General features: G+C 39.7%; 4 protein-coding genes across 5 annotated transcripts; 1 reads left to right on the top strand and 3 right to left on the bottom strand.

Moving 5' to 3' along the window:
* Positions 1–14,176: 14,176 nt before the first annotated feature.
* Positions 14,177–15,822, bottom strand: LOC121974496 (premnaspirodiene oxygenase-like). The gene is made up of 2 exons (XM_042525589.1): positions 14,911–15,822; positions 14,177–14,842 (listed from the first exon to the last, which is right to left on the bottom strand). Exons 1-2 carry the CDS (start codon positions 15,805–15,807, stop codon positions 14,222–14,224), a joined length of 1,518 nt encoding a protein of 505 aa, XP_042381523.1. The 5' UTR covers positions 15,808–15,822; the 3' UTR covers positions 14,177–14,221.
* Positions 15,823–49,770: 33,948 nt separating this feature from the next.
* LOC121977328 (heavy metal-associated isoprenylated plant protein 47-like) lies at positions 49,771–50,468 on the top strand. Its single transcript, XM_042529911.1, has 3 exons — positions 49,771–49,855; positions 49,959–50,034; positions 50,114–50,468. Exons 1-3 carry the CDS (start codon positions 49,850–49,852, stop codon positions 50,257–50,259), a joined length of 228 nt encoding a protein of 75 aa, XP_042385845.1. The 5' UTR covers positions 49,771–49,849; the 3' UTR covers positions 50,260–50,468.
* A 2,097-nt stretch (positions 50,469–52,565) lies between these two features.
* On the bottom strand, positions 52,566–54,054 carry LOC121974493 (probable E3 ubiquitin-protein ligase XERICO). The gene is made up of 2 exons (XM_042525586.1): positions 53,642–54,054; positions 52,566–53,281 (listed from the first exon to the last, which is right to left on the bottom strand). Exon 2 carries the CDS (start codon positions 53,208–53,210, stop codon positions 52,743–52,745), a length of 468 nt encoding a protein of 155 aa, XP_042381520.1. The 5' UTR covers positions 53,211–53,281; positions 53,642–54,054; the 3' UTR covers positions 52,566–52,742.
* A 538-nt stretch (positions 54,055–54,592) lies between these two features.
* LOC121974494 (heavy metal-associated isoprenylated plant protein 47-like) lies at positions 54,593–55,323 on the bottom strand. Of its 2 annotated transcripts, none has more exons than XM_042525587.1 (3): positions 55,196–55,323; positions 55,021–55,096; positions 54,593–54,938 (listed from the first exon to the last, which is right to left on the bottom strand). In XM_042525587.1, exons 1-3 carry the CDS (start codon positions 55,199–55,201, stop codon positions 54,793–54,795), a joined length of 228 nt encoding a protein of 75 aa, XP_042381521.1. In that variant the 5' UTR covers positions 55,202–55,323; the 3' UTR covers positions 54,593–54,792. The 2 variants fall into 2 exon arrangements, with proteins under 2 accessions (XP_042381521.1, XP_042381522.1); XM_042525588.1 differs by having other exon boundaries at positions 55,021–55,093; positions 55,196–55,280.
* Between the last annotated feature and the right edge of the window lie 16,766 nt (positions 55,324–72,089).

The raw sequence follows: 72,089 nt of genomic DNA, 5'->3' as shown, positions 1-72,089 counted from the left end.
ACAAAGGAAGTTGCGAGCCTCTTCTATAGACCCCGTCTACTTCCAACGGTAACAACCTCGTCCTCCTGTGGAACCACGGTATTCTCCTACTGGTGACCGTGTGTCTCAAACATCTCACAGAAGACAACCAAAATACACACTACTGAACTTCACATATAGACGTTTCCATCGAAACATCTCTAGAACTATGCAAAGATAGTGTACGTGACACACCTCAGATCAGGAATAAAACACCACGTCGTCAATAACGATAACGAATTTTGATCCAATATCCTAGAGATACCCAAATCATCTAGTCCATGATAACATCTAAGGCTCCGCAAGCCCTAATGGTAAAATCAACACACATAATGTCCGTATCACAGACATTCCCAATCCATAAGATCCTCGACAATAAACAGATGTGATCACCAACGATATAAATCACCTAAGCATAGATCCTCCCGTGTGAGAGCAACGCTCCATCACAGAAAATACCACATATGGGGGAGCAACGCTCTACCACAAGAAATCCTCAATATGTAGGAGTAACACTCCACTACAAATAATCTATAACATGTATCTGCAATAGATATGGGAGCAATGCTCCGCTACAAGCAATCCGAAATATGTATATGTGGGAGCTCCGCTCCACCACAAACGATCCATAAGTGTCCAAGGCACCTAACTATCCAACTAAAGGCTGCACGAGATCACTCGACCACATATCACTGTGGGCAGCCAAAGGTATAAACAACCTAGTAAACAAATCAAATCCATAGTCAACTCTATCATCATCCTAGTGGGTTGGTCACCCACTAATAGGAGAATTAGTTGACAGGGTTATACAACCAATAACATAATGTAGACACTCAGCATTCTACATTCAACATAGGTAGAATCATCCTGATGCTACCCACCAAACACCTGGTACACATGCACACACAACATATGTATAATCGACATAATCCTCCAATTTGTACACACCAAACACACTCATAGCACAGGTATAAATCAGTGTGATACCTCCAAGAATACCTATCAAACCCGTGTGCATATATCAACATAGGTATAATCAACAATACACCTCAACAACACTTACATGACATATGTACACCTATGCCAAGAGTATAATCAACGTAATACTTCCAACAAATCATAATCGACACGAGTATACTCTTAGAACAATCATATAATAAACAAGATACCTCAAATATTACACCGAACACATCTGTACATATCACAACTCAGATTGAATCGATAAGATACATCCAATAAAACACTCAAACATATGTGCACATTCCACAACATAGTTTTTAATTGACAAATACCTCCAATAAACAATCAGACATGTATGTCTAACCACTCGAGTATAATCTACTAGAAACCCACAATAATCATATGTATAAATGTGTACAACCCAAAAGATAAAGTCAGATTTCAAGAACATCAAGACACTCTCATTTTTATCCTCAAAAATATCAGCCCACATAATATCAGATGAATCAGTCTCTACTCCCATGAGGGCAAATTAGCATTCAAAACATCAAATCATTATTTATCCACATAGTCCAATATCAGAGGAAGCAAATATTAATTTTATCATCCTGTTAACTAACCACAACTAACCAGATTTATTAAAATCTCATAGGCACTCTAAACCATAAACTCTCTAGCACCCAATTTATAATCTGATCACGAATTATAATCATCAAACCTGTGAATATCATACATGACACTCACTATGTTACCATCAACGACAACCCAAATAATAGATCATCAAAATAGTTATCCACTAATAGATCATCAAAACAAATATCCAGTAATAGATCATCAGACAACCACATAACATTTACTCTCACAAACCATTAGAAATCAACATATCACAATATCTGATCTCCCAATATCCCTCAACCTCAAATCATTCTCAACAATGATCAAACATGATAACTCTCCAATGACCAATTTTCATCGTATCGGATACCCTAATATCCAAAAGATATGAGTATAAAAACTCTACTGGCTAAGTCAACAGGAATATATAGGTATCATCCATTACCCAGCTAACAATAGCAGAGGCTGATAATTGCCTACATCTCCTAATAGTAGTAACCTAAAACTACTGATGGTATGATATGAAAAATCACCAGAGACTATAATCCTTGATCTCTATTAGGGTCGACCAAGATCAGTGGCTAACCCATCACATGTAATATGGCCACAACAACCAGACAGGTAATAAAGATAAAGTGCTAATAGACGTCCTAACTATCATAAAATAAACATCATACCTATTTGCCATCTGGAGATGTTCCATCGCTGTCCAGTCCCCAACTTTTGACCTCAAAATTCCGAACGAGAAAATCGACGGAAATCCATATAAATCCGTAACGGAAGTCCGAAACATAACCATAACGGAAATCCGTACAAACCGAAATAGACATCAAAAAATTCAGAACACCAAAAGCAGGTATCCATAACCTGCTCTGATACCAATAAATTGGTATCAGATAAATCTCGAAAATCCAAAATACAAAAATCCAACATGTATCGCCAAACTTTGGCGCTCTGATACCATATCAATTGGTATCAGGTTATACCAACTATGCAAAATACGAAAACAAAGATCGTAAAATTCCAGAACACACAGCAAGTATCGTAACCTCGCTCTGATACCACTAAATTGTCACGCCCCAGAGGAGTCCCCGTCCGAAGAAATTTCGGCAACACCTCCCCTGTACGGCGGACAATCTGAAACTTTCTACATATCTCCATACCTCAGCCACATGCGGCTGGAATAATAACAATAAATATAACACAACCACACAAACACCCACACAATTATATATAATCAAACAAAGCAGTAATACTCTGACTCGAAAACCACCCTACTCAACTACACTCGTAAAACTCAAATCCGACGAAACTCACCTCTTATGCCGACCCGGCAGGCATGTAGTGGAATAAGACCAAATAAAATCCATCGACATCACAATAATAAATACAACGTCCAAGTATCAAACAAATCAAGTCTAAACATAGACAAACGAGAAGAAAACTCAAAAGTCAATCAATCCTCGAGGTCCTGCGGATCTAGCACTACGTGCGGTGGGGACTAGCGATCGGAACTCCCTCCTGACAGCATCAACCCGAAAATAACAACAATGGAGGCGGGTGAGTCCAACACTCAGAGGTACAGTTTATATGCAAAGTAAAAAATAACACCTAGCACTAATCATGCGCATATCTGATAAAGATAAAGGTAAATGCAAACCAAGAAGACAAGAGAGAATCTGACTCACCAGGACCCGGTATAAGGATAAACAATCAAAGGTATAGAAGACCGTATGCATGTCAAACATAGGTATCCAAACAATATGCAGCATATAAGTGCAGCAAACACAATCACAAACAATAAATGCATCATGCATATGATGCCAATGTCATGGTCACCCCGGACTCGACCAACTCACAACAAAAGTGGGACCAAGTGGGTAGGGTGTGACAACCGTGCACTCAACAACACTACTCCTGATGAGTGATCGAGTGGACGGATGCTGTCGGAGCATACGTACTCTACCCCAAATCATAAATGGGGAGCGCAATGCTCTCATCTCCGGTACACTATGACGGGACGTGCTACCACGCCACACTACCCATGAGCGGATCAACGGAGCACCGGAAGAGTCAAACTGACGTGCTACCACGCTGTGTCAGGCTACCCATGAGCGTCACAACGGAGCACCGAACAGTGATGAAAACTGACAAAGTGCTCAACAATAATGGAGCAATCTATCGCACAGCATGCGGTCATGCAAATGGTGCATGTCACTAAGCATGGTAATATACTAAACCAACCTCTGGACATATAACAATGGGCACCATAGTGAATAGATCAAAACAAAATATACTGATCAATAAGGTATCCAACCTAGGTCCTGAACATGTGAAACATGGTTATATCACTACCCATGAGCATGATAGATAGGGTACAAGATCAATACGAGATGCAAACAAACAATCAATCAAACAAGTAACATGTATTGGGCAGTGATTAACCGAAACAAATAGGAAACACAATTAATGCAACATATTATTTTCATTACTAAGCATATCAAAGACAATAAGTCAAAAGTACCCGCCTCCAATAGAAAAAATCCAAATCTGACTCCGAGATACCCGTTTCGCGTCAAAGTCCTATGTCCAATAGATATAAAATTATTTAGCTAAATTTCTATAAATAGCTAAATAAATTTCTTTAACCCTAACTTAGGGCAAAACCCTCAAAACGAAATCAAGTGAACCACCAGTAAAGCCACAACTTAGCCTGATCCAATTAACCCAACCTCACCAAATGCAGTATTTAACTTAACACAAACCTTACCCAAATTTTCCGATGCCTCAACACTGCTCAAATCCTGAAGAACTTACTGCCGAGATTCGGAGAAGCTGCTGTGAGAAATCAGTGACAAATACCACTGTTATCAGCCAACAAATCCAACATAAGATCCCAAATCAACAATCATACATATTACCTCTTCCCTCCTACTGCCTGTGATGACCTAGGATCCGTCAAAGTTGCTGCTAGCACTTGACGGCTGGCCGACCGGTGCTAGGGCACAAGGACAGTGGCGAAAGGGCACTGCTGTGCTGATTTCGTGCGAGAGGAAGACTCGGCTGTACCAGGAGATGTCGGACGCTAGGGAACAGAGCTAAGGTAGAAGCAAGAAACCTGCTCTGCTCGGCAATCGGAGATAGGGCTCGGTACAGAAGGGGCGACCGTCGGCACTTCTCCGGGCGGCATCGACTGTGGTGGCGGCGCGAGGTGGCTAGGGCAGAAGCATCGGTGTGGCGCTAGGGTCGGTGATCCGCGTCAGCTGGCGGCAGTGGAGATGGCCGTCGCGAGGAAGGAGAAAGAGGAAAGGTTCGGCGTAGAGGAAAGCTAAGGCATCAGTGTCGGCTGTGATCGGACGCGAGGGGGAGAAAAGAAGAAGAGAAGAGGAACTGTCACGAGGTGGTTAGGGCAGAGGGATCGGGAGGAGAAGGGAAACTCGGCGCGTGAGGTTCGGCGTCGGGTGTGCGGGGAAAGAAGCGGAGGAATTAAAGAAAAAGTGAAAACAAAATAAAAAGAAAAAGGAATTTTAAGAAATAATCATTTCCTCGCTTAAATGGGGTAGCCCAAACAGGCTTTCCCGGAACCCCATTTTATCCCCGTAAACTCATCCATACGAGCTCCGAAAAATTCCCGAAAAATTTCTAAAAATTTCGAAAAATTCCTATATTAATATTCGCCTATTTTCCGATATTTTACAATCACATTGGTCAAATGTCTACATTTATGATAAATGTAGTTGTTCAATTAATTTATATTGTAGATAACATGGTGTGTGGTGTCACACACAGAGGATCATGTTATTAGTACCTTATAAATTATAAACAGTAACTCACGACCATAATGGAAAGGAACAAATCATTGGAAGGTCGTAGTGTAATTAGGTATTAGTTTATCTTAACTATATAATTACACTAGTACACTTAGAGTGTATTGAGTAGGACCATTAGAGGTCGTTTCTTTTATACTGACTTTATAAAGAAACAAAGACCTCAGTTATTATGGAAGTGTGTGCTCTTAATCCTAATATAATAACAAGCACATATATTTGATATTTATTTCTTTAATTTATCAATGGGTGAGATTTAGTTCGATGAATCAATAAGCCCGATAAGTTGGGAAATGATATCACTTATAGTGTGTATTGTTGATTATAGAAGGAAACTGTGTCCTAGTGATCTAGGTTGAGAATGTCCTCAAGAGGAGCTCATAAGGATTGTCATGTTAAACCCTGCAGGTGGACTTAGTCCGACATGACGATAAGGTTGAGTGGTACTACTCTTGGACTAAGATATTAATTAAATGAGTTGTCAATAACTCGCTTAATTAGTGGACATTTGACATCTTAAACACAAGGAGACTAACACACTCATAATAAGAAGGAGCCCAAAATGTAATTTGGGATTGGTGCGGTAGTTCAATAATAGTTCTTTAGTGGAATGAATTATTATTGATGGAATTAAGTTGTGTGTTCGGGGCGAACACGGGAAGCTTAATTTCATCGGGAGACCAAAACCAATTCCTCCTCCCGGTCCCTATCGTAGCCTCTTGTATATAGAGATTTATACCCATCACATACCCACCTTCTTACCCAACCAATAGGGGCCGGCCAAGCTAAAGGGCCGGCCAAGCCTAAAGGTTGGCCTTAAGGTGGCCGGCCACATCATATTAAAAAGGAATTTTTATTAAAATTATTTCTTATGTGGATATCATAGTTTTAAAAGAGAGTTTAAAAATTAAATCTTTTCTTTTAAAGCTTTCTACAAAAGATTAAGAAAAGATTTGAAATCTTTCCTTATTTGTAGATTGAAAGGAGATTTTATTTTTAAAGAAAAACTTTCCTTTTTAACCATGATAATAATTTAAAAGAGAAGTTTAAAAATTAAATATTCTCTTTTATTAGTTTCTACAAAAGATTAAGAAAAGATTTGATATCTTTCCTTATTTGTAGATTGAAAAGAGATTTTAATTTTTAGAGATAACTTTCCTTTTGGAAATTATCCACATGTTTAAAAGAAGAATTTTAATTTATAAAATTTCCTTTTTATTAACCAATCATGAAGGGATAAAAATTATTGGAGAAATTTTTATAAATTTCTAGAAACAAATTAGGAAGTTTTAATTCTTGTGTGAATTAAATTTTCCTTGTTTTGGGGAATTAGAAGTGGCCGGCCATTATTATTAAAAGAAGAAAATTATTTTTTAATTAAAATAATTTTTCTTTTTTATGACAAAAGAATTAAGGAATTTTTTATTAAAATTTCCTTATTTGTCAAGACCAAGGATTATAAAAGAGGGGGTAGAGGTGCCTTCACGGATGATCAACTCTATTATTCTTCTCCTCTTTTTTTTTCCTCCTTGGTGGCCGGCCCTAGCTTCTTCCTCTTCTCTTCTTCTTATGGCCGGCGGCAACCTCTCTTGGAGCTATTGATGGTGGCCGGTTCTAGCTAGGAGAAGAAGGAGAGAAAGGTGGTTTTGTTTCTTGCATCCCTTGGAGCTTGGTGGTGGTGGCCGGACCTCTACTTCTCTTGGAGAATTGTGGTGGCCGAAACTTGCAAGGAAGAAGAAGGTGCTTGGTGGTTCTCATCTCGGAAGATCGTTGCCCACACAACGTCCGAGGTTAGAAGAGGAATACGGTAGAAGATCAAGAGGTCTTTTTAGAAGGTATAACTAGTAATTTTTCCTTTCCGCATCATACTAGTTATTTATGGAAATAATACCAAATACAAGAGGCTTACGATTCTAGTATTTCGAATATGTTTTTCGAAGTTGTATTCTTTTATTTTTCTTTTCCTTGTGATTTGATTGTTCTTTTTGGTTGACCTAAAGTTATTTTAGGAAATTAAATATTAGCTTTCCATAAAAGGTTTTGTCTAGTCGGTAGTGGTTGTTCCCATATCCAAGAAGGCCATGTGCCTCGCCACGTCAGTACTGGGAACCAATTATGGAAATTAATATTTAATGGAATTAATAACTTAGGTGATTTGGATCAAACGTGTTAAGTTCCGCAGGTGATCCAAGTCTAAACCTTAAAGAACAAATAGATTAAGTTTTGGATCAAACGTGTTAAGCAGTCAAAGCGGGGATTCCGCTGTCCCATCGAGGCCCCTCCGGGTATTCGATTCCATCGGCCGGCCGGCAGTACGGTCGGACCGGCCGTCTACGGTCGTCCGTCCGGTCGGACCACACTCTCCCCGGATAGGCGGCTGCTCCGGTGACTTTCACTTGGCGTTGACTTTGCAAGAGGGGGGGGCTCGCTCTTACTACCGGATCAGCCAGGATCAAGAATTATAAAAGAGGGGGTAGAGGAGGCTTCAAGGCTAACGACTCTATTCTATTTTTCTCCCTCTTTTCCTTGGTGGTGTGGCCGGCCCTATTTCTCTCCACTCCTCTTGTTGGTCGAAACTTATCTCTTGGTGGAGCTTTTGTTAGTGGCCGGATCAAGGAAGGAGAAGAAGGAGAGAAAGCAAGCCTCGTTTCTAGCATCCCTTGGAGCATGGTGGTGGTGGCCGAACCTCTTCATCCTAGAAGATGTTTTGATGGCCGAAACTTGCAAGGAAGAAGAAGGTGATTGGTAGTTTCTCATCTCGGAAGAACGTTGCCCACACAACGTCCGAGGTTAGAAGAGGAATACGGTAGAAGATCAAGAGGTCTTTCTAGAAGGTATAACTAGTAATTTTTCCTTTCCGCATCATGCTAGTTATTTATGGAAATAATACCAAATACAAGAGGCTTACGATTCTAGTATTTCGAATATGTTTTTCGATGATGTGTTCTTTTGTTTTATTTTTCCTTGTGATTTGATTGTTCTTTTCGGTTAACCTAAAGTTATTTTAGGAAATTAAATATTAGCTTTCCATAAAAGGTTTTGTCTAGTCGGTGGTGGTTGCTCCCATATCCAAGAAGGCCATGTGCCTCGCCACGTCAGTACTGGGAACTAATTATGGAAATTAATATTTAATGGAATTAATAACTTAAGGTGATTTGGGTCGAACGTGTTAAGTTCCGCAAGAGATCCAAGTCAAAACCTAAAAGAACAAATAGATTAAGTTTTGGATCAAACGTGTTAAGTTCCGCAGGCGATCCAAAATTTAATTTAAAAGAACACATGGTAGCTAAGAAAAGGTTCAGACCTTTGTACAAAATTTTTGTACAGTGGAACCTCTAGGTTTTCCGAGTAGCAACCAACAATTGATATCAGAGCTAGGGTTTTGCCTCTGTGTATTTGGTATTAGTTTAATTATGCACATGTCATACATAATTTAGGCAGGATAATAGTAGGATGTGCTAACTTTGTGGATGCAGGATCCAACTATTATGGCTTATAGTTATTATGTGTGTGATTGGACCCTTGGACATGTCAAGGGCATTTTATTGTGTGTGCATGATTGTATTATAAAATACAGCAGGAGCTGTATTTAGTTTTATTAGGATTTTATTTTTGATCTAGATACATGTACATTCCTTTTATGGAATATAGGATCAAAATTGTAAAATTCTATTTATGTCGCGGATCGAATCTTGCAAAGCGTGGAACCTTCTGAGGACCAGAGGCGCAGCGGAACAAGGAGCAAGATGGATGCGACAGCTAGACCCGGTGGCGGTGGCCAAATATGGCAGCAGCTTGGGATGACAACACATGGAGGACAATTATAGATAAAAGCCATAATAGTTGAAAATTAGATTTTCTATTTATTGCTTTTATATTGTGCTGTGTGTGCATGTTAGTATACATGTTTAGTAGGCTAGCATAGTTAAAATTCCTCATTTATAAATAACTAAGTGGGAGAGGGTTTTTTTTTAAGTAAATCCCATGGTCTCCATTACTGGTTTGTAAGTGATGCAAACAAGCTTGCGCGTTGGCTCTGAGTGCCTTCCTCCATAACGGGTGAGCTTGTTTGTGGATCACTAGAACAAACTTCCATTTTTGGATGACTATAGGAAGTTAATTAAGAGCGTGTGATCTTCCCCAACGGAAGGGGCATAATCTTATTAATGGACTTAGTGTCAAGTAATGGTATACACTTAGACACATCTAATAGTATCCTCCCCATCGGAGTCACTGCTATTATTTGTGTGACCAAATGATACCAACTATTAATTTTATTTGTCAAAAAGTTAGGTTGACAAGATAATAAAATTAATGGGTTAAAACCCTCCTTTTACAAATGTTGAATTTGTATACGTTCACACTAACGTGGCATACAAAATTCACGGTGTTTGAGATGTTGGTGAATTTAAATAATATTGTTGGAGGAATCAATATTTTTTTTTAAATTCAAAAGTTTTTGACCAAATAATTGATCAAAGACAGATCAACTATTAATTTTATTTGTCATAAAGTAAAGTTGACGAGATAATAAAATTAATGAATAAAATCTCCTCTTCGATTTTGTATACGTCCACACTATCGTGGCATACAAAATTCATGGAGATTTTTAAGGAGTTGATCTTGACCAAATATTTTTGTGATTCTTAGGATTTAAATATTTGTCAATCCCCTAGTAGTCATACTATAGAAAAGGCTTAGTAGTCCCAATTGTAATGATTGGAAATAGGACTTGGACATTAAGGTAGACTGTCTTCTTAAAACTAAGAACAACATAGGTGTATTTAATTCATTAGTTGAAATATATTTAGTGGTGTTATCTACCAGAACCTGGAGTGTAGATACAGATACCATTAATCATGTCCGCAATTCATTGCAGGGTTCCAGGAAACCCGACAACTAAATGAAAATTAAAACACCGTCCACATGGGCACTACTGTAAAAATGGTAGCTGTTGCAGTGGGAGATGTTTATCTTTTGATAAGAATAAAACATGGATTTTTGAGTAATTGTCTTTACGCACCAAATTTAGAAAGAACTAGTTTTCAGTTTCTAAACTATTCAAAGAACTTGATATTCTGCCTCTTTTAATAACAAAGTTGTTATTAAGAAAAAGAGGGAAGTTATCTGTTCTGGTACGTTGGTTGGCAATTTATAAATCCAATAACTCTCACGATGCAACAAATGGAAATTAGTAACACATCTTCTAACTTTAAGAGAAAGTAACCTTCGGAGATGAACCAATTATATCTTTGGCATCTAAGGTTAGGTTATATTAACTTGAGTATGATTCATTGGTAGCTGATGAACTTTTGGGTTCATTAGTAGTGGAAATCTTTCCAACCTGCGAGTCTTACTTGGAAGGAAAAATAACCAAGAAGCTTTCAAGTCTAAGGGGTATGGAGTCAAAGATATGTTGAAATTGGTTTATTCTGATTTGTGTGATCCTATGACAAGAGGTAGTATTGAATATTTCGTCTATTTTATAGACAACCATTCAAGATACAGTCTATTTCAGGTCGGCTCCCATGCGAGAATTATAAGTGAGCCCTGTGCTCACGCCCAACGACCTTTTAGGTCGGTAGTTCCAGACTCTCGCCTCAGTGCGAGTTATAAGTGAGCTCTGCTCTCACGCCCAACGACCTTTCAGGTCGGCTCCCATGAGAGAATTATAATTGAGCCCTGTGCTCACGCCCCAACGACCTTTTAGGTCGATAACCCTAGACTCTCGCCTCAGTGCGAGTTATAAGTGAGCTCTGCTCTCACGCCCAACGACCTTTCAGGTCGGCTCCCATGCGAGAATTAAAAGTGAGCCTCGTACTCACGCCCAACGACCTTTTAGGTCGGTAGTCCCAGACTCTCGCCTCAGTGCAAGTTATAAGTGAGCTCTGCCCTCACGCCCAACGACCTTTTAGGTCGGCTCCCATGCGAGATTCAAAAGTGAGCTCTGTCCTCACGCCCAACGACCTTTCAGGTCGGCCCCCCACGCGGGGATCAAAAAACAACTCCTCTGCGAAAATCATAAGCGAGCTCGGTGCCTATACCTGACTACTTTTCTGTGGATGTGCCTCACATCGAGCGAAGCATTTTCTATAATCAGGTCAGCTACATCTGGCTTTATTTCACGCAAATTGTAAATATGCAAAAAACACACAGGGCAAAGGATGCGGGACGTCATCTACCCTACTCAGAGAGCGTCAGTATTAACTACGAAATCAGGTTTTGCGCGTTCATTACAGTTTTAAATCTTAAGCTTTATATCAGTTTCACTATCCAAAATTCATACATGAAGAGGAATCATGAAACAATTCTGGGCTCTCACATACGGGCCAGTTTCTAAGAAAATACTTGCTAGATGAAAATTGAGCAGGAGAAGCTTGGCCAAAAGGGGGCGGATGTACGAGCGTTGCAGCACAATCCAATAAGAAGGCGATACAGCCAAAGCCACAAGCAGAAACGCCGTATGGCAAAGGAGCCACTGAGACAACTATTCCCCAGGCTGGCTTTGACTCGGGGAAGGAATTAGCCCTGGGGAATGAACACTTCAGCGCGAAGACCTGTCGGGAGATTCAGGGGCGTTCATAGCTCGAGCCAGCTCCGCGCGTAAAGATCTGATGACCGCTTGCTGCTGAGTGATAGTGCGTTGCTTATCCTCGAAGCCCGAGCGGAGGAGGGAGAGCTCCTGTTCATGCTCTCGACGCACCTGTTCCTGGAGACCAAGTTGACGCTGCAGGCTAGCCTGGCACTGCTCCTTCCTCGTCTTCTCCACATCCACGCAGTACTTTGCAAGGCGATACTGGTCTTCCATGGAACGCAGAGCAGCTACCTGGCGATCTCGATCCTGAGACACGCGATGTAGCTCGCGCTCTCTCGAGACAAGTAGCGTGGTGAGTTCGTTTACCTGCATTTGGGAGGGCGGTTGGTCAACTTCCTGAGAAGAGGGAGGAGAATGCATCGTGTGGGGAAGCAGTTGGCGGAATGCGGGTAAGACAACGTAAAAAAGAAGGGATAGCATGGAGAAGCGACCTTAAGGCTCCTTATAAAGAGGAGTGGCAGCTAAGTCAAAGCGACTGCGCGGGCGAGGCGCCCCAAGCGGCTGGCGACGCAATAAAGGAGGCAGGGTATCCCAGGCGACGCGACACAAAAGTTGGTGCGTGACGCAGGAAGCAGAAGCGCGCATAGATATGATGAGGTCACAGAGATGTGCTGAGGCAGGAGCACGGGGATGTGCTGAGGTCTCAGAGATATGCTGATGTTGCAGAGAGGTGCGAAGGTCTAGTCAGTCAGACTGTCGTCCTCCTTCGACTAGACTTGTGAGGGAGGCTTGTGATACGGTTGGTAATGGAGGGGCCCATGAGGAAAGGGTTGGAAGAGTCAAGGCCATGTGGCGGTCAAAAGTCAAGAGGACGTGGTGGTCAATAGTCAAGGTGTTGTGGCAGTCAATGGTTAGGCTGACGGGGCGGTTAAAGGCAAGCAGGTGTGATAGTCAGAGGTCAGGCAGGCTGGTCGATCAAGGGGGCAAAGCAGTCGGAAGGCGAGGGAAGACGTCAGGCGGAACACAGGTCACGGGTCGGCATCGGCAGGGCTGAGCAGAAGCAGACCGAGCTATAGACCTATGCTTGAGGGCCAGGAAGTACAAAGAGCAGGATGCAAGTCAGGATCGGCAGAGCTAAGCAGAGGCCAAGAACTGGAAGTATAGGCCAATGGGTCGGAAGCGGCAGAGATGATCGGAAGCAGCCCGAGCTACAGACCCGCGGTTGAGGGCCAGGAAGTACAAAGCGCAGGATGCAAGTCAGGATCGGCAGAGCTAAGCAGAGGCCAAGAACTGGAAGTATAGGCCAATGGGTCGGAAGCGGCAGAGATGATCGGAAGCAGCCTGAGCTACAGACCTGCGGTTGAGGGCCAGGAAGTACAAAGCGCTGGATGCCGGTTGAAGATCAGCGTAGCTGTGTCTAGACAGTTAGGGCTGCAGGTCTACGAGTTGGAGGCCTGGAAATGCGAACCACAGGTGCAGGCTGGTGCGGGGACACAATGGATCGGAGGAGCTAAGTAATACGGGTGCGGAGAATCTCAACGGTCCGTCGAGGAGAGTCATTACATATCAACACTACGGGCGAAAGCGGAGATTCCTAAAACGAAAAGATGCCCTCATAACCAATAGTGGCCTGCCAGTTGTCCCCCACTACAAGACAAAATCCATGTACGAAGGCGGAGGTTCCAAAACGAAAAGATGCTTGCACAACAAATGGCAGTACGACAGGTGTCCGGGAGGAGGGAAAAAGCCCAGCGTCTAACGTTTTTGCTGACAAGGTGGCAGGTTCCAAAAGGGGGGGCATAAAAGGCGAGAGATCCCTCGTATGCAGGTACGCGCACACACTCCCTCGTCACTTTTTTTCACAACTATTTTTTCTTCCTCTTCTCTCTGTTCTTTTTGGGGAAAAAGGGCCTGACTTGAGCGTCGGAGGGCCTGATCCGGGGACTTTTTCCCTGGGTTTCGGTCTCTAACGTGAGAGGGGAGATTGTCCGAGTGTGTGCAGGAGCCTGCAGCAGCGTCAGCCTCCGGACGGGAGCCGAGTCATCTTCTACGACCTTCCGTCAACAACCGGGCCACCTCGACCAGCCTCCGTCCGACTCAACTTCCGGACGGGATCAATTATTGTTACAGAACAACTTGGAGTTTAGATTCTGTAATACTGTATTAAGCTTAAACCACCAGTTGGGGTTTAGAGCACAGCAATAATTAGCACTGATACAAATTAGAGGAAAGTATAAATAACATGCTTAGAAGATAAGATACGTTCTCAAGCGGGCGGAGGAAATCGAGGGGTAGCAATCAGCCACAAGGCCGACTTCCTGGACGCCGTCGCCCCAGACATCTCCTCCATGTTCAGCTCCTCCGGCCTCATCCCGCCAGGCAGCTCCCAGTCGAAGCAGAGGAGCATCTGCGCCAACGCCAGTTCCATGGTGGCCATGGCGAACTGGTACCCCGGGCATAACCTCCTCCCGCTGCCGAACGGCACGTACTCAAGGTACGTCCCCTTGTAGTCCGTCCCACTTCCGGCGAACCTCTCCGGCCGGAAGCTCTCCGCGTCCTCCCAGTACTCCGGGTCCCTCCCCATGGCCCACGCGTTGATCAGCACTCTGCTTTCTTCCGGAATCTTGAATCCCATCACCTCGCAGCTCTGCTTTGCCATCCTCGGCAGCAGCAGCGGGATCGGCACGTGCAGCCTCAGTGTCTCCTTGATTACCATCTTCAAGTAGCTCAGCTTCTCCACGTCGCCGTCTTCGACTCCTGCCTTGCCTTTCAGTGCCTCCCTCACCTCGATCTGTGCTTTGTTCATCACCTCGGGATTCCTCATCAACTCCGACATCGCCCATTCCAGAGTCGTCGCTGTGGTGTCCGTGCCTCCCACGAACATATCCTGTAATCTACAGATTAGTATACAGTTCAGATACAACACGGGGATGAGATTTGATTGTCGATTCAGACCACTATACAGGCTTTGACGTTGTCGAGTGTGATGGGGATTTCCAGGTCGTCCTGTTCTTTAATCCTCAGAAGCACGTCGATCAAGTCCTCCTCTGATTGATTGCTCTTCTTCTCCGTCTGGTGCTGCTGGATGATCTCATCCATGATTTTGTCGAGCCGTCGTCGGATTTGCCAGAACCGCGAGGTTGTTCCGGTGAGGACGTCTAGGAATTTCCAGGACGGGAAGGAGTCGACGATGCTGAATCCGGTGATCGTTTCCATCAACTCCCTCACCACCGGGAGAAAGCCGTCGTATATCTTGCCGACGGAGGATTCGGTGATGATGTTGCTGCTCAAGGCCATGAATTTTTCGCTGACGTTGACTGGAGATCCGGTGGACATGTTCCTCGTCAAGTCGAGTATGTTGCGCTCCCTTACGGCGGCGAAGGACTTGACACGGCGCGCGCTGAGCATCTCGACGATGCAAACCTTCTTCATCTGGCGCCAGTAGGGGCCGTAGGAGGAGAAAGCGATGTCGGTGCAGCCGTAGGCGACGATGCGGACGGCGGCGACCTCCGGGCGGTTGGCGCAGTTCACGTCATGGGTTTTTACGACGGCCTCTGCTGCTGCGGTGGAGGTGACGACGACGACGTCGACCTGGCCGACCTTGAGGAGCATGACGGGGCCGTGGACGGCGGCGAGGTCGCGCAGCAAGCGGTGGGCGGGCTTGCCGACCAGGTGGTGGAGGTGGCCGACGAGGGGCAGCCGCCAGGGGCCGGGAGGCAGAGGCGGCTCCGGCGAGAGTACTTGTCTGGGTTTGGAGTCCGACTGCCGACTCTTGAGCAGGAATTTGAGTGCGAGAAGGAACAAGAAGGCTAATAACAGTGATGGGGGAAGAACTTGGAGCTCCATCTCCATGGCCGCCCGTCAGTCTTGTCTTGGGAGATTGATATCTTCTCTCCGGATTTCACAATCGTGAGTTAATTAGGAAGTTTTTTCGGGATGGTCCCAAGTTGACAGTGTACGAGGTACTCTCATCGTAAAATCTTGGGATAAATTGTCGGAGACATTGGGGATAAACATAATCAGTTTTTATCATCGTGAGTTACATATGAACAATCCTTCTCTAAAATCTTTAATTTCAACGGAGGCATTTTACTAATTCGCACATGCAAATGTCTCATTTTGCCTAACTAACTTTTATAATATCCAAATCACAAATCACAAATCACAAATCAAGATCTATACTTGAGAAATGCCCTTTTCTCTTTCTGTCACTTTCTTTTCATAAAAATTAAGTGATGAACATGAAAATTCTAAATCACTTTAAATAAAAATTAAAAACAATGTACTTTGGTAAATCTCTTTAATATATTTATATCTATAAATTTAAATTTATAGAATAAATTAAAAATAATAATTTTTAAACTGATAAAAGTTTGATAAAATTTATTATAATCTTATTCTAAGATCTATGGAAATTATATTCCATAACTAATGGATTATTAGAACTTATTGTGTTTGAAAAATATTAAGTTTTTAAATTTTTGAATGATATAGATTCATCAATCATTTTGGATGAAACTCATGGAAAGAATTCCGAATTACTTCAAATCAAAAGCAATGAGTAAGTGATGCAGGAGAGAATAAAAAATTGAAGTTTTTTTTAGTAGTTATCAATTAATTAAATTTAGTTTATTTTTTATATTTAATTTTATCCTAAATTAATTATGAAGGTGGAGGTCTCTTCATCTTCATCTTGTACATAGAACAAAGAGTATGCTCCATCTTTGCCATTTTCGTTGCATTCTTTTAAAGATGAAGCTTCTTAAACTTCTTCTTTGAATGTTGAGCATCTCTCAACTTCGGAGTCTTCTTCCTCTTGATCTTGATCCAATGAGTCACCCTCTTTGGATCCTTCTTGATTTAGTGCAGTGGAGGGGATCTTTGCCAATTTGCTTCAAAGCTCCTTGGCATCTTTAAATTCTCCCGCTTGCTTAAAGATGTTGCTAGGCAATAGATTGACTAATAGCTTGGTCATTTTATCATTGGTCTCACATCTTTGGATTTGCTCTTGGCTTCACTTGCTCCTCTTGAGAATTTTGTGTAGGGGATCGATGACCGGCTAGAAGAGGGGGGGGGGTTCAATAGACATCGCCCTAAATCGATTACTTCCTACGTATTTGTTAGTGTGCAAGCGGAAATACAATAACAAATACAAATACAAATACAAATACAAGCATAAATAAGAAAGAAATGCAAAACCAATACATGTCGATGTAACGTGATTCGGAGATAACTTGCTCCTACTCCACGACTGTCCATAAGGTGGATGATCCCTCAATCCGTCGGTGGATTAGTCCCCGGAAACTCCGACTAGCTCAAACCTCCTTGTGGGTAGAGAAACCTCACCACAACACTCACCAAAACACTTGGACACGAGGGAAACCTTGAGTACTTAGTGACTACTAATTAGGCTTTAACCAAGTCTAAGGGGGCGTTTGGTTCAAATTTATCAATCGGAATGGTAATGGATTTGATTATAGAGTCAATGGGAATGGGAATCAGGATTGCATTATCAGCGTTTGGCTCAAAATCTGGAATGAATATGATTATAATTGATGATGTTTGTTTCAAATCAACATTAGTAATGGGAATCAAATAAATTTTCAATTTTACCTTATTAATTAATGCATTAAAAAATATTAAAAAAATAATATCTCTATTTTTTCAAATAACATACATGTTACAATTATCACAAAAGATATTTTAATTTTGATCAAGTTCAGAATAATAAGCCGGGCGCAAGGGGTGCTGCGGATCATACACTGCTGTCGCCGCCTCGACGTCGCAGAGCACCGTCAGCTCTCACACCTTCTTCATCAGGCTTTTGAGCCGCTTCTTGAGCGTCGCCCGACAGATGGCATCGTCGGCGATCCTCACCAGCCTCACCTTGCTCCTCGCCATGGCAGAACAGAGCCCTCTTCTTCTTCTTCTCCTTCCCCCTCCTCCCTCTTTTTATACTGTAAATTTGGGCATCTCCCCTCCCATGTCTTTATTACATGAACTATTGCATAGATACAATAGTAATAGAGAGGGCAGGCAAGGTTTTATATGCAAGGATAAGGCTAGAGTTGAGTGCTCAGTTGTTGAATAAAAAGAAGGAGGAAGAAGCAGGAACACTGGAGAAAGTAATAGAGGTGAAGAGAAATGGAGGGACAGAGGAAGAAGGTAGAGGAAGAGTGAATCCCTGGCGAGGAGTTCGGCGAGGAGGCGGAGTACAGCGAATCTTGGAGATTAATTGTGTTAGGGCGTTCTGCGGAGGAGGGCGGAGGAGTTCAGATTTGGGGAGGAAGGGGATCTTCGAATCCCTGGCGAGGTGGGGAGTTCGATGAGGTAGCGGCGTTCGACGAAGTGGAGGAGTTCGGTTGCAAAGAGGAGAGGAGAGGAGGAGAGAAATGCGATGGGAAATTAGGTCAAGGGTATTTTTGGTATTAATGAGAAAATGTGATTGCTGCAAATACAGGAATAGATGATTGAAGGGGTGGGACACCGGAATGAGCCATTACCCACTAATAAGGAATCATTCCCTCATTTATATTCCCATTGCTGTAATCTAAACATTAACATTGATTGTTATTCCCATTCCTTACTTCTATTCCCTTAAATCAAACGACCCCTAATTTCGTCACCTTGGTCGGCCATCCCAAGCTCCTTCTTATAGAGCTTGGAAGAAAACAACCCTACTATTTTACCGTTACCAGTCGACTGGTGCCAGCCCAACGGCTCTCTCAACGACTCTCTACCAGTCGACTACTACAGTGCACCAGTCGACTGCTATAGTAACCGCTACAGTACTCCGTTGACTGCTACAGTACCCTCCGAAAAATTTTCCCCCAGTACGATCTCTCATGCACTCGTACCCTCATGACTCACTAGACTCTTCTTTGTACCCTTGACCTCTTGCCTTTAAGCCTACTTCCTTTGGCTCTCGTCTCTCAGATGCATCCAAGCCCGCAACTCGTACCCAATGTCATCTTTCGCGTATGCCTCGAAGTCGCTTCCCTTAGCCCTTGTCCTTGCTGCCTTGTCCACGGTCCATCGGATACTCCATCCTTCACCGGACCCGAAGCCATCAAGCTGAGTCATATGTGTATCCTGCAAACCTGCACACTCACATACACATATCAAATAACACGGGTAAACCTAATTTAAACCCTTTGTCTAAACACCAAAACACATGGTTGCACAGACCATTGGGATTGCTCCAACATTTTTCCGTTTGAATCTTTTGGAGCTTCAAAGTCTTTCATTAGAGCAAACCATTGTTCTATCTCTATCATGAGGAAATTTTCAATCCTTGATTTCCAAGAATCGAAGCTCATTGATATAAATGGTGGAGGCATCCTCGTATCGAATCCAAGTCCATCTTGGAATTCCATTTGAAGTTGAGCCTTTGATGAAGTCTTCAACTTGTTGAAATTTACTTCAACTTCTTCTCCCTCTAGCTCGTTGTCCCTTCTGGCTGTGTGGATAGTCATAGGTCCACACAAATCAGAATAATTTCAACACATCTTTGGCTCTATACCCCTTAGTCTTAAAAGGCCTCTTGGGCATTTTTCCTTCTAAGTAAGACTCGCAGGTTGGAAAGTTTTTCAACACCAATGAACCCAAAAGTTCATCGGCTATTACCCTTTGAATCCTACTCAAGTTAATATGACATAGCCTTAGATGCCAAAGATATGATTAGTTCATTTCCGAAGGTTGCTTTCTCTTATTAGAGTTAGAAGATGTGTTATTAATTTTCATTTGTTGCATCATGGGAGTTATTGAATTTATATAAATTGTCAACCAACGTACCAGGACAGATAACTTCCTTATTTTTCTTGATAATAACTTTGTTATCAAAAGAGACAGAATATCAAGTTCTTTGAATAGTTTAGAAACTGAAATAAAGTTCTTTCTAAAACTTGGTACGTAAAGATAATTTCTCAAAATCCATGTTTTATTCCTATCAGAGGATAAACATCTCCCACTACAACAGCTACTACTTTTGTAGTAGCTAGTGTCATGTAGATGGTGATTTCCCCTTTATATAATTGTCGGATTTCCTAGAACTCCTGCAATGAATTGCAGACATGATCAGTGACTCCCGTATCTACACACCAGGTACTAGTAGATAACATCATTAAACATGTTTCAACTAATGAATAAAATACACCTTTATTGTTCACAGTTCTGAGAGGACAATCCACCTTAGTGTCCAAGTTTTGTTTCTAATCATTATAATTGGGACTACTAAGTCTATTCTATAGTATAATAGCTAGGGGATTGAAAAACATTTGAAATCCTAAGAATCACAAAAATATTTGGTCAAGACCAACATCTCAAAATCCTCGTGAATTTTGTATGTCACGTTAGTGTGGACGTATACAAATTCAAACATTTGTAAGAGGAGATTTTATCCATTAATTTTATTATCTTGTCAACCTATCTTTATGACAAATAAAATTAATAGTTGGTCTGTCTTTGATCAAATATTTGATCAAAACTTTAGAATTTAAAATAATATTGATTCCTCAAAACAATATCATTTAAATTCACCAACACCTCAAACACCGTGAATTTTGTATACCACGTTAGTGTGGACGTATACAAATTCAAACATTTGTAAGAGGAGGGTCTTACCCATTAATTATCTTGTCAACCTTAAATTACCTCAAACACCATGAATTTTGAATGTCACGATAGTGTAGACGTATACAAATTCAATTATTTGTAAGAGGAGGTTTTACCCATTAATTTTATTTTGTCAACCTAACTTTATGACAAATAAAATTACCTCAAACACCATGAATTTTGTATTCCACGTTAGTGTGGACGTATACAAATTCAAGCATTTGTAAGAGGGGGGTTTACCTAGCTTTATGACAAATTAATAGTTGGTTTTTCTTTGGTCACACAAATAATAGCAGTGACTCCGTTGGGGAGAATACTATTAAATGCGCCTAAGTGTATACCATTACTTGATACTTAATCCATTAAATAGGATTGTGCCCCTTCAGTTAGAGAAGATCACACGTTCCTAAATAATTTTCTATAACCATCCATAAAGGAAGTTTGATCTAGTGATCCGCAAACAAACTCATTCATTGTGGAGGGAGGCACTCAGAGCCAACACGTAAGTTTGTTGCATCACTTACAAACCAGTAATGGAGACCGTGAAATTTATTTACTAATCCCTCCCACTTAGTTTTTTAAGATGAGGATTTTATCATGTACACACACATTACAGCAAATAAAAGCAATAAATATGGAAAAATAATTTTCCAACTATTATGGCCTCTTCCATCACTGTCCTCCATGTGCTGCCAACCCTAGCTGCTGCCATCTTTAGCCACCGAAATCGGGTCTAGTCGTTGTATCTATCTTGTTTCTTTTTTCGTTGCGCCTCTGGTCCTCAAATAGCACCACGCTTTGCAAGGATACGATCCGTGTCAAAAATAGAATTTTACATATATCAATCCTATATCCCACAAAGGAATGTACATAGAGTCTAGATCGAACAATAATGTAAAATCCTAAAACTAATACAGCTCCTGCTGTATTTAATACATACAATCATGCACACACATAAAATGCCCTTGACATGTCTGAAGGTCCAATCACACATAATCACAATAGGTCATAATAGTTGGAGTCTGCAACCACAGAATTAATCTATTTGCACATCCTACTATTATCCTGCCTAAAATATGTATGACATGTGCATAATTAAACTAAAACCAAACACGCATAGGTTAAAACCTAACTCTGATACCACTTGTTGGTTGCTACTCTGAATACTGTCCTAGTTCCCCTGTACAAAAATTTGTACAAGCATAGAACTATCCTAACTACCCATTGTTGGATCGAGACCGCGCTAGAGGGGGGGGGCGTGAATAGCGCTCACGGAAATTTCGTTCGTATCGGAAACGTAAAAAGTGTAAGAGTTAATGCAGCGGAGAAAACAGACACACAAAGACGCAAGAGATTTTTACTTCGTTCGGAGCCTAAGGCGACTCCTACTCGAAGGCCCGCGATCCTTGATCGCTTCCAATAGGCAACAACTATAAGCTCGATTATTACAAAATAAGTATTACAAGAAATGTGATAAAAGAAATCTATACCGACGATGAAAAGAGAAATCTTGGAGCTCTGGGTCGTCGGAGACTTGTAGCAACACTTCCGAGAGTCTTTCGGAGCAGCACGTTGAAGAAAGAAGACTTGGAATTCGTTAGTTTGAGCTGCTGGTCGAACCCCCTTTATAAATAGTGTTCAAGGCACCTTAAACAAGCTCAAAGGCGCCTTAAACGAGAGTTTTATCCCGATCTGCTCACTGTGATAACCCTTTGACTGCCGCGACCTGAAGGCGCCTTCAACCCCTTCAAGGCGCCTCCAAGCTGTCTAAGGCGCCTTCAGCCCATCCAAGGCGCCTTAAGCTTGCTCCTCGCGCCAGCTCAGGATTTTGAACCCGAGGCGCCTCCAAGCCCCATGGAGGCGCCTCGGATACTGTTCATCCGAGGCAAATCTTCGTTATTTTGTACCTGCAAGACATGTTAGTCCCAAACAACATCCTACAACACAAAGTTAGCACAAAATAACAGTATGGATAATAAAGAATGTTAAGACAGTCTCCGGACTGTCCGGGTCTGACTTCAGATTTCCGACCGGAAACCCTAATTTCTTCGGACAGGGACTCCTCCGGGGCGTTACATGTGCAATCCTCCAGATCGACTGGACTTTTGCTCAACACTCGATACTTCCGGACTTTCTGCTGGACATCCGCTTCCCGGCTAGTCCAGTCTTTCACCTGGTTCGCGACACCAGGACTTTCCACCTAGGGTTACCACCCCCTAGGACTTTTTGCCTGAAGTCATCGACCTGCCAAGACTTTCCGCATAGGGTTACCACCCCCTATGACTTAGGGTTACCACCCCCTAGGGTTTATCCCTTTGCCTAACCGCAGCTAGGACTTTCCTGAAATCCTCAAGTAGACTTGTTAGAATACAAAACATCTTAACTTTGAATTCTTTGCCATTATCAAAACACGAGTTCGATCGTCGGATGCTTCCCGCACCAACAATCTCCCCCTTTTTGATTATGGCAACTCAAATTCAAAGTTAAGTAAACAAATGAATAGATAACCATTTAACACAGGCAAATTTGCTAATTATAGGTGAACACATTAACCAAAGCAAATTTGCTAAACTATATGCTCCCCCTTAACTATTGCTCCCCCTTAACTGATGCTCCCCCTTTAATATTAATTTAAATTTGATTTGAATTTTGCTACTCTCCTCCTTTGCCATATATCAAAAAAAAAAAAAAATAGACTTTTGAATAACTAGATACTTAACATTCATTTCTTATTTATGGCTAAGATGTATCTTTTTGATAGATTTTAAAGGCTAGGAGAAAAGTAATCTTTGAGGGTAATAAAAAGAACTCTGCAAGAATTTACAATGTTAGATTTCAAAGTTAGCTAGGCTCAACAAGGATTTGAACATTAAGATTGTAACTTAGCTTAGATCTTTAGAAGTATTGAATTTGAAAACTTAGGTTAATAGTAAACTTAAGTTTGAACAACATTTAAATTTGGTTTAAGTTATTTATTCAAATTCAGTTGGTCCTTAAGTCCAAGCATGAGTTATAATCAGTAGATTAACTTACTAGGTATCAGAGCCCTAAAGATCAAAACATGCTTAAGCAGAAAACTGAGTGTCCTTTTACCAACTGTCTAACCTTTAGTTACTTGCTGACTGCCTATAGGGCAACAACTTTCACATGGTTAGTCAAGTCAAGTTGATTTGATCCAGTTAGATTTGACTAGAGCTGGAAGACTCAACTTGATTAATGTATATTGCGTATTTAACGTCCAGACTCATATCGATGCACAGATATAAGCATTCTTGAGTCCAGGCTGTACCCTATACATCTCACGCCGTTCTATGTCTTTCAAACACAATCAAGGTAAACCTAGGTGTTTGTGAGATGCTCTGGCTTAATTCTAGGGGAACATGATTTCTAGGGGAAAGCTTAGGCTAATTCCAGAATTTTGAAAAATCTAGGAAATTGGGAATTTTGAAAATTATTTTTCCTAGAATTTGAAAAATGATAAGTAAACCCAGAATTTGTGAAACTGACTAAGCATGCAAGTAAGTACATAACCCTTCAAGGAAGTCTAACAAAATGAATAGGTAGTGCAGTGAGAGTGTTCATAGTACAATGCATAAAATAGTCATATCAAATAGCAGGATCATCCACGCGAGGAGCATCAGCTGGAAGGTCATCAGCGGAAGGTGGTGCATGGGGCTGCTCGGGTGCTGGCTGACCTAGACGTCGTATCTCGCCACGAAGGGACGTAAATCCGGCAGCCATCTCGGATCGAATAGAAATAACTATCCGTCGTGTCTGGATAGACTCGACCTCGAGTCGAGCAAGTCTATCCTCGACGGAGAGTGATGTAGAGGTCGAAGGTCCAGCTGAGGTGGATGGTCTGACAGACGGGGAAGGATCTGAAAAAAGAGCCTCAGCTAAGAAATCAGCCCACTCCTCTCCCTCGCCTGGTATATCCTCGGCTGCTGGAGCGATAGGGGCAGCTACTGGCTGTGGTCGTCCTGTCTAGGCTAGAACTCCATCAGCTGTGATATCAGCACCGGCTAGTCTACAATTACGGGATCCTAGCTCGTCATATATAGTAAGAGGAATGACTGTTCCTCTGGTCACATCTATGCCCTCTATGGTCGAAAAGAAGCGAGTCAGAAAATGACAGTAGGGCATGTGTACTATCTTGGAGGTGACTGTCCCAGATGCAGAAATAATGTTCTGAAACATATGCAAGGCTATATCGATGTCAAATCGATGACACAAGGCATACAGGAAAAATGAGTGTGATGGTCTCATCTTCGGGACATCCTGAGATGAGATCGGCGAAATACATGCTGTCAGGATCCTATACATCACATAGTCCTGAACCCGAAGAGAGACTGACTTGAACTCAGTCAGGCCAGCAGGTCTCTCTTCCCCGAAGAAATACGTGTAGATAGTATCTAACGTAATATGGGAGTAAGGATCGCCAAATGGCAGATCCCTACTGGGGTAGCATAAGAAGGTAGACTCTGAAACCCTAAGTCCTAGGGTGGTGCGTAGCAAGGTGGGAGTCAGCTCTATGTCAACGCCAGTAACTCTGGTGGAGTACCTATTATCATCAACCCTCTCAAGGTTGTGATAAAACTATGCACATAACTCCTGGTTTACTGTATCAGTGCAGTAAACCAATTGGTCCAGTTGATAGTGCTCTATCATTTGGATAGATGGCTGACAAAACTGGGTATAAAAGGTCCTATTTACATATCTAGGTTTGATAGGTTCAAAAATATAATTAGCAAAGGTATCCCTAAGATGTATAGTAGGGAATCTGATATCTGCTGATGGAAGTCTATTTGGATTAGGATCAACGTGTCGGCGTTTCCTATTTTCAACGATTTTGCCAAAAATTGACAGAAATAAGAAGAAACTTTATGTAAGACTTGATCGGGAAGGATTGGGATTACACCTAGGAGGCATTGCCAAGTGTTGAGGGAAGATTAAATGGGTTGAAGGCGCCTTGGTTGCTAGAATCCGCACGCGGAAGATGAGTTTGGCGTCGACAGAAACACGAACAGAAGGAATCTGTTCGTTTTCTAAAGATGGGAATTGAAGGCGCCTTAAGTGTGTTTAAGGCGCCTTGAGTAGCTTTAGGAGGCGCCTCGGATCGATCCGAGGCGCCTTAAGGTGATGCGGCGGGAACTTTCCCGCCGCTCTTGGAGGCGCCTTCCAGTGTGGGAGGCGCCTCCACGAGGCGCCTCCCCTTTATTTATTATATATATTTTAAATAATTTAATAAGGAAAATTTTTTTAAAGTTAATGGAATAATTTTTGGAATTTAGAAATAATTTTGAAATTTAGTTTTTAAAATAATTTTGAAATTTAGTTTTTAAATAATTTTGAAATTTAGTTTTTAAAATAATTTTAAAATTTAGTTAAAATAATTTTTGAAATTTAGTTTTTAAAATAATTTTGAAATTTAGTTTTTAAATAATTTTGAAATTTAGTTTTTAAAATAATTTTAAAATTTAGTTAAAATAATTTTTGAAATTTAGTTTTTAAAATAATTTTGAAATTTAGTTTTTAAAATAATTTTTGAAATTTAGTTTTTAAAACTAATTTTGAGATTTAAGATAATTTTGACAGTTAAAAATAATTTTAAAAATAATTGTTAATTAACTCAATTTTAATTTTAATTTCTTAGTCATCTCACCCGATCTAAATTGTCAATCAGGGAATCCTATAATTGTTGTGAGATGAATTATTGTTGAATTTGAGGGTCTGGTTTAACTTGGTGTTAGATTCAGGTTTAGCTTTGGGTTCAACAAGTAAGCATTCTTTGGATAAACTTCTGGGCTATGGTGAGTAACAAGGAGCTCATTAAAGTAACCATGCCTTCAAGATTTTCCAAATAGTCCTACCCATTGAACTTAATACTCAACCTTGGTCTAACTAGTTGGGATTCATTTAAGGGTAGCTTTGGTCAGTTCCACTTGGCCAAATGCACCAGGTCGAAGTCATATCTTCCTAGACATGCGATGCCCAAGTTTCCCTAACGTACTATCATCCAAAAATTTCATCGGTACTGTGGTTCAAGTTAAACTTAGCCCGTTTTTAAACTAGCCTTAAGTACCCTGTCGGGTAATCTACTCTTGTTTTACCCATTTCGGGTAAATTAGGTTCAGTTACCCTGTCGGGTAGTTCAGTTGGAGGTGCCAGCTAGTTTGGATCCACCATCTATTTTTGAATTTTGAATTTATAATTTAATTTTAATTTTTAATTTTTTATTTTGATTTTGAATTTTGAATTTAGAAATTTTTAATTTCGAATTTTTAATTTGATTTTGAATTTTGAATTTATAATTTAGTTTCGAATTTTTAATTTTGATTTTGAATTTTGAATTTAGAATTTAGTTTCGAATTTTTTAATTTTGATTTTGAATTTAGAATTTTTTAATTTCGAATTTTTAATTTTGATTTTGAATTTAGAATTTTTAAAATTTTTAAGATCGTTTTCCTTTTATCTTTCCCTGGATCATAGCCTCGATATGGTCTATCGAAGAAGTATATTTGATCCTTCGGAACCCAGTATTGGCCAAGTCCAACATGATTGATCAATTTGGACTTGGGGACCCATGCTTGGACTGATTTACTACTTTGTTTGTTTATTAAGGATAAATAAGATCTATATTTCTTTTTACTTTTATATCCCAGCCCTGTTTTGTTGTAGACGGCTCTTCGTGTCTTAAGAATTAGGTCCAAATTCTTGGATCCCAGAGAGAACCGTTCTAAAGTATTTTTTAAATCTTTTACCTGATTTTTCAAACTAGAATTTTCTTCCTCAAGTTTTTAAACTTGAGTAGAATTTCCAGTTTGAACTTGATTAGGTAAAGAATTAGTGTTTGTCACTTCTTTAAGGACGGCTACTTCCTTTAGAAGTGATTTAATCCTAAGGTTTGACTTAGCTAATTTGCGAAGTAAGTAATTAACTAAATTATTAAGCCTTGGAATACTTACAGTGGAGTCTGGCCCTTCTGAAACGGATGCGAATCCGTGGCTTTGCTCGGACTCGGCTTCTGACTCGCTCTCGATGATTTGGTCCCGGGCTATCAGTGCGAGTAGACTTGTTTGATCGAGTTCATCGTCGTCGTCCTCCGAAGAAGATTCATCCCAGGTTGCTTTCAGGGCCTTCTTTCTTCTTTGCTTTTTGGCTTCCTTTTGGTTGGGACAGTTGGCTTTGATATGCCCCTTCTGGTTGCACCCGTAACAAGTGACTTCGAACTTTAACTTTGAGTTCAGTTGGGCCTCCCTGAATTGAACTGCCTTCTTTAGATCTTTCTTGTTGAAGCCCTTCTTCTTCTTGTAGAGCTTCTTCACAAGATTCACGAGTTCACTGGTCAGTTCATCCTCTGAATCTTCTGAGTCGGGTTCGTCTTCTGATTCCGATTCAATTTTTCGCCGTACTCTTGATTCCCGTGTTCGACTCATACCTGCAACCAAAGCAATACCCTTCTCGGATGGCTGTGCATTAGTTTGTTCATGAAGTTCAAATTCAGAAAATAACTCGTCTAACTTTAACGAAGATAAGTCTTTGGAGACCTTGTAGGCATCTACCATTGATGCCCATAATGTACTCCTTGGAAACGAATTTAATGCGTACCTTATGGCGTCCCGGTTTTCGACTCTCTGTCCAATTGCATGAAGAGAGTTGAGAATGTCCTGGATGTGCGCGTGAAGCTGGCTCGCCGTCTCACCTTCCTGCATTTTTAAATTATACAATTTATTAAATAATAAATCTCTTTTACTTACTTTTGTGTCCGTGGTGCCCTCGTGGAGTTCGATCAGCTTTTCCAAGAGTTCCTTTGCGGTTGAAAAGGGACCGACTCTGTTGAGCTCCTCCTTGGTAAGATCGCACTGGATGATGCAGGTAGCTTTGGCGTCGGCTTCCACCTTTTTGATAAAGGCTGGCTCCCAGTTCTCACAGGATGTAAGCTTACCGTCTGTATCAGTTGGTAGTTGAAGTCCTGTCTTGACTATCATCCAAGTGCCGAACTGGATCTTCAGATATATCTCCATTCGCCCCTTCCAATATCCGAAGTCTTCTCCGGAAAATAGTGGGGGACGAACAGTGCTATATCCTTCTTGTTGAGTCATTTTAGACCTAAAAAAAACAAAGAGATCTATTCCAAGACTGAGTCTTGGATTAGTAGTGCGGGAGGAAGAAGGAAAAAAAATAACGAGCTCAAGTGGTATTGGCCAACTTTGAGCAACACTGATTAGAAAAGAATTAGAACTTTAGCTAATTAGCTAATTTCTAATTGACTCCGAAACAAAATACCATGAAAAAAAACTGTTTTGAATGGTGGTTGCACCAGTTCAAAACAACCCCGCTCTGATACCAATTGTTGGATCGAGACCGCGCTAGAGGGGGGGTGAATAGCGCTTGCGGAAATTTCGTTCGTATCGGAATCGTAAAAAGTGTAAGAGTTAATGCAGCGGAGAAAACAGACACACAAAGACGCAAGAGATTTTTACTTCGTTTGGAGCCTAAGGCGACTCCTACTCAAAGGCCCGCGATCCTTGATCGCTTCCGATGGGCAACAACTATAAGCTCGATTATTACAAACTAAGTATTACAAGAAATGCGATAAAAGAAATCTATACCGACGACGAAAAGAGAAATCTTGGAGCTCTGGGTCGTCGGAGACTTGTAGCAGCACTTCCGGGAGTCTTTCGGAGCATCACGTTGAAGAAAGAAGACTTGGAATTCGTTAGTTTGAGCTGCTGGTCGAACCCCCTTTATAAATAGTGTTCAAGGTGCCTTAAACAAGCTCCAAGGCGCCTTAAACGAGAGTTTTATCCCGATCTGCTTGCTGTGATAACCCTTTGACTGCCGCGACCTGAAGGCGCCTTCAACCCCTTCAAGGCGCCTCCAAGCTGTCTAAGGCGCCTTCAGCCCATCCAAGGCGCCTTAAGCCTGCTCCTCGCGCCAGCTCAGGATTTTGAACCCGAGGCGCCTCCAAGCCCCATGGAGGCGCCTCGGACACTGTTCATCCGAGGCAAATCTTCGTTATTTTGTACCTGCAAGACATGTTAGTCCCAAACAACATCCTGCAACACAAAGTTAGCACAAAATAACAGTATGGATAATAAAGAATGTTAAGACAGTCTCCGGACTGTCCGGGTCTGACTTCGGATTTCCGACCGGAAACCCTAGGTCGACCCGACACCTACTGTTCCATCTACGGGGAACGCGTCCTCACCTACTCCACTCAGGAGATTTACCTGTTGCCAGTGCAATCTTCCAGATCGACTGGACTTTTGCTCAGTGCTCGATACTTCCGGACTTTCTACTGGACATCTGCTTCCCGGCTAGTCCAGTCTTTCACCTGGTTTGCGACACCAGGACTTCCCACTTAGGGTTACCAACCCCTAGAACTTTTTGCCTGAAGTCATCGACCTGCCAAGACTTTCCGCATAGGGTTACCACCCCCTATGACCTAGGGTTACCACCCCCTAGGGTTTATCCCTTTGCCTAACCGCAGCTAGGACTTTCCTGAAATCCTCAAGTAGACTTGTTAGAATACAAAACATCTTAACTTTGAATTCTTTGCCATTATCAAAACACGAGTTCGATTATCGGATGCTTCCCGCACCAACACCCATGTGTTCTACTAAAGTTAAATTTGGATTGTAAATGATGCTTAACATTATTAATCCAAAATTTTCCTTTAGAAGTTAAACTTAAATTGGGAACGAAACTTAACATTCTTACTTCAAGTTCAACCGATGTGATCTTCCTAAGTTAAACCATAATACATAAGTTGATTAAATATCTATTTCAAAGATCGGCTTATAGGTCAAACGTGGTGAGGCACTAGACCTTCTTGGGTATGGGATCATCCACCACTTTCTAGACAAAGCCTTTTAAAGAAATCGGATATTTAAACTTCTTACAGTAAACTAGGTTTAACAATAGAGACCTCAATAGAAACACATTATCTAAACATGAAATCGAAACAAATATCGAAAAAAATGATAATTAAAATCGATAACCTCTTGTGTTTGATTTTACAAGATCTATACAAAAGGATGCACTAGTTATGATGCGGAAACTTATAACTAGTTATACCTCTTGTATCTTATAGACCTCTTGATCTTCTATTATATTTCTCTTCTTATCTCAGACATCGTATAGGCGACGATCTACCAAGACGAGAATCCACCCAAGCCTTCTTCTTCCTTTCAAGTTTCGGCTACCAACTTTGTCCAAGAGATGATGAAATTCGGCCACCAACTTTCCTCCAAGGGATGCTAGACAAGAGAACCTCCTTCTCTTCTTCTTCTCCTTCAAGCAACCGGCCATCAATGGATCTCCACAGCAATATGCCACCGGCCACCAAGAGGGAAAAAGGAAAAGAAAGAAAGAGTAAGGGTCGACCACCACCAAGGAAGAGAGGAGAGGAATAGAAGATGTATTGTTGTTATGAGGTGAGGCACCTCTACCCTCTCTTTTATATTCCTTGGTCTTGGCAAATAAGAAAAATTTTAAACATAATTAAAACTTCCTTATATTCCTTGCCAATGACTAAAAAGGAAAGTTTTAAAATAAAAAAAGTAAAACTTCCTTTTTTTCTTGTCATGGCCGGCCACATGCTTGTTCTCCAAGCAAGGAAAGATTTTAAACAAAAATTTAAATCTCTATTTTAAAAATCTCTTTTGTGGATAGTTCTAAAAGAAATGTTTTATAAATTAAAATCTCTCTCTTTTAAATCCTTTTATGGATATCTATAAAAGATAAGATTTAAAATAAAACATGGTTTCAAGAAAGGAAAGTTTTATCAAAAAATTAAAATCTTTCTTTCACATTATAGATAACTACAAATAAGGAAAGATTTCAAATCTCTCTTTTATTCCTTTGTAGAAAGCTATAAAAGGAAAGATTTTAAAAATTTAAAACTCTCTTTTAAAACCAACATAAAAGGAAAGTTTTCAACAAAATAAAAACTTCCTTTTATTTCCTTTTATGACCGATCTAAAAAAGAAAAATTTTATATTAAAATCATCCTTTTAAATCCTTTTAATGGATCTCTATAAAAGGAAAGATTTTACAAAATAAAACTTCCTTTTAAATTCAATGTGGTCAGCCACCCTTGTTTGGGCTCCAAGCTAGGGCCGACCACAACTTGAACCCATCTAACCTTGGTTTGGTCGGCCCTAGCTTGGGCTCCAAGTTTGGCTTAGCTGGCCACCTTAAGGTGGGTAATAAGTTGGGTTTGGGTGGATATAAGACTTTATAAATAAGAGGCTACAATAGGAACCGAGAGGAGGAATTAGTTTTGGTCTCCCGATGAACTTGAGCTTCTCGTGTTCGCCCCAAACACCCAATTCAAGTTCATCAATAATATCTCATTCCACTAAAGAGTTATTATTGCATTACCGCACCAATCTCGTACTATATGGGCTCTTTCTTATCATGAGTGTGTTAGTCTCCCTGTGTTTAAGATATCGAATGTCCATTAATTAAATGAGTTACTGACAACTCACTTAATTAATATCTAGCTCCAAGAGTAGTGTCACTCAACTTCATTGTCATGCCGGACTAGGTCCACCTGCAGAGTTTACATGACAATCCTTATAAGCTCCTCAAGGGGACATCATCAACCTAGATTACTAGGGCACAGTTTCATTCTATAATCAACAACACACCATATAAATAATATCATTTTCCAACTTATCGGGCCTATTGATTTAACGAGCTAAATCACACCCTTTGATAAATCAAAGAAATAAATATTAAGTATACGTGTTTGTTATTATATCATGATTAAGAGTACACACTTTCATAATAACAGAGGTATTGTTCTTTTATATAGTCAATATAAAAAGATATTACCTCAAATGGTCTTGCTCAATACACTCATAATGTACTAGTATAATTTATTAGTCAAGATAAACTAATACCTAATTACTCTACAATCACTCCAATGGTTTATTCCATTCCATCTTGGTTATGAACAACTGTTTATAATTTATAAGGAACTGATAACATGAACTTTTGTGTGTCTTCTCACACCATGTTATCTTCAATATAAATTCAATGAACAACTACACTTTGTATAAATGTAAACATTTGACTAATGCGATTCTTATAAATGTTTACAAAGAACTAAACTTTTAGTATACACTCTAACATATAGTACACTTGTTAGAGTGTATACTAAAAGCCTAGTTTTTGTATAAACATTTATTTAGAAATAAAGAATCACAATGGTCAAATATCTACATTTATTTGTTAAATGTAATTTGTTCAATTAATTTATATAGTAGATAACATGGTGTGTGGTGTCACACACAGAAGATCATGTTGTCAGTTCTTTATAAATTACAAACAGTTGCTTGCGACTAAAATGGAAAGGAACAAACCGTTGAAGTAATCATAGTGTAATTAAGTATTAGTTTATCTTAACTAATGAATTACACTGATACACTTCAAGTGTATTGAGTAGGACCATTTTAGGTAAGTTCTTTTTATACTGACTTTATAAAAGAACCAGACCTTAGTTATTATGGAAGTGTGTGCTCTTAATCCTAATATAATAACAAACACATATATTTAGTATTTATTTATTTGACTTATCAATGGGTGAGATTTAGCTCGATAAATCAATAAGCCCGATAAGTTGGGAAATGATATTACTTATAGTGTGTGTTGTTGATTATAGAAGGAAACTGTGTCCTAGTAATCTAGGTTGAGAATGACCCCAAGAGGAGCTCATAAGGATTGTCATGTTAAAACCCTGCAGGTGGACTTAGTCCAACATGACGATAAGGTTGAGTGGTACTACTCTTGGACTAAGATATTAATTAAGTGAGTTGTCAGTAACTCATTTAATTAGTGGACATTCGACATCTTAAACACAGGGAGACTAACACACTCACAATAAGAAGGAGCCCAAAATATAATTTGGGATTGGTGCGGTAGTTCAATAATAATTCTTTAGTGGTATAAATTATTATTGATGAAGTTAAGTTGTGTGTTCGGGGCGAACATAGGAAGCTTAATTTCATCGGGAGACCAAAACCAATTCCTTCTCTTGGTCTCTATCGTAGCCTCTTGTATATATAGATTTATACCCACCACATACCCACTTTTTACCCACCTTTATACCCATCCTATTGGGGCCGGCCAAGCAAGCTTGGAACCTAAGCTTGGGTCGGCCAAGTAAATAGGATGAGTTGAGTTGGTGTGGCCGGCCCTAGCTTGAACCCAAGCTTGGTGTGGTCGGCCACATCATATTAAAAAGGGATTTTTATTAAAATTATTTCTTATGTGGATATCATGGTTTTAAAAGAGAGTTTGAAATTTAAAATCTTTCCTTTTATAGCTTTTTACAAAAGATTAAGAAAAGATTTGAAATCTTTCCTTATTTGTAGATTGAAAGGTAGATTTTAATTTTGAGAAAACTTTCCCTTTTTAACCATGTTCATGATTTAAAAAAGAGTTTAAAAATTAAATATTCTCTTTTATTAGTTTCTACAAAAGATTAAGAAAAGATTTGATATTTTTCCTTATTTGTAGATTGAAAGGAGATTTTAATTTTTAGAGATAACTTTCCTTTTTGGAAATCATCCACATATTTAAAAGAAAGATTTTAATTTATAAAATTTCCTTTTTACAAACCACCATAAAGGGAAAAATTATTAGAGAATTTTTTTTTATAAATTTCCGGAGACAAATTAGGAAGTTTTAATTATTATTATAATTAAAACTTTCCTTGTTTATAGCTTATAAATGTGGTCGGCCATGTAATGTGAGAAGAGGAAATTATTTTTAATTAAATAAATTTTCCTTTTCATGGCAAAAGAATTAAGGAAGTTTTTATTTAAATTTCCTTATTTGCCAAGACCAAGAATTATAAAAGAGGGGGTAGAGGTGCCTTCATGGAAAACGACTCTATTCTATTCTTCCTCTCTTTTCCTCTTTGGTGGTCGGCTCTAGCTTCTCCCTCTTCTCTTCTTTTTGTGGCCGGCGGTAACTTCTCTAGGAGCTTGGTTGGTGGCCGAATTTTACTTGAGGAAGAAGAAGAAGAAGTAGGTTTTGTTTCCTAGCATCCCTTGGAGATTGGTTGGAGGTCTAAGTTCTTCATCCCTTGAAGAAAAGAAGGTGGCTGAAACTTGGAAGAAAGGTGAAGGCTTGGGTGGTTCTCATCTCGGTAGATCGTTACCCACACAACGTCTGGGATAAGAAGAGGAATACGGTAGAAGATCAAGAGGTTATTTGCTTATAAAGAAAGGTATAACTAGTAATTATTTTCTGCATCATACTAATTTTCTTTGTATAGTTATTTTTAGAAATACCAAACAGAAGAGGCATATGATTCTAGAGTTTTCGGATTTGTTTCGAAGTTGTGTTTCTTTTCTTTTATTTTTCGAATTTGTGATTCGATTGTTCTTTTTGGTTAAACCTAGAGTTATTTAAGGAAATTAAATATTAGCTTTCCTTAAAAGGCTTTGTCTAGGCGGTGGTGGTTGCTCCCATATCCAAGAAGGCCATGTGCCTCGCCATGCAGTCCTGGAAGCCAATTTTGGAAATTAATATTTAATGGAATTAATAACATAGGTGGATTTGAATCAATAGTGTTAAGTTCCGCTTGCGATTCAAATCTAAATTATTAAGAACAGATAAGTTAAATTTGGAATCAATGATGTTAAGTTCTGTCTGTGATTCCTAATTTAACTGTTAAAGAACACAATAGGTTATTTAAGGAAAGGTTCGACACTTGTACAAAATTTTTGTATAGAAGGAAGAAGAAGGTGATTGGTGGTTCTCATCTATTGTTGCTTAGTCCTAGGAAAATGTACTGGTTCCACTGTACAAAAAAAAATTTGTACAAGCGTCGAACATTTCCTTGAATAACCTATTGTGTTCTTTAGAAGTTAAATTAGGAATCGTAGACGGAACTTAACATCATTGATTCCAAATTTAACTTATCTGTTCTTAATGGTTTAGATTTGAATCGCAAGCGGAACTTAACACTATTAATTCAAATTCACCTATGTTATTAATTCCATTAAATATTAATTTTCAAAATTGGCTTCCAGGACTGCATGGCGAGGCACATGACCTTCTTGGATATGGGAGCAACCACCACCGCCTAGACAAAGCCTTTTAAAAAAAGTTAATATTTAATTTCCTTAAATAACTCTGGGTTAACCAAAAAAGAACAATCGAATCACAAATTCAAAAAAGAAGAAAACACAAACTCGAAAAATAAATTCGATAAACTAGATCTAATTGCCTCTTGTATTTAGAATTCTTACAAAGAAAATAACTAGTATGATGTGGAAGAAAACTACTAGTTATACCTTCTCTTTGTAAGCTAATAACCTCAAGATCTTTTGCCGTATTCCTCGCCTCGCCTTGGACGTCGTGTGGGCGACGATCCTCCAAGATGAACACCACCCAAAAGCTTCTTCCTCTTCTTCTAAAATCCGGCCACCACCACCACCAAGGAGAAGAAAGCAAAAGGGAAAAGAGAAGGGAGAGGGAGAGTCGGCCACTTGAGGTTCTCCAAGCAAGAGAATAAGAATTATGTCTCATGAAGCCTCCCCACCCCTTCTTTTATAATACTTGCCCAAGGCAAATAAGGGAAGAATTTTTATAAAAATTAAAATCTTCCTCTAATTTTTCCTTTTCCCTTTTAATTTTCCTTTTCTTTCCTCTTGATTGAATCAATCACCAAATCAATTAGATGATGATTTTTTTTATAATTGGTCGGCCCCTTGCTTGGGCTCCAAGCAAGGTGGCCGACCACCACATCAAGAATAAGGAAATATATTTTTTAAAATTTTACAAGAAGAAATCCTCTTATAAAATTTACAAGCTCTCCTTCCTAAAGTAGGAGTTAAAAAAGGAAAGTTCTAAAAATTAAAACCATATTTTAAAATTTAAAACTTCTCTTCAAAATTTTCCTTTTTTAACATGATGATAGAAAATTTAAATTTTAAAACTTATCTTCCTTTTTTTCTTAAACTATGAGCATGGTTAAAAAAGAAAAGTTTCAAAACTTTTAAAACTCTCTATTAAAACATGTGGCCTCATTCAAATAAGGAAAGTTTTTTAAAATTAAAATCTCTCTTTTAAAACTTATAGTTTTCTACAAAGAGAAGATTTTAAAAATTCAAAACACCCCTCCTATTTGAATTAATATTGGTCGGCCCCTACATGCTTGGTCACCAAGCAATAGGGTCGGCCCCTATAAAGAGGATGTGGCCGACCCTTGCTTGGTCACCAAGCATTGGGCTGGCCCCCTTCTTGGACACTAAGATGGACCTTTCTTTGGATGAACTTGAGGCTTTAATGAGGCTACGACAGGGACCTAGAGGAGAAATTGGTTTTGGCCTTCCGATGAGCTTGAGTATCCCATGCTCGCCCCGAACACACAACTCAAGTTCATCGATAATAACTCATTCTACTAGAGAGTTATTATCGCACTACCGCACCAATCTCAAATTACATTATGGGCTCCTTCTTATCATGAGTGTGTTAGTCTCCCTGTGTTTAAGATAACAAATGTCATGTCGGACTAAGTCCACTGCAGGGTTTAACATGGCAATCCTTATGAGCTCCTCTTGGGGGCATTCTCAACCTAAATAACTAGGACACAGATTCCTTCTATAATCAACAACACACACTATAAGTAATATCATTTCCTAACTTATCGGGCATATTGATTTATCAAGCTAAACCTCACCCTTTGATAAGTCAAAGAAATAAATATTAAATATATGTGCTTGTTATTATATTAGAATTAAGAGCACACACTTCCATAATAACTAAGGTCTAGTTCTTTTACTAAGTCAGTACAAAAAGAACTTACCTAAATGGTTCTACTCAATACACTTAGAGTGTACCAGTGTAATTTATTAATCAAGATAAACTAATACTCAATTACACTACGACTATTTTGATGGTTTGTTCCTTTCCATCTTAGTCGTGAGCAACTGTTTATAATTTATAAAGAATCGTCAACATGATCTTCTGTGTGTGACACCACACACCATGTTGTCTACTATATAAATTAATTAAACAATTACATTTAACAAATAAATGTAGATATTGACCAATGTGATTCTTTTATTTCAAAATAAATGTTTACAAAAGCTAGGCTTTTAGTATACACTCCAATAATCTCCCACTTATACTAAAAGACTAAGTTATCATATCTGTTGCCATACATCTGATTCTCATCCCCTCCACATGTCGATCAAAAGCTTTCGCCGGAAGGGCCTTAGTAAAAGGATCCGCCAGGTTACCTGCTGATGCAATCTTGGTGACGACAACTTTTCCTCACTTGACGATGTTTCGTATCAGGTGGTACTTGCGCTCTATATGTTTATTTGCCTTATGGGCTCGTGGTTCCTTCGAGTTTGTAAGTGCACCACTATTATCACAATAAATTATGATGATCTTGGGCAAACCAGGAATCACATCTAAATCCATTAGAAAGTTCCTGAGCCACACAGCTTCTTTGGCTGTCTCAGAGGCTGCCACATACTCAGCTTCCATGGTTGAGTCTGAGACGCATTTCTGCTTAACACTCCTCCATGCAATGGTTCCACCTCCTAGAGTAAACACATAGCCTGATGTAGACTTACTATTGTCCCTATCTGATTGGAAGTCCGAATCCGTGTAACCCACAGGGAGTAAATCGTCTGCTTGGTAGACTAGCATATAATCTCTAGTCCTTCTCAGGTACTTTAATATATGCTTCACAGCAGTCCAATGTCCTTGTCCAGGGTTACTCTGATATCTGCTAACCATGCCAACGGTAAAACATATATCAGGTCTCGTACATAGCATTGCATATATAAGGCTTCCTACAGCTGAAGTATAAGGAACTGCCTTCATGTCCTCTATCTCCTTTGATGTCTTCGGAGACATCTCTTTAGATAAGACTACTCCATGCCTAAAAGGTAAGAAACCTTTCTTGGAGTTTTGCATGCTAAAATGAGCAAGGATTGTATCTATATATAAAGCTTGGGATAGACACAACATTCTTTTCTTGCGATCCCTTATAACTTTGATCCCAAGAATGTGTGCACATTCACCTAAGTCCTTCATATCAAATTGTTTGGACAACCATATCCTTACGTCCGATAATACCTTGACATTGTTGTCAATTAACAAAATATCATCTACGTATAGTACAAGAAATACCACCACGTTTTCGTTACACTTCTTGTATACACAAGACTTATCTGGACACTGAATAAATCCATATGACTAGATTACTTCGTTAAACCGGATGTTCCAAGATCTTGAAGCTTGCTTCAGTCCATAAATGGACCGATTAAGCTTGCACACTAGATGCTCTTTGCCCTTTTCAATGAACCCTTCTGGTTGCTTCATATGGATGTTTTCTTCAAGACTTCCATTAAGGAAAGCTGTCTTGACATCCATTTCTCAAATCTTATAATCCATATGAGCGGCAATGGATAAGAGTATCCAAATAGACTTAAGCATGGCTACTGACGAAAAAATCTCCTCATAGTCGATTCCCTCTTTCTGAGTATACCCTTTCGCAATAAGACTTGCTTTGAAGGTTTCTACCTTCCCATCTGTGCCTCTTTTCCTTTTGTAGATCCACTTGCATCCAATGGCTTTTACATCATCAGATGGTTCTACAAGCTCTCAGACCTTATTAGAATACATAGATTCTATTTCGGAATTCATTATCTTTTGCCAATATACTGCATTTATATCTTGGAGTATTTCGTCATATGTTCGGGGATCAGGTTCATGTTTACCCGGGATCAAATAAGAAGACTCTCCTAAAAACATGAATCTCTCAGGTTGCCTTACAACCCTCCCACTACGACGAGGCACTGTCTTTGGCTGTGTATCATGTGAGACACGTGTTGTAGTTTCTTGTGGTACTTCATCTTGTACTGTTGGTATTAAAGTAGACGTGTCCTCTCTTATTTCTTCTAGAACTATTTCACTCATGGGCTTATGGTTCATTACATAATCTTCTTCTAAAAATCGAGCATTGGTGCTAACAATAATCTTCTGATTTTTAGGATTATAAAATAAACCACCTGTCGTTCCTTTAGGATATCCCACAAACAGACAAACTTCTGTACGTGATTCCAACTTGTCAGTATCTCCCTTCAGCACATGTGCTGGACTACCCCATATCCGGATATGATTCAGACTAGGCTTATGCCTATTCCATAATTCCATGAGAGTAGAAGGAATTGTTTTAGAAGGTACCATATTCAGAATGTACACTGTTGTTTCCAAAGCATATCCTCAAAACGAATTTGGTAATTCTGAATAACTCATCATCAATCTAACCATTTCCATAAGAGTCCTATTCCTTCGTTCTGCCACACCATTCTGCTGGGGTGTACCAGGTGCAGACAATTGGGATTGAATCCCGACTTCTGATAAGTAATTCCTAAACTCTTCAAAGAGGTATTCGCCACCACAGTCAGACCGTAGTGTCTTGATACTTTTACCAAGACGTTTCTCCACATCAGCCCTATATTATTTGAACTTGTCAAAGCATTCAGACTTGCGGAGCATCAGGTAAATGTATCTGTATCTTGAATAATCGTCTATAAAAGAGACGAAGTATTCATAACCACCTCTTGCCTGGATAGACATAGGACCACACAAATCAGAATGAACCAGTTCTAACGCATCTTTGGCTCTATATCCCTTGGCCTTAAAAGGTCTCTTGGTCATTTTACATTCCAAGCAGGATTCACATGTTGGAAAGTTTTCCAACTCTAATGAACCCAAGAGTCCATCGACTACAAGCCTTTGAATCCTACTTAAGTTAATATGACCAAGCCTTAGATGGCAAAGATACGTTTGGTTCATTTTCGAAGGTTCTTTTCTCTTATTAGAGTTAGAAGATGTGTTATTAATTTTCATATTTTACTTTGTGGGAGAAATTGGATTTAAAGTATATAAATTGTCAACCAATGCACCAGAACAGATAATCACTTTATTTCTCTTTATAACCACATTGTTACTAAAGGAAACTGAATATCCATCCAAATACAGTTTAGAAACTGAAATTAAATTCTTTATAAAACTGGGTACATAAAGATAATTTCTTAAAATCAAATTTCTATTCCTATCAAAACATAAGTAGACGTCTCCCATTGAAACAACCGCCACCTTAGTAGCATTGCCCATGTATACAGTTATCTCTCCATCAAATAGTCACCGGGTTTCCTAGAACCCCTGCAAAGAATTACAGACATGATCAGTGGCTCCCGTATCTACACACCAGATGCTGGTAGATAACACCCCTAAACATGTTTCAACTACTAGAGCATGAGATATACCTTTATTGTTCTGGTTCCTACGAGGACAGTCTACCTTCTAATGTCCTGACTGCTTGCAGATGAAGTACTTGCCCTTCGGCTTCTTCATTCCAGCCTTTTGTCCTATACCCTGAGGTTTATTCACTTTCTTTGCTGAAAAGACCTGTTTCTTCTTCTTCTTACCTTTCAATTTAGAAGTAGAACCATTTTCAGCATAGTGAATCTGAGAACTGTGATGAAATATTCCTTCTGCTACCTGTAGTTCTGTCAGAAGTTCCGCCAATGTATACTTTCTTTTGTTCATGTTATAGTTCAGACGAAACTGCTCAAAACTTCTGGGTAGCGTTTGGAGAATTATATCGACTTGGGTTTCCCCATCGATTTCTCCTCCAAGGACTTGTATTTCATTCAGATAAGCCATCATTTTAAGGATATGATCCCTTACGGGTGTCCCCTCAGACATGGTGGTTGTCATTAACTTTCCCATTGCCTCTTGCCTAGCAGTCCGACTCTGGTGCCCAAAGAGTTCTTTGGGATTGTTCATTATATCATAAGTTGTTTCCACAACAACAAAGGGAGCCGCAATTGCACTCCTTCCAGTTTTCGGAGGTAGTCAAGTAAGCAGGCTGGTGTTGATGATCCCGTAGCTCAAATGGAGAAGGAAGACGGAGGCGCCATTCAACAGGCCATGTCACGACGTCAGGCAATTGAATGTAGAAAAAGTGGGACTTCCAACCTTTTATTGGAAGAAGACATGCCCTCAAAAAACTTATACCCAGTCCTAAATTGCGTCATGAAGATGTCGGGTTTAGAACGCTTAAGGGAATAGAAGTAGTGGAAGAGTTAAGGAGTCAAAGGAACTTGATACAAGTGACAAAGAATCACCATTTCACACATGGCGCGGAAGGCGTTGGGAGCAAATTGGGACAAATCGATACCAAAATACTGACTCAAGGATACGAAGAAGGAAGGAATGGGAAATTGTAGACCACCAAGAATCTGACCTTTGAAGAAGGTCACGAAATCGGTAGGGGAGGATATGGATGGTCATTAGGCCCAAGGAGGCGTAGTTGATATGTGTCAGATAGTCTCAAGTTGGATCATACAGATTTAAGATCACTCCTGTCTAAATCTGAATGAAAATAGGCATACCAGGGCACTATTGTATCTCGAACCATTACCTAATCAACAAACGAAGGTGTAATGAAGGAAGAATGAGAAGTACTTACACGAAAGGAAAGGTTAGCAAGCAGAAATGAGTAAGGGAAGAGAGATTGAGGAAGATGATGCGCTAGTGAGCCACTACGAGAGGCCTTTAGGGTTTTTAAATTAAACCCCTTAAAGAGCATCGGGAGTCGAACCGGACAATCGAAATGGCAGAGCATACTATGACCGTCAGATCAAGGGACAGAAGCGTCCTGGGGTCGTGTGCAGAAAGCGTGCATCAGACATCATCACAAGTAAAGTTCAGGGGGCATGTGTCGGCTCCCTATGAAAGGGTATTTATGATGGACATGACAGGAAAATCATGGAGGTGATATACAAACAGGAGCACCCTACCTCGTGAAGACTATATTTCAAGGATCGAAAATTCTAAGCGGCGGTCTCGGGAAATGAAGCAAGAGACGACAGGAAACGTTGATCAAAATTTGGCGCCTCCACCCATCCTTAGAATCAAAGTAAAGTTCAAATTTGACTAAAGCCTTATATAATACACTTTGTGATCGCAAGAACATTAGGCTAAGTCCACTAGTCCAACTCCTTCTGAGCCACAAGTGCTACCCTTCCAAGTCAATTCCTAGTCAGGCTTCCAGAACAATTCCCGATCAGATTTCCAGACCAATTCCTAATCAAATTTTCAGACCAATTCCTAATCAGGTTTCCAGACCAATTCTCGATCAAGTTTCTAGACTAATTCCCATTCAAGTTTCCATACCAATTCCCGATCAGGCTTCCAGACAATTCCTGGTCGAGATTCCAGACTCTCGCCCCAGCGTGAATTATAAGTGAGTCTGCTCTCATGACCAATGACTTTTCGGTCAGGATTCCAAATTCTCGCTCCAATGCGATTTATAAGTGAGCATGCTCTCACGACCAACGACCTCCAGATTCTCGTCCCAGCAAGAGTTATAAGTGAACCTGCTCTCACAACCAACGACCTCTCGGTCGGGATCCCAGACTCTTGCCCCAGCGCGAGTTATAAGTGAGCATGCTATCACGACCAGCGACCTCTCGGTCGGAAGACTCTCACCCCAGCGTGAATTATAAGTGAGCATACTCTCATGACCAACGATCGCTCGGTCGGGATTCCAGACTCTCGCCCCAGCGCGAGTTACAAGTGAGCATGCTCTCATGCCTCCAGACTCTCACCCCAGCGCGAGTTATAAGTGAGCATGCTCTCACGCCTCCAGATTCTCGCCCTAGCGTGAGTTATAAGTGAGCATGCTCTCATGCCTCCAGATGCATGATGATTTATGGCATACATCAAAAAGGAATAATTTAAAAAAATATATACTATAGCTACATGATGTATGTATGACATCCCATGGTATTTTTTGTCATTTTTCATGATAATCATGAATGCTAAATATGATGTCATGACATATAATGGGTAAACAATCATGGCAAGTTTTAACATAAATAAAATATACCTAAATTATCTATCTAAATATTCTTAATCCTTAGCTAAACCTGAAATTTAATCCTAGATTGCCCACTTTTTCTGAAGAAAATGTCAAACTCCCAATTTCGACATTTCTTTTACTTTTTTTAATTTTTGTCAATTTAAATTAAGCATAATTCCTCAAGGTTTGGCATATTTTAGTCTTATAAGAGTAAACATTTTAAATTAAGGTCTAAATTTTGCCCTTAACTCCTTAAGAAAATACCAAAATCCTAACTTGACATTTCTTTTACTCTTGATTTGTTGTGCCAATTAAAATTACATCAAATTTCTCAAATTATGACACATTTTACTCTTGCAGAGAGTAAATCAATAAACCACTTCATTTTCAAAGGTTAATAATAACCTTAAAAATGCTCTCCGAGTGTCAACTTCATCAAGGTTGGATTAACTATCATTCCAATTAGAGTTGACACTTTTTAACCCATCTAAGGGGTAGAAAAAATGCTCCTAAGAACCTAAAATCTATTGGTGCTCCTTAGATGCTCTAGATACTCAGTAGGGATAACTTCCCTAGTTACCTTCCTCATGACCTTCCTAGGCTTCTTAGAAGCCTTGATCACCTCATCTAGGTCAACTCTAAGGATTGCTTCCCTTATGACCTTCTTAGTGACTTTCTTAGACTTTTTAGAAGTCTTAGTCACATTTGTCGTTGTAAAGATACTCCTAGGGATAACTTTGCTTATATCCTTGACTTGACCCCTAGACCAGAGTTGGTTCCATAGTTATATGGAACCCTATGGTAAGAAGTCACATCCTTCTTAGCCTTAGGTTTGTATCCCAAACCTCTATGGTCATTGGATAGCTTTTGTACTCCTAGACCTAGGTTATGCTCATTTTTCCTTTTAGGATATTTTCCATCCTTTTTAGGGTCTTTTCCATTTTATCAAGCCTTGACCTTAAGATTTGATTTTCTTTCCATAAATCCCTAGATTTTGGTTTTTCATTTAGTCCTTGAGCATTTTTATTTCTAGGCTTATAACTACTGTCCTTAGTGTTCTTGCTTAGTTTATCTACCTTTCTAATCTTAGGTGAGGTAGTCTTAGCATAAAAGCCACATGATTTTCATTAATTCTATCATGCCTCCTATTTTTATGGTAAATAACATTAAAATGATATACGTTAGAACTAGCGTGCTTTTCACCATAATTTAAAGGGATAGGCTCAATAAATGATACCTTGGGTTTTACCTTAGAAGCTCCCCCTTGACTCATGCTTCCTCCTTTGACTTTGACCGCTTTATTCTCCTTAGGACATTGACTCCGATAATGTCCTTTTTGGTTGCAAGAAAAGCACACAATGTGCTCCTTGCTCTTCTTTATTGTGGGGGTGATCTCGTTGGGCTTCTCCTTGCCCTTAAGTGTCACTTGGCCCTTTTTCTTGGCCAATTTAGGGTACTTACTCTTGTAGTGTGCATGTTCCCTACACTCAAAGTATATAATATGATTTTTATTTTTAATTGAACTAATTATACCTTCATGTGTAGGGATGACACTCGATCCTCCATTTGATTCTTCATAACTTTTGGAGGTTGCATCATCTTCTTCTCCACTTGACCCGGATGTAGAAGCTTCTCCTTCTCCTTGATCCGGTGTTAACAAAAGTCGCTCCCTCTCAATTCTCGGGGTGGAGGCCTTCATCTTCATCCTCTTCATGGAATAAAGAGTATGCTCTCTCTTTGCCCTTCTTGTTGCACTCTGTTGAGGATGAAGCTTCTTCTTCTCTGATGTTGAGCATCTCTCAACCTCGGTGTCCTCCTCTTTTTGGTCTTGCTCTAATTAGTTGTCCTCTTTGGATTTCTCTTGGTTTGGTGTAGTGGAGGGTTCTTCATGAAACTTGGCCAATTTGCTCCACAATTCTTTTGCATCTTCAAATTCTCCAATTTTGCATAGAATTGTGCTTGGCAATAAACTAACCAATAATTTGGTTACCTTGTCATTCGCCTCGCACCTTTGGACTTGCTCTTGGCTCCACTTGCTTTTCTTGAGAATTTTGCCTTTGCTATTTGTTGGAGCTTGGAAACCTTCCATTAGAGCAAACCATTGCTCTATGTTCATCATAAGAAAATTTTTGATCCTTGATTTCCAAGAATTGAAGTTCATCATTGTGAATGGTGGAGGCACCCTTTATCGAATCCAAGTCCATCTTGAAGTTGAGCTTTTTGAATTCTTTGACTTTGATGAACTTGCCTCAACTTCTTCACCCTCTAGCCTTGTTGTCCCTTCATGCGATGATTCCAGTAAAGAGCGACCTCGCTTTAATACTAGGGTTGTTTAGTGCTATATGGGGGGGGTGAATAGCCCATCGTGCTTTGATTGCTTGCTCCGTGATGATGATTTGCAACGGATAGTCTTCACAACAAGCTCACAATGCTAACAATAAGATTTACTTGGTATCCACCTCAAAAAGAGGTGACTAATCCAAGGATCCTCATGTGATACACACTCCACTAATCAAAACACTCCTTCTCAGTAACTACCGAAGCGGAGAAACCTTGTACAAACTCTCAATACAAGAAGAAAGACAAGGGAAGTAAATACAAGTAAAATCTTACAAGATTTATAACATGAAACCTTAACCCTAGCTTCTTCTTCTTGTGTGGAACGCCTCTTGATCTTGGAAGTGCAGCAATACTTTGCTCCAAGAAAGCTTCAAGAACTGGCGTGAATCTCTGAGAGTGATTGTTGGAAGTGGAGTGGAAGATCTACGAAGAAAGACGCTCGTCAACGGCTTTATCCTGCATAACAGTCGCCTCCCAATCGATCGGTTGATCGATTGGAGAGGTTGAATCGATCAGCTAATCGATTCAATCTTCTTCTATGTTATCTGAAAAACGCTTGAATCGATCGACTGATCGATTTAGGCTTTCTCGCGATCGTGCGAGAAAAACCAGCCCTCAATCGATCAGTTGATCGATTGGAGGTGCCCAATCGATCGGCTGACGATTGGGAAGCGTTTTGTGCCTGCGACAAAGGCTCCCAATTGATCGACCAATCGATTGGGCCGTTGCTTGTCACAGCACAGTGCCAATCGATAAGCTGATCGATTGAACCACTGTTCAATTGATCGATCGATCGATTCATCTCCCCTTAACTTGCTTAAACCAAGTTTAGGGTCCCCAAATCCAACATCTAGTCAACGGTGACCTGTTAGAACCTCATGCTTAGCATCCGGTCAACCTTGACTTTCTAGGACTCATTCACCAAATATCCAGTCAATCCCTTTGACCCACTTGGACTTTTCTCCTCGTGCCAAGTGTCCAATCAACCGTGACCCACTTGGACTTACCGTCTCATGCCAAGTGTCTGGTCCTCCATAACCCACTTAGATTTCCACCAGATGTCCAGTCACCCTTAATCCATCTGGATTTCCTCGGGTCAAGTATCCGGTCAATCCTTTGACCTACTTGGACTTCCCAACACTAGGTGTCCGGTCAACCTTGGCCCACCTAGATTTCCACGTGCCTAGCTTCACTCACCAAAACTTACCATCTGCCTGACTTCACTCACTAAGACTTTCACCTACCTCACTCACTAGGATTTTCACCTGACTTCACTTATTAGGATTTTCACCTGGCTTCACTCACCATGATTTTCCTCTGCATGGCTTCATTCACCAGGACTTTCACCTAGCTTCACTCACTAGAATTTTCACCTGGCTTCACACACTATGATTTTCTTCTGCCTGGCTTCACTCACCAGGACTTTCACACTGTCTGGCTTCGCTCACTGGGACTTTTACCTGGCTTCACTCACCAGGACTTCCAACTGCCTAGCCTCCAGTTAGGACTTTTCCAATCAAGTATCCGATTAACTTTGACCTATTTGACTCTTCTTCACACCAATCTGGTCAAACCCTGACCAAAGGGGAATTGCACCAGCAATCTCCCCAATCGAATGATTGCACCTACAATCTCCATGTATTGTCAAACATCGAAACTCAAACATCAAGACTCAGGCTTGAGCCAACTCAAGCCTAATCAACCTGGACAACCTTGACCCAGGGGATATTGCACCAACAATCCCGAGCTGCCCCTAGTCATACCCTGACGGGACAGAAGGTGCTACGCGACAACAAGGTCAGGGAATCGTAACCATCTGTCAGAGAATAACTGCTGTATGTCAGAGAATATTCCAATAGTCTGCGGTCATCTACGAATGAAACCTTCTTATAGTCCACAAGAGGATGCCACTCATTCTCCATCCCTAGACAGGTTCTGACACCTGATATTCTCTGACATCGGTCAAGCTCTAGAGGTACGCACTGTCATATAAAAAGGGAAGTCCTCTCCCTTGAGTAGGTACACTCTCTCGCACATTCGCACTTATCTTCTAATTTTCCTTCTCTTTCGTACACTGTTCTTCTGGGGAAAAAGTACCTGACTTGAGCATCGGAGGGCTTGCTCCGGGGACTTTTTCCTTGATTTCTGGCCTCTAACGTTCCGTGTGCTTGTCTGAGTGCGCAGAGCTCAAGTACTGCCGACTTAGTTACCATCACCCGTCAGCGCCACGTGGAGGTCCGTTCTCGGGGGCACATGCGATAAGGGTATCATAGTCGTCTCTCCGTCAATACCAGCAACCGCTCATCCGATTTTTGCTGACTCAGATTCCGGACAAGATCAACATCTAAATAACTTAGAATTACTCCAAACCAAGATTGATATACCTGTCTAAGTCTTCTTAATACATATATACTCTTAAATATTAATATGATACACTATATTGAAAATAGTGATATATATATATATATATATATATATATAACTTTATAATTAAATTTAACGTGACTTAATAAATAAACTTATTTATAAATTATTTATGAATTTTATTCATGAATATAACACTAAATTTGTTTATCATTGTAATTAGTTATCACATTTACATAAGAATTCTCAATTTCCATACTCTAATTAAAACTTAAGTTGTTATGGTTATTATCGATCCTATAGTGTTCATCCAAATGGTAACTTGTTGGGCATGAGACATTATATAAAATGCTTTTATTTATTTTTTTAATTCAAGTATCCATGTCTTACATTAATCCTGAATGTAGCCATGTAATCCCAGTGCTTCAAGCACGAGAGACATTAAAAAAAATTATTGTGCAATACAAGAGAAAGTTCTAACATATTTTTAATCTGGCACACTTGAATATTATTTTTCTTGCTTTACCAAATGATCCTATCCCTAAAGACGATGAGCTAAAAGATGATTTTACTATTGGCTCGATCTTATGGGTCGACTCGGTCTTTACTTCACCTCTTAGCTTCCTTGGCAACAAAGGAAAAGCCTGTCCGATCGGCCCACATCGCCAATCGATTGAGGATGTCTGTCAAGTTTCAATACTCGACAATGAGGATGACCTACCTGTCCCGGATTGAGACACAAAGTCCGACCAAGCAAAACACCCAGTTGGACACCCACACCCGACCAAGCGGGATGCTCGGTCGGACACCTACGTCCGACCAACCCTATGGTCAATTTGAATATCTCCTTACTATTGTTGGTGCCTTTGACCTCTTCTTGACTTTGACCACCACACTAACCGATCTTCCTCATTTTAATCCACTTTTGGGTCCTCCTTTATCACCGTATCACCATTCACATGTGTCAACACACACTTTTAACTAAGTCACCTTGAAAATTTCTTAAATAAGTGTAAACCAGTCAAGAAAACTTAAACGAGTCGCGAAGTTAACTATTGTCATTACTGTTATTGGATTTCATTTCTCTATTTGATAGACTAATATGTTTGCGTTAAAGATAAAATAGATATAATGATTTACTTGGTATATTAATTATGATTTTATGATATTAGAGGTGAATCGGGTAATTAGTATCTGTATAAATAATTACTCTAATAGATTTTTGACTAAATATATGGCCTCCCTATATACAACTATACAAGGACCGCTGCTCTCTACAAGAGAAATCAAATCCAGGTAATGATCGAAAGTTAGAAATTATATTTCGCAGACGACGACTTGGTCTTTTCGTTTTGTCATCTACTGCTTTAAGTTTGACCAAAACACCACGTCGGATGCCATTAAGCTACCGTATAGACGCGTCGGACTGCGGCAGTCAATAGTCATGACAAGTCAACCGGCTCTGTTCAAATTGACTTGGAGTCGCGCGGTACTGGCTGCAACCAGAAGGCGACTGGGTCAGGGAAGGAGGCTAAATAATTGAGCCACTGCTGCCTATATAAAGCCCCTTCCTTGTGCATTCCTCTCAATAAGCTACCTATTGAGAATTTGAGATCACACATCTTCTCCGACCCACATTCAGATCTCAAAAAGAAGAATATGAAGGTACGCCATACAATTCGATCCCCTTTCCATATTTTAACTTAACAGTCGAGGTTGGTGCTTGAATTAATAACAAAGCACGGCGACGACGCATTTGTCTCTGCAGCAGAAGATGGTGATCAAAGTAGAGATAAGGTCCGACAAATGCCGCACCAAAGCCATGACAGTTGTTGCTTCAGTAGGTAAGTTGTCTGCTAACGTTGACAGTTAAGTTTGTGTGTTTGGCGATATATAAAACTATAGTGCAATCTTCTTAATCAGTTGGGGTGGTTCCGGTGGGACTGCAAGGGGAGAAGAAGGACGAGCTCGTGCTGGTTGGAGATGGAGTTGATCCTGCTAACTTAACGAGATGTTTGAGGAAAAGAGTTGGTCATGCTTATATTGTTAAGCTGGAGGAAGTGAAATAGCTAGGAGGAAACAGAATCATCAATCAATTATTCCTTCCAACTTGTGTGTTATGATACGTATGCTTTTGTGGGTCATGGTATTTATTAGGTTCCTTGTTTTTTTTTTTCCTTTGCATGCGTGGAAGTTTAGAATTTTCCTTTGAAATTATTTAATAAATAATGTGTTACGTTTTTGAAGAAATAAAGATCTGTTTCATATTAAGAATCAACTGTTAATTCACTGATGATTCTTTTTCCTTTGCACTGTTGTCTGCGCTTAACGGAGTATTAAAGTAGTAATTTATACAGACAAGTATTAATATTTCTCCTTGGATCCTCTCGTAATCTTAGTTGGCGGGATCTCCGAGGTCGGAGATGCCGTCCATAGTTGCGTGAACGAATCAGAAACGGACACGTGACCCATAAAACAGTGAACCAGGTGCTGGCCACGACAAGTCTCGATATACGTGTCCTTGAGTAGGAGACACAGATCCTCGCACCCCTTGCATGCTGCCACGTGAGAATCTCTATTTATTATTATTATTTTATAATTAATACGGCCGGAAAATATGAGGAGAAGGATACTTGGTCTGTAAATTGTGAATTAAAATATCATCTATTTTTTAGACCATTTGAATGGATTTCATTTATTTAAAGATAAAATTTATTCAAATTAAAGATCCTTATACAATGAGTCAGTCTACAATTTATCAATAGGATCTCTATTAGAAAAATACTCGTACCTTGCGTGTGATTAGGACTCAATTATTATCTTGTTTTTTTTATTTTTTTATTTTATTTATTAATTATTGAAATCAGGAGGAATATCATATTTTAGTTATGAGTACTATGTAACATTTCGCCGGACAAAGGCTGTTTTCGTAACCGACCAAAAGTTCACTCGCCTCCACTTTGCGCACGATGATTGGAATGGTCGTGGGCCCCGCTACAGAAGGTCGTCAGCGAGCAAGGAAGGAAAAGCGAATTTCAATTTTACAGGTGTCCAGTCGATTGGACAGGATTTAATCGATCAAAAGTGAATTTTCTCCAAATCGATCAGATCGATAAGAACAAGTAATTAAGGAAAAAAAGATGGATCAGTCACCTAATGGAAAGTTTAGTTGGAAGATTCTAAAAGAAGTCTTGCTCAATATTAACTCTCTCATCGATCCATCTCCCTCCTACGGCTGTGTTTGTATAAGTATTTGTTGTTGCTATGCCAACTAAATTCTATTTCTCAATCCACTTAATTCCTGGTATGATCTTGTATAATTATGCCCAATTATATAAGATCTTAATTCCCTATTTCAACGTCTCTGTCCTGTGCTTTTAACTACGTATCTATATAATTTATCTCGTTTCATATCCATAAGACCGATTTTAGGGGGTCGTTGATCCGACGGTTTCACATTTCTGATATAATTATACTCAATTAAATTATATATACTTAATTTCAAATATTTTATACCCAATATATATATATATATATATATTAATTAGATGATGTTCATTCATCTATTATAAATAGTATTTAATTAGATAAAAAATATAATATATTTTAGTTTAAATCATACTATATTTAAGAGTAATTATATCTAACTTTTTGTACCTATATTTTATGACAGTAGTTAAAAACAGATGTACACATGAATGATCTAAATTTAGAAAGAATTATCTCATTATAGACTTTTTATACATATATTTCGTAACAATTCTTCAAAACCTGTGCACTGCAGTTAATTAGGTGATTAGAAAGTTGAAATAAATATTTCTCTAACATAGAACTAACAGAAAATTTTAAATTTTGTAGGGAGAGGTTAGGACAATTTACCCTTAAATTAACCTAATCGAATTTTTTAAATAAATTAATTCGGTTACGCTAGTGGCAAGTGTGGTGGAGGTTGAAAGCACTTTGTTTCGTGTCTTTGTTTCGTGTCTCCCATGGCGTCGCTTTGTTGCTCTCTCGTAAGTTTAGATTGCGTGAATATTTTTTGTTTTGGCTCACGACGAGAGGTAATTTGGAGAACGACTGTTAATCATGTCAACGCCAGCACGCAACCGGCACACCGAAAGAAAGCCAACTATTGTAACTATTAAAGACAATAAGTTTCCTGTAAACTAGATCAACTACTCAAGCTCAATCCATTATAGATTCGCTTAGCTTGCTTCCCATAATTTTCCAATTCATGTTCTATATATCCAATTAGCCTGTCATATTCCCGTCGAGAAATGAACTGAGCAATTTAATGCAATATGGAGACAATCTTGGCGAGCAAAGAGGAAAAACTCTTGCTTTCGGAAATTGGAAGCAGATCAGAGGCCGAGAGTGAAGAGAAAAAAAAAATTAGATTAATAGCGACTGTACACAGCAGTGTTCCATGTCTACAAGAAGTCGAGAACAAAAACTAGTATTATCACCACACCGACACTATTGTGAAGGAGGTAGCAAGACACGTATAAACATACCTGTGGCATCCATGGAGCTGGGCGTCACGTCCCATGACCTAAAACCACTGCCAAGAAGAAGTCGAAACGAAGCAGGCAGCGCCGGATTCCTCACCGGGGAGGACGGCAGTCCGACAGAGGGGGCATGTGGCGTGCTGGTAGTCGAGCCACTTTTCCAAGCAGACCTTGTGGAAGAAATGGCCGCAAGGGAGCCGGTTCACCACCGAGTCCGGTTCGAACCGGGCGAGGCAGACGCGGCAGTCGGCGGTCTGCTCCCGCCTCCGCCCGAGGGCGGAGCCGAACCGAACCGGCCTGCACCGGCTGCGGAACCGCTCCGTCAGGCTGTGCGGCTCCTGCGCCTGATCTCCAGCTGCGTGATCCGACGGCGACGGAGGCGGCGGGCGGAGGCGGAGGAGTTGGCGGAGGGAGCGGAGGAGCTGCTTCAGGATGGAGATGGTGAGGGCAGTGTTGACGAGCACGAGAGTGAGCACGCTCTCCGATGGGTTGGGGAGGCTCGAAAGCCCCATGGCCGCCCGACTGGGAAATTCGACACCGGGAGCTTTCGGATCGCAGGCTTAGGAACCTATCCAAGTTGTACCTGGAGACAAATTTAGAAGGATCAAACCTTCATTAAGGTCGATTCAAAGAAACTACAGAGATCGGAGGGGACAAAAGCCCTAAATTAGGATTATACAAAATAGATCGATCAAAAAAATTGCAGAACAAACTTAAAATGCCAGACTTGTTCCATCAAGTAATTTAGATACTCAAATCTAGAAAGAAATTGGTAAACCGCAGATGGAAACCAATCAAACTCCTCAAACCAGAAAGAAAACGAGATCAACCAATCCTGAAACAAAATATATAAAACAACAACAACCAGGGAACACCAAAACACAAGATTGATTGAAGAGCAAGCATCAAAGCAACAAAATATGAACAGATAGGAGGAACTCACCAGCTATCAGCTTGCGATTTGTTCTTCGCTTCAGAGGTTCTCTTGATGGGGACGTAAGCTGAGAAGAGGGGGGCAGGCGGTAGGCCACTGGCCGGTGGGTTATTTTATCGAAGCAAATGGGTGGTCAGGTTACCTCTCTCGTCTTCTTCGCAAGTTTCTCAAACTCCACCGTTCGCCCATCGGCATGTCCTTAAACTCACCTCCGGTTCGCTGCACTCCCACACTTTACCCTCTGCCACTTCTGCTGCGAAGAGATAATGTTAACAATTAATTCCGCCCCGTCGTGTCCGCACCCGCCCAACGACCTCACCTTCCTCTCGCGTGGATAGCGGGCCCCACGACCACTTCCAACCATCGTGCGCAAAGTGGAGGCGAGTGAACTTTTGGTCGGTTAGGAAAGCAGCGTTTGTTATGCGGAATGTTACCTAGTACTCGATAGCAAGAATTTGATATTCCTCCTGATTTCAATAATTAATAAATAAATAAAATAAAATAAACAAGGTAATAATTGAGTCCTAATCACACGCAAGGCACCTGTGCATGCAGTGATTAATAATAATAATAATAATAATAATAATAATAATAAATTGAGACTCTCACGTGGCAGCATGCAAGGGGGTGAGACGATCTGTGTCTGCTATATCAGGCGACACATATATAAAGACTTGTCGTGGTCAGCACTTGGTTCATTGTTTTCTGGGTCCCAGTAGGTTCCGGTGTCACATGTGTTCGTCCCTGATTCGTCCACGCAACTATGGACGGCATCCTCCGACCTCGGAGATCCCGCCAACTAAGATTACGAGAGGATCTAAGGAGAAATACTTGTCTGTATAAATTACTACTTTAATACTCCGTTAAGTGCAAACGGCGGAGATAGAGAGAATTTAATAGTAGAAAAAAGAAACAGCGGTGCAAAGGAAAAAGGATCATCAGTGAATTAACAGTAGATTCTTAATATGAAACAGATCTTTATTTCGTCAAAAACGTAACACATTATTTATCAAATAATTTCAAAGGAAAATTCTAAACTTCCACACATACAAAGGAAAAAAAAAACAAGGAACCTAATAAATACCATGACCCACAAAAAGCATACGTATCAACACACAAGTTGGAAGGAACAATTGATTGATGATTCTGTTTCCTCCTAGCTATTTCACTTCCTCCAGCTTAACAATATAAGCATGACCAACTCTTTTCCTCAGACATCTCGTTAAGTTAGCAGGATCAACTCCATCTCCAACCAGCACGAGCTCGTCCTTCTTCTCCCCTTGCAGTCCCACCGAAACCACCCCAACTGATTAAGAAGATAATTGCACTATAGTTTTATATATCGCCAAACACACAAACTTAACTGTCAACGTTAGCCGGCAACTTACCTACTGAAGCAACAACTGTCATGGCTTTGGTGCGGCATTTGTCGGACCTTATCTCTACTTTGATCACCATCTTCTGCTGCAGAGACAAATGCGTCGTCGCCGTGCTTTGTTATTAATTCAAGCACCAACCTCGACTGTTAAGTTAAAATATGGAAAGGGGAATTGTATGGCGTACCTTCATATTCTTCTTTTTGAGATCTGAATGTGGGTTGGAGAAGATGTGTGATCTCAAATTCTCAATAGGTAGCTTATTGAGAGGAATGCACAAGGAAGGGGCTTTATATAGGCAGCAGTGGCTCAATTATTTAGCCTCCTTCCCTGACCCAGTCGCCTTCTGGTTGCAGCGAGTACCGCGCGACTCCAAGTCAATTTGAACAGAGCAGGTTGACTTGTCATGACTATTGACTGCCACAGTCCGACGCGTCTATACGGTAGCTTAATGGCAGCCGACGTGGTGTTTTGGTCAAACTTAAAGCAGTAGATGACAAAACGAAAAGACCAAGTTGTCGTCTGCGACATATAATATAATTTCTAACTTTCGATCATTAGCTGGATTTGATTTCTCTTGTAGAGAGCAGCGGTCTTTTATATGGGGAGATCATGCATTCAGTCAAAAATCTATTAGAGTAATTATTTATACAGATACTAATTACGCGATTCACCTCTAATATCATAAAATCATAATTAATATATCAAGTAAATCATTATATCTATTTTATCTTTAATGCAAACATATTAGTCTATCAAATAGAGAAATGAAATCCAATAATAGTAATGACAATGATTCACTTCGTCGCGACTCGTTTAAGTTTGCTCGACTGGTTTACACTTATTTAAGAAACCTTTAAGGAGACTTAGTTAAAAGTGTGTGTTGACACATGTGAATGGTGATACGGTGATAAAGGAGTATCTCTAAAAACAGGTTAAAATGAGGAAGATCTGTCACTATAGTGGTAAGACACCAATAATAATAAAAGCGTGTCCAAATTGGCTATAGGGACAGTCGGACGTGGGTGTCCGATCGAGCATCTTGATCAGTCGGACCTCATGTCTCAACTCAGAATAGGTAGGGTGATGCGGCGATAAACAAGAGTCTATTTGGCATGAGTCAATTACTACGGTGTAGGTAAAAGTTAAGACGGTCAACATCAGGACTTAAGCGAGGATCGACGGCATCCAAGCAGAAGGTTTATCGACTGATCGGAGGGATCCTGTCCGATCAGCCATCTGAATAAACGAGTATAGTTAACCCGGTCGGCAAAAAAAATAAGTTAGCAGGCCGGGAGCCTGAGCCGAGCCGGCCACCCGCTCGGCCACCCGTCTGGCCCGGAGAATGGCATTGACATTATATACAATGAATCGATAAAATGTTAGGAGAGGAAACCACATATAATTAATAAAGGAAAGAGAAAATCAAATAAAATACTCCATCTATCATTAAATGAGAAGAAAACAAAATAAAGATATCCTCTGTCGGTAATCAACATCATTAAATAGGAGAAGATGGAGGGTCGCCAGAAAAGGTATAAAAAGGACATGCCAGGTATAAGGAAAAGCAAGAAGAAAAATCTTTATCCTTTGTACTTACTATTTTCCCCTCCTATTTCTGACTTGAGCGTCGAAGGGCCAATGCCATGAGCGCCTTCCCTGATTTTGGTTTTTTTGCAGAGAGTGAAGTCTTCATATAGTCAACGGAACTGCCACTTCCCCGGCTTTCCAGCTTCGTGCCTTCGGACAAGATCATTTTGGCACCGTCTGTGGGAACGTAGCCTGCATTCGAGCAAGAAGATGGAAGATGTTGGACGACTGACCACGGTGACGTTGACACGAGAGGATCTCGACGCATTAATACAGGCTCAAGTGGTGAAGACATTTGAGCAACAGCAACAACAGGCACTGGCCGAGCGAAGAGTATAGGAGCCTGCAGCTTCCGCGGAGGGTCATCGGGTTAAGCGAGAAGACCGAACGGAACATCTTTCTATTCGAGACCCGAATGTTGGGATGTATACTATAAACTTAGCTTTTATATGAACATCTGTTTTGAAATATTTTGAAATGAGAATCACTTTGGTCAAAATTTTGCATTTTACATTTATATATATGTCAATGCAGTTGTCCATTTAATTTATATTGTAGATAACATGGTGTGTGGTGCCACATAGAAGATCATGTTATCGGTTCCTTATAAATTATAAATAGTAGCTCACGACCAAGATGGATTGGGACAAACCATTGGAACGGTTGTAGTGTAATTTGGTATTAGTCTGTCTTAACTATAAAATTACACTAGTACACTATGTATGTATTGAGCAGAATCGTTTGAGGTTAATCTATTTGTACTGACTACATAAAAGAACAGAACCTCTGTTATTATGAATGCGCGTCCTCTTAATCCCTATATAATAACAAGCACGTATACTTAGTATTTATTTCTTTAACTTATCAATTGGTGAGATTTATTTGTTAAATCAATAAGCCCGATGAGTTGGGAGATAGTACTATTTATATGGTGTGTTGTTGATTACAGAAGGAATCTGTGTCCTAATTATTTAGGCTGATGATGTCCCCTTGAGGAGCTCATAAGGATTATCATGTAAACCCTGCAAGTGGATTTAGTTCGACATGATAATAAAGTTGAGTGGTACTACTCTTGGAATCAGATGTTAATTAATTGAGTTGTCAGTAACTCATTTAATTAACAGACATACAATATCTTAAACACAGGGAGATTAATGCACTCATGATAAAAGGAGTCCATATTGTAATATGGGATTTGTGCGATAGTTCAATAATAACCTTTTAGTGGTATGAGTTATTATTAATGGACTTGAGTTGGGTATTCGGGCCGAACATAGGAAGCCCAAGCCCATCAGGAGACCTAAACCAATTCCTCCTCTAGGTCCCTGTTATAGCCTCTATATAAAGTCTCGCATCCACCCCAACATAATTCGGTTATAAAAAAGGAGATTTTTTCTAAACAGAAATCTATTATTTTTCTTTCTTTGTAACCGACAGCAAGGGTTATAAAAAGGGGGCGTGGCGCCCCCTAAACATAAGTTTTCCACAACTCTCTTGCTTAGGGTTGACGTCACAAGGTTCTCCTTCTCTCTTGCTTAGGGTCTGTAGCACAAGGTTCTCCTTCTCCACCTTAAGGTCAGCGGCACAAGGTTCTCCTTCTCCACCTTAGGGCTGGTGCACAGATCTCTTCCAACTCCACCTTAGGGTCGACGACTTGGAGGAGAGGAAGAAGAGGAGAGGGCGCCCATCCTAGAGCCTCCTTCTGGTGGTCGGCGGTTTGGAAACAAAGAAGAGAAGAAGGGTGGTTTTTGTCTAGGTAGATCGTCGCCCACACAACGTCCAAGAAGAGGAGAGGAATACGACAGAAGATCAAGAAATCTTTAGCTACAAAGGAAAGGTACAACTTGTTCTTTGGTTTCACTACGTAATTAGTTTAGTTTTCTTTGTATCGATTTTGGATATCAACACAAGAGGCCAGTGATCTTGTACTTCGATCAAGGTGTGCTTTGATCCATCAAGAACTTGCTTGATTGATCAAACACATGTCTGATCGAACATGCGGGTTGCTAGGAAAAGTTCTGTACTTGTACAATTTTTGTACAGGGAAATTGAAACAAAACAAAATTCCAGCGCCTTCAAGTGGTATCAGAGCAAGTTTTCTGGTTCTGTATGATTGGTTTTCGGTTAAATTATGCACTACTCGTATATAAGTTTAGGCAGGATAATAGTAGGATGTGCAAGAAAAATTAACTATGTGGTTGCAGGCATCCTGGATCCAACTATTATGACTTTGTGTGTTGATGTATGATTTGAACCTTTAGGCATGTCGAGGTTGTGATGTGTGTGCATGATTGTAATAATTAAATACAGCCTGTTGTTGTATTATTTTTTACATTCTGTTCGATCTAGATTACATGAAATTCATTTGTGAAATATAGGATCGATAAATGTAAATTTTTTATTTCTATTTGTTGTGGCTTGTATTCTTACTATGTGTTGTACTATTTTGAGGGTCGGAGGCGTGACGAAGAAGGAAGCAAGATAGACGCGACAACTTGATTCATTGGTGGCATATTAGAGGACAGCGATGGATGAGACCATAATAGTTGAAAATTTTATTTTTCATATTTATTGTCTTTATATGCTGTTTTTATGTGTTGTGATGCTATTTTTATGTGCTGTGATGTGTGTACATGTTAAAATTTCTCAATTTAAATAACTAAGTAGAAGAGGTATTATATAAATAAATTCTACGGTCTCCATTACTGGTTTGTAAGTGATGCACTCAAACTTGCGCGTTGGCTTTAATTGTCTTCCTCCATATCGGATGAGTTTGTTTGCGGATCACTAGATCAAACTTCCTCTATAGATGATTATAGGAAATTATTTAGGTATGTGTGATATTCTTCATCTGAAGGGGCACAATTCTAATTAATGGATTAAGTATCAAGTAATGGTATATACTTAGGCGTATTTAATAGTATCATCCCTATCGGAGTCACTGCTATTATTTGTGTGAACGAAGATGAACCAACAATTAATTTTATTTGTAATAAAGTTAGGTTGACAAGATAATAAAATTAATGGGTAAAATCTCCTCTTACAAATGTTTGAATTAATATACGTCCATACTATCTTGGCATACGAAATTCACGGTGTTTTAAGGTGTTGGTGAATTTAAATTATATTGTTTGAGGAATCAATATTATTTTAAATTCTAAAGTTTTGACCAAATATTTTATTTCGTGATTCTCAAGATTTCAAAATGGCTTTCAATCCTCTTGCTGTTATTTTAAAAGAAAACAAACTTATCGGTCTAAATTATATTGATTGGAAATGAAACTTGGGCATTGTCTTAACTTCTAAAGAATACAAGTTCATACTTATTGAGGTCTGTCCTAGCGTGCCTGATAAGGATTCTAGTGAAGAGGAGATAGAAAGACATAGGAAATGGGTCAAGGTAGATGAGATGGCGCTGTTGGAGTGTATACTGAAAGCCTAAGCTTTTGTAAACATTTATGTTAAATAAAGAATCACATTTGGTCAATTTATCTACATTTGATTGTAGTTGTTCAATTAATTTATATTGTAGATAACATAGTATGTGGTGTCACATATAGAAGATGATGTTATCAGTACCTTATAAATTATAAACAGTAGCTCATGACCAAAATGGAAAGGAACAAACCATTGGAAGGTCGTAGTGTAATTAAGAATTAGTTTATCTTGACTATATAATTACACTAGTACACTTAGAGTGTATTGAGTAGGACCATTTGAGGTTGTTTCTTTTATACTGACTTTATAATGGAACAAATACCTCAGTTATTATGGAAGTGTGTGCTCTTAATCCTAATATAATAACAAGCATATATATTTGATATTTATTTCTTTAATTTATCAATGGGTGAGATTTAGCTCGATGAATCAATAAACCCGATAAGTTGGGAAATGGTATCACTTATAGTGTGTATTGTTGATTATAGAAGGAAACTGTGTCCTAGAGATACTAGGTTGATAATGTCCTCAAGAGGAGCTCATAAGGATTGTCATGTTAAACCCTGCATGTGGACTTAGTCCGACATGATGATAAGGTTGAGTGGTACTACTCTTGGATTAAGATATTAATTAAATGAGTTGTCAGTAACTCACTTAATTAGTGGACATTCGATATCTTAAACACAGGGAGACTAACACACTCATAATAAGAAGGAGCCCAAAAATGTAATTTGGGATTGGTGCGGTAGTTCAATAATAGTTCTCTAGTGGAATGAATTATTATTGATAAAATTAAGTTGTGTGTTCGGGGCGAACACGGGATGCTTAATTTTATCGGGAGACCAAAACCAATTCCTCCTCTCGGTCCCTATCGTAGCCTCTTATTTATAGAGTACTATACCCACCTATACCCACCTTCTATACCCACCTAAAGGGGGCCGGCCAAGCTAGCTTGGAATCAAGCTAGGGCCGACCTAAGCATGGTTTAAGGTGGCCGGCCCTAGCTTGAACCCAAGCTAGAGGGGGCCGGCCATATTAAATTTAAATGAATTTTAATTTTAATTTTTATTATGTGGAAGATATAATTTATTAAAGAGAGTTAAAATTAAAATATCTCTCTTGTAAAGGATCTACAAATTAAAGATTAAAGAAAGAGATTAAATCTCTTTCCTTATTTGTAGATTGGTGAGATATTTTATTTTCTCTTTAAAAATTATTCACATGTTGAAAAATTAAAATTATAGAAATTTCTTTTTATCAACCATGAAGAGATTTTTGAAGAGAAATTTTATTCTTAAAATTTCCGGAAATAAATTAGGAAGTTTTAATTTGTTGATTAAAACTTGTCTAATTTATTCCTCTATGAGGTGGCCGGCCACAATTCAATTAATTAGGAAATTTTATTTATTTTTCTTAATTAATTGTTGTCAAGAAAATTAAGGAAATTTTATTGTAATTAAATTTCCTAATTTACCAAGGCTAAGGAATATAAAAGAAGGGGTGGGGGTGCCTTCAAGGTGAACAACCTCTATTATTTCTCTCCCTCTTTTGTTCCTTGGTGTGGACGGCCATCATCATCCTCTCCCTCTCTTCCTCTTGTGGTGGCCGAACCTCTCTCTCCCCTTGGAGCTCTCGTGGTGGTCGGATACTACTTGGAGAAGAAGAAGAAGGAGGAGAGAAAGCTAGCATCTCTTGGAGCTTGGTTGGTGTTTTGATTTTCTTCCTTGGTGAAGCTTCCTTATTGTGGCCGAACCTAGCTTGGAGGAGAAGAAGGTGGTTGGTGGTTTCTCATCTCGGAAGATCGTTGCCCACACAACGTCCGAGGTTAGAAGAGGAATACGGTAGAAGATCAAGAGGTCTTTCTAGAAGGTATAACTAGTAGTTTTTCCTTTTCCGCATCATACTAGTTATTTATGGAAATAATACCAAATACAAGAGGCTTACGTTCTAGTATTTCGAATATGTTTTTCGAAGTTGTGTTCTTTTGTTTTATTTTTCCTTGTGATTTGATTGTTCTTTTCGGTTAACCTAAAGTTATTTTAGGAAATTAAATATTATATTTCTATAAAAGGTTTTGTCTAGTCGGTGGTGGTTGCTCCCATATCCAAGAAGGTCATGTGTCTCGCCACGTCAGTAATGGGAACCAATTATGGAAATTAATATTTAATGGAATTAATAATTTAAGGTGATTTGGGTCGAACGTGTTAAGTTCCGCAGGAGATCCAAGTCAAAACCTAAAAGAACAAATAGATTATGTTTTGGATCAAACGTGTTAAGTTCCGCAGGCGATCCAAAATTTAATTTAAAAGAACACATGGTAGCTAGGAAAAGGTTCAGTCCTTTGTACAAAATTTTTATACAGTGGAACCTCTAGGTTTTCCGAGTAGCAACCAACAATTGGTATCAGAGCTAGGGTTTTGTCTCTGTGTATTTGGTATTAGTTTAATTATGCACATGTCATACATAATTTAAGCAGGTTAATAGTAGGATGTGCTAACTTTGTGGATGCAGGATCCAACTATTATGACTTTTAGTTATTATGTGTGATTGGACCCTTGGACATGTCAAAGACATTTATATGTGTGTGCATGATTGTATTAAAAATATAGCAGGAGCTGTATTTAGTTTTATTAGGATTTTATTTTTGATCTAGATACATGTACATTCCTTTTATGGAATATAGGATCAAAAATGTAAAATTCTATTTATGTCGCGGATCAAATCTTGCAAAGCGTGGAACCTTCTAAGGACCAGAGGCGCAGCGGAACTAGGAGCAAGATGGATGCGACAGCTAGACCCGGTGGCGGTGGCCAATTATGGCAGTAGCTTGGGATGACAACACACGGAGGACAACTATAGATAAAAGTCATAATAGTTGAAAATTAGATTTTCTATTTATTGCTTTTATATTGTACTGTGTATGCATGTTAGTATACATGACTAGTAGGCTAGCATAGTTAAAATTCCTCGTTTATAAATAACTAAGTGGGAGAGGGATTTTTAAATAAATCACATGGTCTCCATTACTGGTTTGTAAGTGATGCAAACAAGCTTGCGCGTTGGCTCTGAGTGCCTTCCTCCATAACGGATAAGCTTGTTTATGGATCACTAGAACAGACTTCCATTTTTGGATGACTATAGGAAGTTAATTAAGAGCGTGTGATCTTCCCCAACGGAAGGGGCATAATCTTATTAATGGACTTAGTGTCAAGTAATGGTATACACTTAGACACATCTAATAGTATCCTCCCCATCGGAATCACTGCTATTATTTGTGTGATCAAAAGACACCAACTATTAATTTTATTTGTCAAAAAGTTAGGTTGACAAGATAATAAAATTAATGGGATAAAACCCTCCTTTTACAAATGTTGAATTTGTATACGTCCACACTAACGTGGCATATAAAATTCACGGTGTTTTGAGGTGTTGGTTAATTTAAAATAGTATTGTTTGAGGAATCAATATTATTCTAAATTTAGAGTTCTGACCAAAAGTTATTTGTGATTCTTAGGATGACTTTCAACCCACTGTCCATCGTACTTCAACATAATAGACTTACTGAACCTAATTACATAGATTATAAAATGAACCTAGACATTGTCCTTACTGTTGAAAGATATAAATTTGTACTGACTGAGCCTTGTCCTGAAGCACCTACTGGTGAATCTACCCAAGAGGAGATTGAATATCATAGGAAATGGGTAAAAGCAGATGAGATGGCGCGGTGTTACATTTTGGCTTCAATGTCAAATGTATTGCAACATCAGCATCAAGATTTACCAACAACCTATGATATTATGAACAATCTCAAGGAACTCTTTGGTCATCAGGATAGGGCTTCTAGACAAGAAGCCATGAGAAAGATAATGACAGCCACCATGCAAGAGGGTACTTCCTGTGAGGGATCATATCCTAAAGATGATGACTTATCTGAACAAGATACAGATCCTTGGAGGAGAAATTGATGGGGAAACCCAGATCGATATGATCCTCTAAACGCTACCGAGAAGTTTTGAGCAGTTTCGCCTGAACTATAATATGAATAAGAGGATTTATTCATTAGCGGAACTATTGACAGAACTTCAAGCAGCAGAATGCTCAAATTCACTATGCTGAAAATGGTTCTACTTCTAAACCGAGAGGAAAGAAGAAGAAGAAACAAGTCGGTTCAGCAAAGAAAGTGAATAAGTCTCAGAGTACGGGATTTAAAGCTGGAGTGAAGAAACCGAAGGGCAAGTGCTTCATCTGCAAGCAGGCAGGACATTGGAAGGCGGACTGTCCTCGTAAGAACCAAAACAAAGGTATATCTCATACTCTAGTTGTTGAAACATGTTTAGCGGTGTTATCTACCAGCACCTGGTGTGTAGATACGGGAGCCACTGATCATGTCTGCAATTCCTTGCAGGGGTTCCAGGAAACCCGACGACTATCTGAAGGAGAAATTACCGTCTACATGGGCAATGCTACTAAGGTGGCAGCTGTTACAGTGGGAGACGTCTACTTATCTTTTAGTAGAAATAGAAATTTGGTTTTAAGAAATTGTCTTTATGTACCCAGTTTTAGAAAGAATTTAATTTCAGTTTCTAAACTGTTTTTAGATGGATATTCAGTTTCTTTCAGTAACGATGTAGTTATTAAGAGAAATAAAGTGATTATCTGTTCTGGTACATTAGTTGACAATTTGTATACTTTAAATCCAATTTCTTCCACAAAGCAAAACATGGAAATTTATAACTCATCTTCTAACTCAAATAAAAGAAAAGAACCTTCGGAAATGAACCAAGCATATCTTTGGCATCTAAGGCTTGGTCATATTAACTTAAGTAGGATTCAGAGGCTAATAGCCGATGGACTTTTGGGTTCATTAGAGTTGGAAAATTTTCCAACTTGTGAATCTTGCTTGGAAGGTAAAATGACCAAGATGTCATTCAAGACCAAGGGGTATAGAGCCAAAGAAGTGTTGGAATTGGTTCATTCTGATTTGTGTGGTCCTATGTCTGTCCAGGCAAGAGGTGGTTTTGAATATTTTGTCTCTTTTATAGATGATTATTCAAGATACGAATATATTTACCTAATGCGCCGCAAGTCTGAGTGAAGTCTGAGTGCTTTGATAAGTTCAAAGAATACAAGGCTGATGTGGAGAAACGATTAGGTAAAAGTATCAAGACACTATGGTCTGATCGTGGTGGCGAATACCTCTTAGGAGAGTTTAGGAATTACTTATCAGAGGCTGGGATTCAATCCCAATTTTCTGCACCTGGAACACCTCAACAGAATGGTGTAGCAGAACGAAGGAATAGGACTCTTATGAAGATGGTTAGATCGATGATGAGTTATTCAGAATTACCAAATTTGTTTTGGGGATATGCTCTGGAAACAGCAGTGTATGTTCTAAACTTAGTACCTTCTAAATCAGTTTCTTCTACTCCTATAGAATTGTGGAATGAGCGAAAACCCAGTCTAAGACATATTCCGATTTGGGGTAGTCCAGCACATGTGCTGAAACCATATGCTGATAAGTTAGAATCCCGTACAGAAGTTCGTGTGTTTGTAGGATATCCCAAAGGAACGAAAGGTGGTTTATTTTATAGTCCTAAAGACCAGAAGGTCATTGTTAGCACCAATGCCCAGTTTTTAGAAGAAGACTATATAATGGATCACAAGCCCAGTAGTAAAGTTATTTTAGAAGAACTAAGAGAGGACACGTCTACTTTAGTACCAAAAGTACAAGATGAAGTATCACAAGAGACTGCAACACGTGTCACACATGATACACAACCACAGACTGTGCCTCGTCGTAGTGGGAGGGTTGTAAGGCAGCCTGAGAGATTCATCTTTTTGGGAGAGTCTTCGGACTTGATCCCGGGTAAACATGAACCTGATCCCCGGACATATGACGAAGCACTCCAAGATATAGATGCAGCATCTTGGAAAAAGGCGATGAATTCTGAAATAGAGTCTATGCATTCTAATAAGGTCTGGGAGCTTGTAGAATCACCTGATGGTGTAAAAGCCGTTGGATGCAAGTGGATCTACAAAAGGAAAAGAGGGACAGACGGGAAGGTAGAAACCTTCAAAGCTAGGCTTGTTGCGAAAGGGTACACTCAGAAAGAGGGAATCGATTATGAGGAAACCTTTTCACCGGTAGCCATGCTTAAGTCTATCCGGATACTCTTATCCATTGTTGCTCATATGGATTATGAGATTTGGCAAATGGATGTCAAGACAACTTTCCTTAATGGAAGTCTTGAAGAGAACATCCATATGAAGCAACCAGAAGGGTTCATTGAAAAAGGCAAAGAGCATCTAGTGTGCAAGCTCAATCGGTCCATTTATGGACTGAAGCAAGCTTCAAGATCTTGGAACATCCGGTTTAATGAAGTAATCCAGTCATATGGATTTATTCAAAGCCCGGATGAGCCTTGTGTATATAAGAAGTGTAACGGAAACGTGGTGGTATTTCTTGTACTATACGTAGATGATATTTTGTTAATTGGCAACAATGTTAAGGTATTATCAGACGTAAGGGTATGGTTGTCCAAATAATTTGATATGAAGGACTTAGGAGAGTGTGCACACATTCTTGGGATCAAAGTAATAAGGGATCGCAAGAAAAGAATGTTGTGTCTGTCCCAAGCTTCATATATAGATACAATCCTTGCTCGTTTTAGCATGCAGGATTCAAGAAAGGTTTCTTACCTTTTAGGCATGGAATAACTCTATCTAAAGAGATGTCTCCTAAGACATCAAAGGAGATAGAAGACATGAAAGCAGTTCCTTATGCCTCGGCTGTAGGAAGCCTTATGTATGCAATGCTATGTACGAGACCTGATATTTGTTTTGTCGTGGGCATGGTTAGCAGATATCAGAGTAACCCTGGACAAGGACATTGGACTGCGGTAAAACATATATTAAAGTACCTGAGAAGGACTAGAGATTATATGCTAGTTTACCAAGCAGACGATTTGCTCCCTGTGGGTTACACGGATTCAGATTTCCAATCAGATAGGGACAACAGTAAGTCTACATCAGGCTATGTGTTTACTTTAGGAGGTGGAGCCATTTCATGGAGGAGTGTTAAGCAGAAATGCGTTTCGGACTCAACCATGGAAGCAGAGTATGTAGCAGCCTCTGAGGCAGCTAAAGAAGCAGTATGACTCAGGAACTTTCTAATGGACTTAGATGTGATTCCTGGTTTGCTCAAAATCATCACAATTTATTGTGATAATAGCGGTGCAGTTGCAAACTCGAAGGAACCACGAGCTCATAAGGCAAATAACCATATAGAGCGCAAGTACCACCTGATACGATATATCGTGAAGCGAGGAGAAGTTGTCATCGCCAAGATTGCATCAGCGGATAACCTGGCAGATCCTTTCACTAAGGCCCTTCCGGCGAAAGCTTTCGATCGGCATGTGGAGGGAATGAGAATCAGATGTATGGTAGAAGATATGGCAGCTTAGTCATTAGTATAAGTGGGAGATTGTTGGAGTGTATACTGAAAGCCTAAGCTTTTGTAAACATTTATGTTAAATAAAGAATCACATTTGGTCAATTTATCTACATTTGATTGTAGTTGTTCAATTAATTTATATTGTAGATAACATAGTATGTGGTGTCACATATAGAAGATGATGTTATCAGTACCTTATAAATTATAAACAGTATCTCACGACCAAAATGGAAAGGAACAAACTATTGGAAGGTCGTAGTGTAATTAAGAATTAGTTTATCTTGATTATATAATTACACTAGTATACTTAGAGTGTATTGAGTAGGACCATTTGAGGTTGTTTCTTTTATATTGACTTTATAATGGAACATGATCCGGTAGTAAGAGCGGGGCCCCCCCTTGTGAAGTCAACGCTATGTGGAAGTCACCGGGACAGCCGCCCATCCGGGTCCGACCGGACGGACGGTCGGCCGGTGTAATTGAATACCCGGATGGGTCCGGTCGGCTTGCCGACCGGACGATATACACTGATGGTTGGAAGGCACCCTATCAAATCAGGGTTCCGACGCTCAGTTGAAAAGGTCATGGGCCGAGCTGACCTCTAGGCCGACCAAAGCCATAAGGCACCACTGCTTATTAGTCTCCACAAAGCACAAGTAAACCCCTGCGGATGTCCAGCCGGATGTTGAGGGAGCTGTCCGCCCGGGCGACAGGTTTGGAGCTAAGGGGAAAAGGACAAGGGACTTCTTTTTCTGACAACTGGTAGGTTTCACGTGTGGGCCATGTTCCAAATTTTGTGACAGGGGATTCTGTTGTCCCATCGAGGACATGCTTTGACTGTAGCGGTATGGGTCAGGTGAGCTTTCTGACAACCGCATACCGAGGAAAGGACAGAGGACACATATGCACCTCGGTATGCGTGCCCTAACCCTTCACAACTCTATATAAAGAGCCTCAGACTTCGCCGGAGGTACGTATTCTGAGACTTTGGGAGCCACCTTTTTCATCGTTGCTTACCTGACTTGAGCATCGGAGGGTCGCCGCCGGGAACCCCCTTCCCGGCTCGACTTCTGTGCAGGTTCGCCGGAGCTTCGTTCCAGCAGTTGCAGAGCCACGTCAGCAGTCGAAGAGCGCTCCGTGCCCAGCGTCCATTGATTCAGCCTTCGGACAGGATCAGAACAAATACCTCAGTTATTATGGAAGTGTGTGCTCTTAATCCTAATATAATAACAAGCATATATATTTGATATTTATTTCTTTAATTTATCAATGGGTGAGATTTAGCTCGATGAATCAATAAACCCGATAAGTTGGGAAATGGTATCACTTATAGTGTGTGTTGTTGATTATAGAAGGAAACTGTGTCCTAGAGATACTAGGTTGATAATGTCCTCAAGAGGAGCTCATAAGGATTGTCATGTTAAACCCTGCAGGTGGACTTAGTCCGACATGATGATAAGGTTGAGTGGTACTACTCTTGGATTAAGATATTAATTAAATGAGTTGTCAGTAACTCACTTAATTAGTGGACATTCGATATCTTAAACACAGGGAGACTAACACACTCATAATAAGAAGGACCCCAAAAATGTAATTTGGGATTGGTGCGGTAGTTCAATAATAGTTCTCTAGTGGAATGAATTATTATTGATAAAATTAAGTTGTGTGTTCGGGGCGAACACTTAATTTTATCGGGAGACCAAAATCAATTCCTCCTCTCGGTCCCTATCGTAGCCTCTTATTTATAGAGTACTATACCCACCTATACCCACCTTCTATACCCACCTAAAAGGGGCCAAGCTAGCTTGGAATCAAGCTAGGGCCGGCCTAAGCATGGTTTAAGGTGGTCGGCCCTAGCTTGAACCCAAGCTAGAGGGGGCCGGCCATATTAAATTTAAAAGAATTTTAATTTTAATTTTTATTATGTGGAAGATATAATTTATTAAAGAGAGTTAAAATTAAAATATCTCTCTTGTAAAGGATCTACAAATTAAAGATTAAAGAAAGAGATTAAATCTCTTTCCTTATTTGTAGATTGGTGAGATATTTTATTTTCTCTTTAAAAATTATTCACATGTTGAAAAATTAAAATTATAGAAATTTCTTTTTATCAACCATGAAGAGATTTTTGAAGAGAAATTTTATTCTTAAAATTTCCGGAAACAAATTAGGAAGTTTTAATTTGTTGATTAAAACTTGTCAAATTTATTCCTCTATGAGGTGGCCGGCCACAATTCAATTAATTAGGAAATTTTATTTATTTTTTCTTAATTAATTGTTGTCAAGAAAATTAAGGAAATTTTATTGTAATTAAATTTCCTAATTTACCAAGGCTAAGGAATATAAAAGAAGGGGTGGGGGTGCCTTCAAGGTGAACAACCTCTATTATTTCTCTCCCTCTTTTGTTCCTTGGTGTGGACGGCCATCATCATCCTCTCCCTCTCTTCCTCTTGTGGTGGCCGAACCTCTCTCTCCCCTTGGAGCTCTCGTGGTGGTCGGATACTACTTGGAGAAGAAGAAGAAGAAGGAGAGAAAGCTAGCATCTCTTGGAGCTTGGTTGGTGTTTTGATTTTCTTCCTTGGTGAAGCTTCCTTATTGTGGCCGAACCTAGCTTGGAGGAGAAGAAGGTGGTTGGTGGTTTCTCATCTCGGAAGATCGTTGCCCACACAACGTCCGAGGTTAGAAGAGGAATACGGTAGAAGATCAAGAGGTCTTTCTAGAAGGTATAACTAGTAGTTTTTCCTTTTCCGCATCATACTAGTTATTTATGGAAATAATACCAAATACAAGAGGCTTACGTTCTAGTATTTCGAATATGTTTTTCGAAGTTGTGTTCTTTTGTTTTATTTTTCCTTGTGATTTGATTGTTCTTTTCGGTTAACCTAAAGTTATTTTAGGAAATTAAATATTAGATTTCTATAAAAGGTTTTGTCTAGTCGGTGGTGGTTGCTCCCATATCCAAGAAGGCCATGTGTCTCGCCACGTCAGTACTGGGAACCAATTATGGAAATTAATATTTAATGGAATTAATAATTTAAGGTGATTTGGGTCGAACGTGTTAAGTTCCGCAGGAGATCCAAGTCAAAACCTAAAAGAACAAATAGATTAAGTTTTGGATCAAACGTGTTAAGTTCCGCAGGCGATCCAAAATTTAATTTAAAAGAACACATGGTAGCTAGGAAAAGGTTCAGTCCTTTGTACAAAATTTTTGTACAGTGGAACCTCTAGGTTTTCCGAGTAGCAACCAACAGGCGTGGTGTTACATTTTTGCTTCTATGTCAAATGTTCTGCAACATCAGCATCATGCCATACTCACTGCCTATGACATGATGCTCCATCTCAAGAAACTCTTCGGACACCGGAATCGGGCTGTCAGGTAGCAGGCCATGAGAAACTTAATGACGACCACCATAACTGAGGGGACACCTGTAAGGGATCATATCCTCAAGATGATGGCTCATTTGAATGAGATGGAAGTTCTTGGAGCTGAAATCGATGGGGAACCCCAAGTCGATATCATTCTCCAAACGCTGCCCAAGAGTTTTGAGCAGTTCCGCCTGAACTACAACATAAACAAAAGGGTTTATTCATTGGCGAAACTTCTGATAGAACTCCAAGCGGTAGAAGGGTTATTTTGTCAAAGTTCTCAAGTTCACATGGTGTGTAGTGTCACACAGAAGATCATGTTATCAGTTCCTTATAAATTATAAATAGTAGCTCACAACCACGATGGATAGGGACAAACCATTGGAACTGTTATAGTGTAATTTGGTATTAGTCTGTCTTGACTATAAAATTATACTAGTACACTATGTGTGTATTGAGCAGGACCATCTGAGATTGTTCGATTTATACTGACTACATAAAAAAACAGAACCTCTGTTATTATAGATGTGCATCCTCTTAATCCCTATATAATAATAAGCATGTATACTTAATATTTATTTCTTTAACTTATTAATGGGTGAGATTTGTTCGTTAAATTAATAGGCCCGATGAGTTGGGAGATAGTACTGTTTATATGGTGTGTTATTGATTATAGAAGGAATCTGTGTCCTAATTATTTAGGCTGATGATGTCCCCTTGAGAAGCTCATAAGGATTATCATGTAAACTCTGCAGGTGGACTTAGTCCGGCATGATAATAAAGTTGAGTGGTACTACTCTTGGAATCAGATGTTAATTAATTGAGTTGTCAGTAACTCATTTAATGAACGGATATACGATATCTTAAACACAAGGAGTTTAACGCACTCATGATAAGAAGGAACTCATATTATAATATGGGATTGGTGCGGTAGTTCAATAATAACCCTTTAGTGGTATAAGTTATTATTGATGGACTTGAGTTAGGTGTTCGAGCCGAACATACCCAAGCCCATCAGGAGGCCTAAACCAATTCCTCCTCTAGGTCCCTGTTGTAGCCTCTATATAAAGCTTCCCTCCTCTAGGTCCTTGTTGTAACCTCTATATAAAGTCTTGCATTCACCCATCCATAACTTGGTTTGGTTTAACTTGGTTAAAGAAAGGGAGATTTTTTCTAAACAGAATTTTGTTATTTTTCTTTCTTTGTAATCGATGACAAAGGTTATAAAAGG

The sequence above is a fragment of the Zingiber officinale genome, chromosome 4B (genome assembly GCF_018446385.1).
Source record: "Zingiber officinale cultivar Zhangliang chromosome 4B, Zo_v1.1, whole genome shotgun sequence".
Taxonomy (NCBI): Eukaryota; Viridiplantae; Streptophyta; class Magnoliopsida; order Zingiberales; family Zingiberaceae; genus Zingiber; species Zingiber officinale.
This window is presented reverse-complemented; position numbering and strand designations above follow the sequence as displayed.

What these genes read in the sequence shown, in the direction of transcription:
- LOC121974496 (XM_042525589.1), bottom strand. Translation starts at nt 15,807, where the DNA reads ATGGAGATGGAGCTCCAAGTTCTTCCCCCATCACTGTTATTAGCCTTC. An exon ending in ACGTCAAAGCCTGTATAGTG is followed by an intron (nt 14,843 to 14,910) that starts GTCTGAATCGAC and finishes TGTAGATTACAG; the next exon opens with GATATGTTCGTGGGAGGCAC.
- LOC121977328 (XM_042529911.1), top strand. An exon ending in GACAGTTGTTGCTTCAGTAG is followed by an intron (nt 50,035 to 50,113) that starts GTAAGTTGTCTG and finishes CTTCTTAATCAG; the next exon opens with TTGGGGTGGTTCCGGTGGGA.
- LOC121974493 (XM_042525586.1), bottom strand. Translation starts at nt 53,210, where the DNA reads ATGGGGCTTTCGAGCCTCCCCAACCCATCGGAGAGCGTGCTCACTCTC.
- LOC121974494 (XM_042525587.1), bottom strand. An exon ending in GACAGTTGTTGCTTCAGTAG is followed by an intron (nt 54,939 to 55,020) that starts GTAAGTTGCCGG and finishes CTTCTTAATCAG; the next exon opens with TTGGGGTGGTTTCGGTGGGA.